The sequence below is a fragment of the Saimiri boliviensis genome, chromosome 5, assembly GCF_048565385.1.
Source record: "Saimiri boliviensis isolate mSaiBol1 chromosome 5, mSaiBol1.pri, whole genome shotgun sequence".
Classification (NCBI taxonomy): domain Eukaryota; kingdom Metazoa; phylum Chordata; class Mammalia; order Primates; family Cebidae; genus Saimiri; species Saimiri boliviensis.
In genome coordinates, this window is record NC_133453.1 from 10516490 (window position 1) to 10587055 (window position 70566).

Genomic DNA, 70566 nt, shown 5'->3' on the forward strand with positions numbered 1-70566 from the left:
CACACACACCGTCGTATACTAAGCTGAATGCTATCTTTGTAAAAATCCGGCCAGGTACAGTGGCTCACGTCTGTCATCTCAGCACTTCCGGAGGCTGAGGTGGGAAGGTCACTTGAACCCAGGGGTTTGAAACCAGCCTGGGAAACGTAGTGAGATGCTGTCTCCATAAAAATTTAAAAACCCTTTTAAAGATATATACTTAAGCTTTCCAGCTACATGTTTTCCAATCCCAGCTGGTAGGGCAGGGGAGATGTCACTCGGGACAGAGGCTGGGAGGCTTTCAGGCCACAGACTTCCATCTGCTAAGTGTCCCTACTCTCAAGGGCCCTGGCAAGAAGCCCTTTGTGAGAATAAAGAAGATCCGTTCTGTTTGCAATAAGATATCAGTGAGGTAGTTCTTGGTTTTATTAGACATGGGAATCATCAATTCAAGTCAGAAGCGGCACACCCATTGCCATATTAGAAAGATTAGCACCCAAGAGCCCAGACTGTCTCCCGGCTGGAAGCCTCTCGCCGATGGTTCCCAGGGACCACTGACCTAATCCAGGGCCTCCTCCTTCACACACCACCCCCACCCCAACCGTTACACCTTCTTAAAGTCCCTCAAGGAAGGGACCCACCATCAAGATTGTCCTTTCTGGCACTAACTCTTCTGTCTGCTAGAAGACAGCAATGAGACTGTCCCTGCAATGATGGTGCATATGGTGACCACATCTCGCGGAAGCTGAGATGGATCTCAGCTCTCTACTGTCACTTGGGAGGCAGAACCCCAAATCTTAATAAACAAAGACTTTCTCTCTTGAACCATTCACAGGAATACTGAAGGTAATGAAAAAAATAATGTGTAAGCCATCCTTTGGGGCAGAGGCTACAAACTCACATGCCTGCCTGGACCAGCACCGGGCAGGTGTCTTTTATGAGTGAAGGGCAGTGGGGGATGGGAAGGGTTGGGGAGGGGATGAAGGTGTTGGTGGTGAGCTGCAGCAGACTTGGGGGTGAGCCGCAGCCGACTCGAGATGATGGCATGCACCATCCTCCACCCTGAAAACTAGGTATTTTTATATGCAATGTCCCAAGTTTTTTTTTTTTTTTTTTTTTGAGACAAAACTTTGCTCTTTTACTGCCCAAGCTGGAGTGCAATGGCGCGATCTCGGTTCACTGCAACCTCTGCCTCCCAGGTTCAAGCAAATCTCCTCCTTCAGCCTCCTGAGTAGCTGGGATTACAGGCGTGCGCCACTGCACCTGGTTAATTTTTGTATATATATATATATATATATATATATATATACACATATATATATATATATTTTTTTTTTTTTTTTTTTTAGAGACAGAGTTTCGCCTTGTTAGCCATGCTGGTCTTGAACTCCTGACCTCAGGCGATCTGCCTGCCTCGGCCTCCCAAAGTGCTGGGATTATAGGCATGAGCCACCTCGCTCAGCCTATGTCCCAAGTTTTATATTGGCAACAAATACAAAAAGTTTTGGTCTTATAACTTCTGCCCTAGACAAATTCCAAACTTTAAACAAGCTCCCTCTCCCACCAAATAAGAAAACTTGAACCGGAGGATTACGAAGAAATTAATAAAGAAATAGAAAATTATAGCAGCTTCAAAAATACCAATCTCCCTGTTTTAAAACAAAATCGATAAAATCAGTGAATCACAATTCATTGAGCTCATTCTTGACTCTAAGGAAGCAGCTGGGTGGCTCCAAGGGCAGGCAGCCTGCAGGACTAAAATGAGGCCTGCCGCCAAAAGCCCCAAATAAGATGCTGTCCTGCTCGTCCTCACACCATCCTCATCAGGCAGGGAAGGAATAGGGTTAAATTCCTTATTATGGAGAATTGATTGAGGCACAGAGCAGGGAGGGCCCCTCCTTAGTATCATAGAGCCCTCAGTCAAAACAAGTTTCCCATTGCACCGTTTGGCATCATTGTGGAGAGAGCTGAAATGACGCATCAGTTAGGCAGCACCTTTCAGGGCACTGAGCAAATGGCAGGCACAGCTGCGTGTCCACTGCGTAAACTGTGCAGCATGAAAGAAGGGAGCTGTTCCTTCAGCTAGCGCCTCCCCTCCGGGGAAATCCAGGAGCTGCCTTTGCCATTCTGAAGACTCTGGAATTCTCCAAGGGCAGGCAAAAAAGACGAGGGAGGTGAGGGTGAGTTCCCTCTGTGAGTAAACACACGGCTTCCCTGGCTCTATGGGAACATCATCGATTGCGTCAGCCTCACATTCACGGAGGAAGGGATTCTAGAACCTCTGGGCTGTGTTTGCATTGAGCTTGGGCTAGGACCTGAGAGCTAGAGCGAGTCCTATACCCAAGAGTCCAAGCCCCAAGAGTCCTAGCTTTCCTTCTGCTTGGTACCTACAGGAATTCCCTAAGCATCCTTATGCCCAAAGGACTTGGCACAGAGGGTCAATGTCAACATGGGAAGAAAGACGCTCTTTCTTCTCACAGGCATGCGTGGCTATTTCTGTCCTGGGCCTGCAGCATGCAGACCGTCTTGGCCTTGGCCAGACAAGCCCCCCAGGCAACGGTGTAGTCTTTATTCTGGCTTGCTCTGGGAGCCAAGGTCCGGGGAAGCCTGACCCTCTCTGCTCTGGGGAGCTCTGACAGAAGGGATTGGCTCAGCCAGAATATCTCAAAGGTTCTACGATTGGCATTGAATGGACCAATTAATTCTTTGCTATTGGAGACTGTTCTGCACATTGTGAGATGCCCACTAGATGCCAGAGGTGCCCCCACAGTCACTGTGACCCCCTCAACACACACACACATTTCCAATGCTGCCTGGAGGGACCACCTGGCCCTGGCTGAAAGCCACTGGGCTGCTGGCCCCCTCATGCATTGTGAAACAGAAGCTCCTGAGATTGAGTGACATGTGGAAGGTCACACCTCAGCTCTGATGACTTCTACTCCAAAGTTCTTCCCAGCTGCACTCTCAATGATGGGTGCCCATGCATGTGCCCGGAACACTGCAAACGCCCCGTGGGATGCCACAGCACTGCAGAGCCTCAAAGCAGAGAGCCATCTGTCCCAGTGGCTCAGAAAAACCGAGCCAGAGAGACAAAATCACCTCCCTGTGATCAGACTCAGCAAATGCTGGGTAGGTAGTAGCTTTCCAGGGAGACACTGTTTTAGGTCCTGCTTGTCTTAGTGAGCCCCACTGTCTAGCCGGTAACTGTGAGTGTGGCTGGCAGGCCTCCGGCAGGCGGGGGCTTCCGAGTGTCCACGAAGACCTGGGGGCCAGTGAGAAGGAGCCAGGCCCCAGTCTGTAGGTTAAAGCCAGGGACAGCGCAAGGGGCCAGACTTCATCTCGAGTCTCCACTGGGCTCAGCAGGAGTGTGGACAACTCCATCACAGGCTTTTGACCCCCTTCCAAGGTCTTCACAGTCTCCATTGGGAAACATGGCTGTTAGTGCCAGCTGCTCCTCAGGTTCCTGGAAGTTATCTGGAATAAGAGGAGAAGAAATCACCGAATCAGAAGAGAAAGGTTGAGTGAGTTATCCACGAATGAAAAACAGAAAGTTGGCCCCAGTAAATATTTACTTGAAAAAAAACAAAAACAAAAACAAAAAAAAAAATACACATCAAAAACCTTAACAATGTACGTACCTTTGACCCACAAATTTCATTTCTAGGATTTTATCCTAAGAAAATAATCCCAGCTACTTGGGAGGCTGAGACAGGAGAATTGCTTGAACCCAGGAGGTGGAGGTTGCGGTGAGCCGAGAATGTACCATTGCACTCCAGCCTGGGCAACGAGCGAAACTCCGTCTCAAAAAAAAAAAAAAAAGAAAAGAAAAGAAAATAATAATAATAATAATTAGGAATAATTAGTGGAACTGCTGGACCTGTCTTGCTACCAGCCTAGGCATGAAACTAACACTGAAAAAGGCCCAACAGCGGGAGCAAGCCTGGGTGCTTGGTGGGACCTCTGAGCCCCTGAATCAACCAACTCTGAAGCCAACTCCACCTCTGGACTGTCTTTTAGGTGAGATCATGATTTCTCTTACTGCTTGTGCTAGTGTGAGTCATGGTATCTTTACTTGCAGTTGAAAGTGTCCTGATTCAATGTCGAACAATGGGACTGGTTGAGTAAACCATGGCTCACACGTGTAATGAAATTCAGGCATTAAAGATGATATGTAAAAATTACATACACATACACACACACGCACATACACACACAGAGTAAAAATTACATACACATACACACATGCACACACACACAGAGTAAAAATTACATACACATACACACACGCACACACACACAGAGTAGAAGTAAAATTGGGGAAATCTGAATTAAGATCTGTGGGTTACATCAATGTCAATATCCTGTTTGTGTTTTACAAAATGTTACCATTGGGGGAAACTGGGTAAAGGGTACACAGGAGCTCTCTGGATGTTCTCCTTTTTTGTGTTTTGAGACATAGAGTCTCACTGTGTCACTCAGGCTGGTCTCAAACTCCTGAGCTCAAGCTATCCTCCTGCCTCGGCCTCCCAAAGTGCTGGGATTTCTGTATGATTTCTTACCACTGCATGTTCATCTAGAATTACCTCAAAAAAGAAAAAAGAAAAAATGTTGTTAACATATAATTATTGCTGTGGAAGGCAGTCAGAGTATGTTATTGATGAAGAGAGCGGATTCCAACAGTACGTAGAGTCATGTGCAACATAACATTTTGGTCATTTACAAACCTTAATAAGACAGTGGTTGCATAAGACTGAGACACAGCTAAAAAATTCCTGTTACCTAGCAACCTTGTCTGGATGTTGCAGCGCAATGCATTACTCACGTTTGCGGCAATGCTGGGGGAAACAAACCTACCCGCTGTCAGTCATACGAAAGTCTAGTACATATAATTATATACAGCAGACAATATTTGATACTAATAAGAATGACTGGGTTATATTTTTTGAGATGGAGTCTCGCTCTGTTGCCCAGGCTACAGTACACTGGCACAATCTTGGCTCACTGCAACCTCTGCCTCCCGAGTTCAAGTGATTCTCCTGCCTCAGCCTCCTGAGTAGCTGAGATTACAGGTGTGTCCACCATGCTTGGCTAATTTTGTATTTTTAGTAGAGATGGGGTTTCACCATGTTCACCAGGCTAGTCTCGAACTCCTGACTTCAGGTGATCCGCCAGCCTCAGCCTACTGTATGTTTTAACATTTTTTAGAGTATACTCGCTCTACTTACATATGTATACACACATATATGTATCTGTATACACACACACACACACACACACACATATATATATAAAGTGTGTGTGTGTATATATATAAAGTTAATATAAAACAGCCACAGGTAGGTCCTTAAAGAGGTGTCCAGAAGAAGGCCTTGTTTATCATAGGAGGTGACGACTCCATGTGTGTTACTGTCCCTGAAGACCTTCCAGTGGGACAAGACCTGGAGGTGGAAGACAGTGATACTGATGACCTTGTGTAGCTGTAGGTTAAGGTGAATATTGACGTCTTAGTTTTTAGCAAAAAATAAAAAAAATAAAGATTATAGAATAAGGATATAAAGAAAGAAAATATTTTTGTACATCTCTACAATGTTTTGTGTTTTAAGCCAAGTGTTATTCCAAAAGAGTCAAAAAGTTTTTAAAAATTTAAAAAGGTTTTTTTTTTTTTTTTTTTGAGACGGAATCTCACTACGTTGTGCAGGCTGCAGTGCAATGGCAGGATTGCAGATCACTGCAGCCTTGAACTCTTGGGCCCAAGCGATCCTCCTGCCTCAGCCTCCAGAGTAGCTGGGACTACAGGCGTGCACCATCACGCCCGGCTAAAAAAATCAAAAGGTTCATAAAGTAAAAAAATTACAGTAGGCAAAGGCTGATTTATTAATGAAGAAAGAAATATTTTAAATAAAGGTAGTGTCGCCTAAGCGCAATGTGCTTATGAAGTCTAGAGTAGTGAGTACTCACACACTGCCTCAGCCAGAGCACCTTCCAGCCTTGAAAGCTTCATTCACGGTGAGTGCCCTATGCAGATGTATCATTTTTAACCGTTTATAATGTATTTTTTTTTTTACTGCACCTCTACTATGTTTAGATATATTGAGACAGACAGCTACTCACCACTGTGTTACAGTTGCCCATAATATTCAGTACAGTAACCTGCTGTACAGGTTTGTAAGTCTAGGAGCAATAGGCTATGCCATATCGCCTGGGGGTGTAAGTAGGTTACACTATCCAGGTTTGTGTAAGTACCCCCTATCACGTTCACACAACAAAATCACCTACAGCTGTATTTTTCAGACTGCATCCCTGTCATTAAGCAACTCATGATTATATAAATGCATGTAATTACGATATCCTGTATTTATTACTTACGCTATCAATGTGTGTATTTTGCATTTTAATACATTCACTTCTACATGAGATTTGTATGTACCATAGAGAGAGAAATTATGTAAGAGATTTATGTAAAATGGTTAATGATTCTGTTGCTTTATTTTTTCTCCTTTAGTTTTCAAGTATATCCAAACTAATGGCAGAGAGGTTGAAGTCAGCATTTTTGCAATTAAACATTTCAAATATCTGCTGCATTTTGAAGATGATATAGATGTGAGTTTATTAAATTTTAAATAGCACAAGGAGAGATGGGTACACAGAACGGTGTACCCCAAAATATGACTGTACTTATCTCGGAATGATGGAATTAACTGAATGATATTTCACATTTGTTTTCCTTTTTCTTTTGTATTTTTTTGAGCTTTCAAACATGAGAGGCAGAATTCTAAGGCAGCCCCCAAGATTCCGGCCCCTTATAAAGCCCTTCCTTGAGTCTGGATGGGTTCTGTGAATGTGACAGCTTAGTCACCTGGGGACTAGGGTGCCTCTCTGACAAAGGCAATGGCTAGTGACTCCCTCGATCTCCTTAGGTTATGTGGACTCCCTCCTAGCAGACTGGAGGGGGGCTCTCCTGCTGGTTGATTAAGGATCTCTTGTGAGAGCAACCAACAGTGGGAGCCTCTTGAAGCTGAGAGCAGCCCCAGGCGACAGGCAGCAAGAAGTCAGGGACCTAATCAATGCCTTTGAAGCTGCTAAGCTTCCGATCATTTCTTTTTTTTCTTTTTTCTTTTTTCTTTTTTTTTTTTTTTTTTGAGAGAGAGTCTTGCTCTGTCTCCCAGGTTGCAGTGCAACAGTGCAATCTTGGCTCACTGCAACCTTTTCCCTGGTTCAAGCGATTCTCCTGCTTCAGCCTCCCGAGTAGCTGGAATTACAGGCACCTGCCTCTGTGCCCAGCTAATTTTTGTATTTTTTAGTAGAGCTGGGGTTTCACCATATTGGCCAGGCTGGTCTGGAACTCTTGACCTCAGGTGATCCACCTGCCTCAGCCTCCCAAAGTGCTGGGATTGCAGACGTGAGCCACCACGCCCGGCCACCTGCAATCATTTCTTATGCAGCAATGAAGACTGATACATCAACTAATGGTTTTCTTTCTTAAATAGAAGACAATACAAGTTTATTTTGAACCACCGTCCACTGTTTCTGTAACAAAGCGATAATTCTCAGTGCACTTTGGGATGGGGACATGTCTATTCAGCAGCTACACCCTGCTCCTGAGTACCGTAGCCACCCCCATCCATGGGGTCACTATCTACAGTTTCAGTTACCTGTGGTACAGTACAATAAGATATTTTCAGAGAGGGAAAGAGAGAGAGAGAGAGAGAGAGAGAGAGAGAGAGAGAGAGAGAGAAGAGACCGCATTCACTTAACTTTTATTATATATTGTTAAATGTCTTAACTGTGCCTAGTTTAGAAATTAAACTTTATCATACGTATGCATGTAGAGGAAAAACACAGTGTATACATAGGGCTTGGTGCTACCCATGGTTTTGGGGATCCATGGGTGTCTTAAAGCATCTCACGTGGATAAGGGGGGATCAGTGTACTTCCTATCTCCCTAACATCAGTATAGACATCTGGGGGTGTCTTCCCCTACTCCCTAGCTTCCATTTAGTGGCCTGATGATTCCACCTAGAAGTGGCTCCCAGGTGAGTTCTCCCAGGTGAGTTCTCTCCCCTCCTTTCCCACTGCCCAGGTTGGGCCCAGGCGGCCTGTTATCCCTCCTGGGACAATGCAGCCCACCCCAGCTGGGTGTCTCCCTCTCCTAGGGTCCACTCTCTACGCACACCCCAGTCTCTCTGCTCCAAAATCGCTTGTGGCACACTACTCCTGAAGGGTGCACGTCTGGGACCCTGATTTGGTCCAAACTCTTCCCTTCAGCCTTGGCCCTCATTGGTTTCCTTCTGTACCTCACTCCCGGGCCTCTCGATGGTGGCCCCTTTTCTGAGCATGACATCGTCCTGTCACTCCTTAGCTCAGTGCTCCTTTTCCAAACCTCCCCATTTCTGTCTATGAAAATCCCTCCATCCCCAGCTCAAATGTGACTTGCTCCAGGATACTCCCTGGATCCTCAGGGAGACTCACTGTGTTTGGTCCCATGCACCCCACCATGCACCTGGCGAAACCTTCATTACAGCCCTCCCCACGCCCCCTTCATTAGGTGGAGACTCCTGGGGAAAGAGCCCAGCCTGACTGAGCCCATGTGCCCACTGCCTGGCATACGGGCCCCTCACATTGCTCACCCCCACAACTGGCACATGGCAAGTGCTCTATAGACATTGGTCCACTCTGTCCATAAGGTCCCAAGTCCTTGTGACCACTCCCATAATTCCACGCACCTGGTCCTCAGGGTGCAGGAGGTCGGGGTGCACTCACCCTGAGCTGGGCTTCTGCAGGCAGTGACACCCTGGTCCTTCCTCCGGCTCCAGGGACCCCAGGAAAAGCAGGCCAGCAGTCCTGGGAGGCCTGGCCTCTCCCAGGCTCCATCCACTAGAAAGAACACAAAACCCGAGTCAGAGGGTCACATGGTTCTCACTTCACAAGACTGAGAGATTTTGTTTAGCAAACCGAGAGCCGCAACTCTCAACTGCCCTCATTTCAACTGTCTGATTAAAAACACAAAGATTCTGATTTGCAAAAGTGGGTAAGTTTTTGTACTTTAAAAAAGAACTTAAAAAATGATTGCTTTACTTTATCTCTGTTATCTCATTTAATTCTCACAAAAACCCTGTGATGTAGGTACCAGGCTGGGGAAACTAAAGCAATGAAAATGACATGAAATTAATTAAGATTACATAGTACCAAAGAAAATACTCAAAGAGAGGCACATTCCCTCTGATTTTAGTTCAAACTATTTCTTGGCAGGAATAGATATATTTGTTTACAATCCATAAAGTCAACAGGAACTAGATTACTTATTTTATTTTTAAATTTTTAAAAAAGACTTCAGGCAGTCAAAACAAGGAAAATCCTTGTTTATAATCTTTATTCAGGACGTATTTACTCTTAACTTGTACCCAAATGTAATGAGATTGTATCCTTAGTTTTTCAACCCAAAGGCAGCCGGATTAGGTACTACAAACTGGGTAAAAGGGCACTGCCAAAAGGCGAGCAACCTAGAATAAGAATTATCATCAGACAGTGAGGAAAGACATTGGAAAACTTAAAAAGCAAAACAACAACAACAACAACAACAACAACAACAACAACAAACAAATGCAAGCACTAGTGAAATCTTAGTGACATGAATCTATTTGGTGTGAGGATAACAGTGCTGCCTACTGCAAAAAAAATCAGTGGGCTCTAAGTTATAATTATACTCATGACCTTTAGTCATTTGTGAGCAGTTTAATTTTGTGCAGTATGGTTTTTTTTTTAAAATAAAAGTAGAAAAGAGCTGAACATAGTAGAGAATAATTCCTGTGCAAAGTGTTAAAATCTCAGAAGTGTTAGTGTTTGTTTAAAAAGAAGCAAGGATTTATTCACTGTTTCTGTATGCCAGGCAGGGTAACAGGAAATAAGACGGATGGTGTTTAAACCCACGAACAAAATCATATTCACAAGGGAGCCAAATCATGTGATAAGAGCTCAGAGAGCAAAGGGATAAAGGGTTCTGGAATTTCGCCAGTCAACTTGCAAATGGGAGCAGGGAAGATCAAGGAAGTCTTCCTGGAGGAGGAAGTCCAGTTCTGAATGCACAAATGGGATTGGCCAGGTGAGAAGAAGGGAGGAGAAAAGGCTCTTTAGGCTAAGGCAACAGCAAGGTGTCTATAAAAAGCTTAGGATGGACCAGGTGTAGTTCATGCCTGTAATCCCAGCACTTTGGGAGGTCAAAGTGGGTGAATCACTTGAGGTTAGGAGTTTGAGACTAGCCTGGTCAACATGGTGAAACCCCACCTCTACTAAAAACACAAAAATTGACCAGGCTTGGTGGCAGGTACCTGTAGTCCCAGCTACTTGGAAGGCTGAGATGGGATAATAGCTTAAACAGGAGGTGGAGGTTGCAGTGAGCCCAGATCAAGCCATTGCCACTCATAGGCGACAAAGCTAGACTCTGTCTCAAAAAAAAAAAAAAAAAAAAAAAGACTCACTATAGAAAATGTGTGTGAATTCTCTTCTTTTCCCTAGGAGGCCAGGTCAGCAAAGGGGTTGAAACAGCAATCACAACAATCACAACAATCCCTAAAAAAAGGGATTGCGCCCTGAAGGAGGAGGGTTAGGGTAGGCGCACTTGCCCAGGCAGGTCAGGCTGGCAGGTGAATGTGACATTGGTAGCTTCACAGGTACCAGGTCTCCTTGCTGGGACCCCTCCCCTGGGCGCCCCACCAACGCCAATACCCCAGGAGACACAACACAGCCACTCTCTTCATTATCTACTTAAGAGGAAGGGGCTGGAGGGCTTGAAGAGTTGCCGAGCTGGGCAGGGAGAGGGCATAGAGAAAGCTGGGAGCTGGAGAGTGCCAGTATCTCCCGGGTTTGCCGGAAGCAGCTACTCTTAATGTGCCTATTTTCATCCTAGAACACTGGAGAGTTCCCGTAAAGCCTTGCGTTCCAGGAGGAAGGAGATCCTGACCCCTTTGCTGCTAGCAGCAGTCACGGGGATTAGGAAAAGACCCTTAAACCCCATCCACATTTTAGGAGAATGTGGAGGGCAAAGGTGGCTTCAGCAGATCTGGGCGAGGCAGAAAGACACAGCAGTTGGGTGCACAGCCTTGGTGGATGGCCAGGAATCACTGGAAAACATTGCGCTCTCAGTCCCTGTCACCTCCCCCACACTCCAAATCCCGAGCACCCATTCCTTGCCTTCTTCCTATAACCAAGCAGGGCTCCCAGGGCGAGCCTCAACCACGCTGGAGATGCCCCTCCGCCCCTCCGAAAGCTCCCGACGCATCTCTAGCTGCGCAGCGCCCTAGAATCTAGCTCCTGGCACCGCCAATAATCTCCTTAGTCCTCATCCAGCCCCTTGAAACTTTCTCATCCCAACGCTTTCCGATTTCCTTCCCCACCCCTCTCACCTCTCCCGGCCCCCACTCACCCCCCAACTCGTAGATCTCTGCCTTGCCCGATTCATCCTTTCGCTGTACCCGCTCCCGCTGCCTCCTGCTCGGTCCCTCAGCTTTCCCAAGCCCCCTAGGCACCTCCCGTGCACTCCGGACCCTCCCGGGACTGACTCGACCTCCTGCCCAGGGCCCGCTCTCCGCTAGCTGGGAGGCCTGGCTCTAGGCACCTCCCTGCTCTGAGCCTCAGTTTACCTCTGTGCTCAATGAGGAAGGCCGGCCTAAAGGGGTCCAACTTGGGGGACTTGCCCAAGCCTCCGCCCGCCTGCGCCCCGCGGAGCCCCGCGCAGCCTCACCTGGTCGCTCGGCTCCGGCGGCTTGCAGGGCCCGGCAGGCGGCCGCCTGGACTGCCAGACAGGAGGCCGGGCGGCTGGGGCAGTAGGCAGCCGCCTGCACCGGGCCCCCAGCCTGGCGGCCGAACACTGCGCGCAGCAGCGCCTCCAGCAGTCGTAGCCCCAGCGCCACCGCGTCCTCGGGCCCAGCCTCGGCCACCAGCACCCCCACCAGCGCCGCCCCGGCCCGCCGCCGGCCGCGCACGTCCCGCAGCATCTCCCGCAGGCGGCGCCGAGGCTCCCGGGCTGCCAGCGACGACGCGCGGCAAAGCACGAAGACCAGCGGCGAGCGGATAGCGCGCGCCCCCGCCGCCCTCTGCGCCCCGCGCGCTCCCACGGGTCCCGCGCCCTCCGCCGCCGCCGCGCCGCTCGGCTTGTCCGCTCCGCTCGGCTTGTCCGCGCCTGGCTCGGGCGGGAACACTGCCCGGGCGAAGTCCAGCAGCAGAGCGCGGCTCTGTTCGCGCTCCCACAGCTCGCCCACCAGCAGCACCTGCCCGCGGCCCCCAGCCGCCTCCACCAGCGCCTGGAAGGGAGGCTCCGCCGGGAGCGTGGGCCGGGTCGCCAGCGCTTCCAGCTCGCGCTCCATGCTGGCCGCCACCACCCCTCTGCGGCCGCTACCGCGGCCTGGACGCACCCGCTGCCCGCCTCTCCCGGCTGCGGCGCCCGGGCCCGCAGGACACGCCCCCGAGGGCCGAGCCCGGCCAGACCCCCGGGCGGGGGCTTTGTGTGCACTCTCCCCTGGGCGAACCCCGTACCTCGGGCTCGGGTGGGAGAAGGGGGCTTTCTCCCCAGCCCTCCAAGGGTGGCTCCTCCCGAAGTCCCTGTGCAGACGTGGGGAAACCGAGAGTCATTCATTCATCCATCCCACACATACTTACTGAGCACCTATTAGGTGTAGGCGCTGGGCAGCCGAGGGTGGGAAGACAGAAAATTATCTCCTCACTAGGTAAGATTGTTTGGAGACTTGGAGCAGAGTCCAGTGCCCTTTGGGGTTTTGCGGAGGTGGGGTGGGAGGTAGGGGGTAGGAGCGGAGGGCGCAGGTAAGTAGGTAGGCAGGTGAGATAAAAGAGAACCCGCATCCGGGCGCAGTGGCTTACGCCTGTAGATCCCAGCACTCTGGGAGGCCGAGGCAGGCGGATCACGAGGTCAGGAGATCGAGACCATCCTGGCCAACATGGTGAAAACCTATCTCTACTAAGAATACAAAAAATAGCTGGGCGTGGTGACGTGCGCGGGAGACTGAGGCAGGAGAATCACTTGAGCCCCAGAGACGGCAGCGCAGGGGTTACTTCTGCCACCCAACTTTCCTTTTGGACTTCAACATTTAGCAAAAACGGACCGAGGGCCCATTATTTCCACAAATACTTATTGTATTGCCCTAGGCGCTGTGGGGTGAAACCCAGACTGTTCCCGTAAAGCAGAAAGTCTAGGGGGCCAGATGCAGGACACGGATGGTGCTCTGATCTGCGTGGAGGGGGCGGGGGCGGGGAAGGGGCCAGGACAGAAGCAGGAACGCATTTCCCTTCCTTCCAAGGGTCTAGGTCAGCCTTGTCCAATAGAACATCCTGTGATGATGGAAATGTTTTCTTTTTTTTCCCCCCGATGATGCAGTAGAAGAAATGTTTTCTATTATTTGCACTATATGTCACTATTATTGAGTACTTGAAATCTGGCGACTGCAACCGAAGAACTGAGTTTTATATTACACGTAATTTTTAATGAAAAGTAAGATTAAAGCAGAAAGTGACAAGATGATAATGTACTTAAAGGGCTGACCTCTTCCTCTGAATAGTACCCTAATGATGCCGCAGAAGCAAGAGGGGAGTTGGTAAGGACTCCGAGAAACCAGTGTAAACCCCGGGGAGGCCCCTTCCTTCCGCCCCTCAGTGCCGTGGGAGGGGGATAGGCTGCGTGAACTCCGGACGCTTGTGCTTGTTTCTTTGCCCGCATTGGCCTCGGAACATTATTTCTCAACCCCATCTCCACCCCCGACCGCTGCCATGGCGCTGAACAGCAGAAAACAGCTCTGCTAGTCAGGGATGGCGATATCAGGCTGGGGCTGGCAGCACAGAGCAGGCAGACCTAGCAGCCTCTTCTTCCCACTTCATGGGTCTGGAATTCCAACCACAAGACCCAGCTCATGAAAAGGGCATTGGCCAGGGGAGAGTGTCCAGAAGTTCCCTGAGCGGGGTGTCTGCTGTCTCTGAGGGTGGCACATGGGGAGTGGCCACATTCATATTTGATGCCAGAGGCAAGTCCTCTCACAACCGCATTCCTTAAGCTCCCAGGTGGGATATAGGGAGAGTTTAGGTTTTAGTCTCTTCCAGGTGTACCCATTGCCAGCCAAGGTAGCTGATATCTAGGGAAACATGAATTCACTGGGAAAAAAATAATTAGACTTCTGGGGCTGGGTGCAATGGCTCATCCCTGTGATCCCAGCACTTTGGGAGGCCGAGGCAGATGGATCACCTGAGGTCGGGAGTTCAAGACCAGCCTGACCAATATGGAGAAACCTCGTCTCTACTAAAAATACAAAATTAGTCGGGCATGGTGGCACATGCCTATAGTCCTAGCTACTTCGGAGGCTGAGGCTGGAGAATCGCTTGAACCCGGGAGGCAGAGGTTGTGGTGAGCCGAGATCGTGCCATTGCCCTCCAGCCTGGGCAATAAGAGCAAAACTCCATCTCTGGAAATATATATACTTCTGGAAAGTATAAAATAAAGCAGATTTAATGGCTATACGAACTAAGATTCATTTCTTAATAAAAGACTCCACTAATAACAATAAAAATTTCTTTTTCTCTCTTGTAGAAGTTTGGAGATGCACAGCTTATGGCTGAAATAATATAATAGTTCTGCTTTACTAGGTCTTTGAGGACTCAGATTTCATACCAGGTCACTATTGCTCTCTGACATCTTCATAATCCAAGTTGGCAGCTAAAGCTCCGGCCATCACATCTGTATTCCCAGCAGCTGGATAGTAGAAGGATAGAGGAAGGAAGAACAATCAGGTTGACTTCAGATTTCTTCCCAGCAACATTGGGTTTAAGAAAAAATGGAAACATTGGTTTAAAGTATCAAAGAAAATTAACTTTAACCCTAGATTTGGATTTCTAGCTAAATTATCAGGTATATAAAGAATCAGAAGGTATATCACATATAGCCCCTCTTTGAAAACGCTATTGGAGGAAGAAGTGCCCCATCAAAAAGGAAACTAAATCTGGCTGGGTACAGTGTCGTTCATGCCTGTAATCCCAGCACTTTGGGAGGCCGAGGAGGGCAGATCACCTGAAGTCAGGAGTTCGAGACCAGCCTGGACAAAATAGCAAAACCTTGTCTCCACTAAAAATACAAAAATTAGCCTGGTGTGGTGGTGCATGCCTGTAATCCCAGCTACTTGGGAGACTGAGGCAGGAGAATTGCTTGAACCTGGGGGGCAGAGATTGCAGTGAGCTGAGATCACACCACTGCACTCCAGCCTGGGCAAGAGAGTGAGACTGTCTCAAAAAAAAAAAAAAAAAAAAAAAAAAGAGGGAACTAGAGTGCTCAATAATAGCAAGTAAGAGGGATTAAATTACTTGTCTAAATAACAGTGAAGGATCAGGCCAGCAAAGTGCAGCCTAAGTGAGTATAATGAACTGGGAGGGTGGGTGGCAGAGCCCGGGTGAGATCTACTAGATGACCAGAAAGGGAATTGACCCCATCTAGGTCATCTCTGAGGAGGAGAGAAAGACAAGTTCTAGAGAAGAACTATCAGATGTACTGGGATTTTTAGTACATTCTTAAAAGGCTCGTCTGAAACCAATATGCTCTGCCTCCTGAGCTATTTTTTCTCAGCTTCTAAATCTCCACAACAAATTACAAATTTCTATGGGTGGGATGGGGGATGGATCAGAGCGGGGTGGAATGTTAAACAAAGGTTGGAGTCCAGGGCCAGTAAAATTTATCTTTATCTGTGTTATTTACACAGCAAAGAATCTGGTATTAAATTAACAGGAAACTGCAAGGATCTTTTTTTTTTTTTTAAAAAGGCAAGATACCAAGAATATTTCTTCTTCCTCTCCCCCCACACCCTAGGAAACATCATAAAATTAATGGGCTTCTTTTTCTTTCTCTGGTGTTCAGTGAAAACATACAGTAAACTGGGATTTCTCAAATACTTTACCCCCTTCATGTTCACTCAAACAGAATTTGGTGGGAATCCAGTGATGAGAAGCTGGTGTGGTGGCTCATACCTGTAATCCTAGTACTTTGGAAAACTGAGGTGGGAGGATTGCTTGAGCCCACGAGTTTCAGACCAGCCTGGACTTCATAGCAAGACCCCATCCCTAAACAAACAAACAAACAAACAAACAAAAATAAAAAAATTAGCTAGGTGTTGTGGTGTGTACCTAGTCCCAGCTATTCCTTGGGGGGTTGGGGTGGGTGGATGGCTTGAGCCCAGGAGGTCGAGGCTGCAGTGAGCCGTGATTGCGCCACCGCACTCCAGCCCAGGGGAGAGATCAAGAACTTGTCTCTAAATAAATAAATAAAGTGACCAGAAAGTGCTGGTCACTTAGCGCTTACACTTAGAGCTTCAGTGTAAGTATCTCAAGGTCCCCTCCCGGGAGAATGGCCCCAGCCAAAAGTGGCCAGGAAGAAACCATGGTCTCTAAGAACTGAATGGGGACTTGGTTGGCCTTTCCCTCCCCCAGGACAGGGCTGTGCCCACCACACCCACCCAAGCTGGCACCTCCACTGTCAGGCCCCTTGAAGTTAAAGTGGAGCAAAGGGGAATTATCACTGGAGGGAACCTTATTCCTGCCCCAAGTCTCAGAGCAGGTGCCCTTTTATAAACTATCAGATACAATGTTAGCTGTGTCTGTGGGGTGGGCATGAGGGCCGGTGCCCATCACAGACGCTCTGCCCCTGTACCTATATGTATCATTCTCTTCACTTTCTGCAGCCCCTCAGTCCCTGGCTGATGAAAAAATAGGAAGTACGCCAGTGTTGGGGCAATGGGCAGTGGGTGACTTCATGATCATTATTCACGAGGTGCCTGCTATAGAGCAAGGCGACCATTAAAACAGTCTTACGATAACTTTAGTTGCCCAAGCCAGCTCCTCGCCAGCACCTCTCTTTCCCAGAGGGCTGCATCAAGGACCCAGTCGGGAAAATGGGCTCAGCGAGTACATGGAAACATGACGTGCCTCTGCACCAGATCTCGTCGGATCTCTGCCTGACCCTGACGTGACTCTGCAGGACAGAAAGCTTCTGTGATCACTGGCTTAGAGGATGTTCAGCTTCCCAATTTCAGGTTGCACTGGACAAAGATGGTGGCAGTGTTGCTAATGACGTTATGGTGGCATGGCATTGAGGGGACAGTGGAACTCTCACCTCACCACTCTAAAGAAGCCTCTTATCAGTGGTAGTGGCAGATGGATAGGCAGTGGTTGTCAACAGAGCTTTCCTCAATGAAAAAAATGTTCTGAATCTGTGCTATGCAGTACAGTAGCCATTAGGCACATGAGGCAATTGAACACTTGAGATGTGGCTTGTGTGACTGAGGAACTGTATTTAAGGTTTTATTTAATTTTAAGTAATATAAAGTTAAGTTTAAACGGCATGTGTGGCCATTAAAACATACCGCCCAGCACAGGTCTAGAAGGTGTGCTGGCATCATTCTCTTCCAAGGATAATTTATTTCCAGGGCCTGATTAACAATTTAGCTTAGATTGGGTTTCAGCTTTAGACAGTGACAGGCCAAGGGTATTGGCTATGTCAGACCCTGTTGGTTTTCTGCTCATTGGCCACTCATGCTTACTGAACCCCGATTTTGGTATAAAAGCAACAGACCCAGCCTCAGGGGTTGAAGCATGAGTAGATGAAACCAACTGTTTTTCTTTGCCAGGACTGGTCTTGAGGTGGGCTTGCTGCTCAATTCTAGCCAGTCCAAGACAAGGATAGATTTCCAGGAAAGATTTCCTTCCCTGACTAGGGAAGTTGACAGGCCCTTTTGGGGCCATCATTTTTGCTTCACAGAATGTTGTGTGAAGACTTGATATTGGGCGTACGGCAGCCATCTTGCCATCAGGAGGGAAAGGCCAAAAGAATCAGTATCTTTCTATGAATTGTTAACGATAGTTGGAAAAGTTCCGTAAACATCTTAATTCTTTGGTGGTGTCGGTTTTCCACTGCTTTGAGATTAATTCTGCCCTTCAAATTGTATATCCCATCTTCCTTAAATTGTTTGATATTCAGATAGAACATACATTATTAAATAAAATATTTAAAATAGCTAAAATAATAGATTGCCTTTAGAAGGAAATCCAAGATACTAGTAACATGATGGCTTCTGACGAAGGGAACTGACAGGTAAGATTTATGGGTGGGAGGAACATTTAACACTGCACACCCATTTGTTTCTTTTGGATTTTGTCCCACAGGAATGAACTGTCTACTCCAAAATAGGTTTATTAAAGTTAAGTCCAGGCACAGTGGCTCACACCTATAATCACAGCACTTTGGGAGGCTGAGGCAGGCACATCACTTGAGGTCAGAAATTTGAGACCAGCCTGGCCAACGTGGTGAAATCCCATCTCTAGCCTGTAATCCCAGCTACTTGGGAGGCTGAGGCAGGAGGATCACTTGAACCCAGGAGGCAGAGGTTGCAGTGAGCTGAGATCATGCCACTGCACTCCAGCCTGGGTGACAGAGCAAGACCCTGTCTCAAAAATAAAAAAAATAATAAAATAAATAAAGTTAAAGTAGTACATGAGGATCTCATTTTGCTACAGGGAAGTAACCACCCAAAACCCAAACATGGCTTGTTCAAAGTATGTGTTGTTTACATAGGTGTGTTTACTTAGTAAAAATGTATTGAGCTAGTCACTTATGATTACGTCCTTCTCAATATAATAACAAGTTTACATTAGAAAACTGGTTGCTTTTTTGGAGTGGAGCTCAGAGTTGGAAGGAAAAACAGGAGGCGGCTTTGTTTCCATTTAAAAAAAAAACTATGCATATTATTACATACTTTGATTAGAAAATATATTAAAGAAAGTAGAAAAGAAAAAAGCTAAACATCTTGCAGCTATTTGGGATTGCTATCTTTTAAGAGCCCAGCCTTGTCCAATCTATTTGTATAAAACACTGAGTAATTAATCTACCCATTCACTTCCTTCCTATTGGAAGCCGTAAGGAGGCCGTTGGTGAATGTAAGTAACTTCGGGAGCATCTGAGGCACCTCACCAAGTCCTAGGCCTGATACCGTCAGTGCAGTGGACCAGCACGATGTCCTGCAGGACGGTGAGGTGGCGAAGGTCCATCCAGCACAGAGCCCACGAGCAAGATGCAGACAGGGGGCTGCCGTCCACGCCCTCCAGGACCCACTGTTCTGCACTGGACAGAAGACCGGAGAGTTATGTAGGGCTGTGAGGGGACCCACCCACTGCCTCCACATGCGCACACACACACACACACACACACACACACGCATACATGCACATGCATACACTCACACATACACACACGAACACACACACACGCACATGCACACCTTTTGACTCATTCACAGCAACACCAACATGATTTCGGCTCACTGCAACCTCCACCCCATGAGTTCAAATGATTCTCGTGCCTCAATCTCCCAAGTAACTGGGATTACAGGTGCACTCTACCACGCCCAGCTAATTTTTGTAATTTTAGTAGAGACGGGGTTTTGCCACATTGGGTAGGCTGGTCTTGAACTCCTGACCTCAAGGGATCCACCTGCCTTGGCCTCCCAAAGTGCTGTGATTACAGGCATGAGGCACTGCACCTGGCCTGTTTGGGGTTTTTATGGAGGCTTTGGTTATGTAGACATGATTGGTTAAATCCTTGGTCATTAGTGATTACCTCAATCTGTAGCCCCTCTCCACTCTGGAGGTGGGGGTGAATAGTGAAGTAGCCAGTAGGGAGTGGGGCTTACGGGAATAGGGGAATGGGGGAATGGAGGAGCTGAAAGTTTCAGCCCTTTAAACACATGGTTATTTCCTCTGGCCATCAGCCCCCACCTCCAAGAGTCAGTTTTTTAGCATAAACTCAGGTTTGGTTGAAGATAGCTTAAGATGAGTAACAGAAAATGCTCGTCTCACTCCTGTCACTCAGAAATCCCAAGGGTTTTAGGAACTTTGTGCCGGGAACCTGGGATGAAGACTAAATACATATTTCTTATTGTATCATAATATCATGGGCAGTCACACATTCATTCATACACGAGAGTGCCCCATTCCTCATTAGCATTTATTTTTGGATTGAATATGGTGGCTTGGACCACCCCAGGCTTTCCACCCTGGTAGGATTGCTTTATTTATACTCACATGGGGTCCTGTGTTGAATTAAATAAGGGAGGTTATCAGTCCTTGTTCTCATTGTTTTGTTTACCGGAAAGATGGTTTTAGGGCCTTGTTTACTACGTGACACAGGCCCTTCGGATAGAAACACCTGGAAGAAATTCTTTTCTGGTCTTGGAATTTGTGTTCTTCCGAGCACCGGATTTGTTTTTATCTAATGGACATACAGCTGGTCTTGTTTTTTCTTTGCATGGGCTGCAGGGAAGCTGAGTCACATTTTGATCCATATCTAGCAAGTGTAAGGACTTTCAAGGCAAACATTTTGTGTATTAATCTTATCCCTGGATTCACTTTCTTTCTTTGGACCTAATTTTCTTTCCCTTCTTCTTAATGTCCTCCATGTCTTTTTTTTTTAAAGTATTTTGTGAGTTAACCTATTTTTCCTTTAATTTTTAGTCAGTGCAAAATAAAAAGAAAGGTACACACAAATATTTAAAATCTCATATTTTCTCCTGGACTTTTATACTGCCCTCTGTGCCATTCTCTGATCTGGGAAGCTCAGGGATTGTATTGGATTTAAAATTTTCATTTTAGTCTCGGTAGAAAGAATTGTCATCGGCCAAGCTTGGTGGCTCACTCCTATAATCCCAGCACTTTGGAAGGCTGAGGCGGGGGGTGGATCACCCGAGGTTAAGAGTTCAAGACCAGCCTGGCCAGCATGGCGAAACCCCCCGTCTACTAAAAATACAAAAAATTAGCCGGATGTGGTGGTATGCCTGTAATCCCAGCTGCTTGGGAGGCTGAGGCAGGAGAATCACTTGAACCCCAAAAGTGGAGGTTGCAGTGAGCCAAGATCATGCCACTGCACTCCAGCCTGGTGACAGAGCAAGACTCCATCTCAAAAAAAAAAAAAAAAAAAGAAAGAAAGAAAGAAAAAGAAAAACAAATACTAAAAAGGGTCATGTGTTGATGAGCTTCTCAGCATTCTATGACTCTGGGATGCAGAAAATCTCTCCTTCCCCTGCTGAAGGTTTGAGTCTTTAAGTCTGCTGAGATAAATGGGCAATAGAGAAATAGGAGAAAAGGCACACAAATATATTAACATGAACATATGCATAGGGGCCACACAAAACATGAGACTAAAAGAAGTCCAAAGGGCTGAAGTTTCTATACCATATGGAAAGGAAGAGAGCTTGGCACATCTCAGGGGAGGTGGTGATAGGTTATGGGAAGGAAAGGGGCGGAGCTGCATGGTGAGCTAAGGCTGTCTTATTATGCAGTTGAAGGCTCACAAGCAACAGCCTGCAGAAAGAGTAGATGTCTGGCGTGTTGGCAACCTTCAGTCTTTCTTCCTGCAATATGAGTTCAGAAGGCAGCTTGTGGTCAAATTTCTCTGTCATGCCAGGTGCGGTGGCTCATGCCTGTAGTCCTAGCACTTTGGGAGGCTGAGGCAGGTGGATCACCTGAGGTCAGGAGTTCGAGATCAGCCTGACCAACATGTCGAAATTTTACTAAAAATACAAACATCAGCTGTATGTGATGTTATACTCCTGTAATCCCAGCTACTTGGGAGGCTGAAACAGGGGAATGGCTTGAACCCGGAAGGTGGAGGTTGCAGTGAGCTGAGATCACATCACTGCATTCCAGGCTCGGTGACAGAGTGAGACTCTGACTCAAAAAAAAAAAAAAGTTTCCCTGTCAGACCTTTAAAAGTGTCAAGCTTTTTAGTTTCCTTCTCCTGAGAGATCTGGATAAGGCAGATAAAGGGGTCTCAGAGGAAGCCTCTTTGCATCCACCATTTACTTCACTAATGTAGATTTCCACTACAGATGCAAATCTCCCCACAAGAACACAGCTTTCCAGAGCTATTTCTGTGTCTGTAGCCCCTCTGAACAGCCATCCGAAAATAGGCCAAAGAAGAATATTTTGGGGTGGCATATTTTGGTTTCCCATACTTCTTTACTAAAATAACATACTTTTCATTCGGATATTCTGCCTTCTCTCACACAGCCTACTCACTTCAAGGGAAGGTAATCCCAACCCAATTCACAGGTGGCCCCTAGATGGCCCCCAGATAGTCTCAGCCAGTCAACACGTTCCAGTTCTCCGAGGCCCATCATTGCTGGGCATGTGGCCTGAGGTTGGTCCAATCAGAATGAATTGTAGGACTCTCGCTTGGCATGCTGGGAAATTTGTAGGCTTGTGGGCACTCTCCCGGGATGTGGACAAAGTCCCATTGTACCTGTGGGTGCTTTTGGCTCTGTTCCAGGCTCTACCATCTTATAACCAAAGGGGAGGGAAGCTGATACCACAGAAGGCAGAGGAGGGCAGTGGGAAAGAAAAGAGAATGTCAGATTAAGCTCTCCCCAAAGCCTGTACCGCCTTTAGACTTTACAGGTACATAAACCATTGAGTTCCCTTATCGTCTAAGCTGGATGGAGCTAGTTCTCCTGTTGTCTAAACTGGATCCCCGCTCCCTGTAAATGGGTCTAACTAATATCGAAGCCAGGATTCTTTGGGCAGTCGTAGGCACTGTGGTAAGCTCTGTAGAATCTCATTTGATCAATTACGAAAAAAAGTCATATGATGAAATGCCACGCATCCGTTTAAAAATGGGATATGACATGGAAAGCTTCCTTGAGAAGTGGGGGGGAAAAAAGAAGATAACAAGTATGTGGTATACAGTCCTGTATTATCAGGGTGGGAAAATGGACATTTTAACCGAGTGATGTCTTGGCGGTGAATGGGGAAGATATTGAGAGGAGAGGAGTCTGCTGTTTTCCTCAGTTATCTCAGCTTGAATCCTGTCTGATGCCTGAGAGGAGAGAGGAGAGGGTGCCCCGTGCTTTTCACCGCAGTGGGGATCTGCTCCTCTGGGGAGAGCTGAACCCAGAACCTCCTGGTTCTACGGGGTGAAGAGAACAGGCAGGTCCAGGGTCCCTGGAATGGGGAAGGAGTTAACTCATTTGGAGGCTTGTCCAGCTCACTCCATTTGAGCTTCTGGGGGGAACAGCTCTGTCTTGTGAGTCCCCAGTCACTCAGGGCCTCGGTCACTCCTAAGCTAGCGCTGAATGAAGGAATGGAGGAGGCAAAGCCAAGGTGGGGGTGGGGCACAGACCGGGAGCGCGGGTGCTTCACACCTGCACGGCCCCAGAAGGTGAGGCTCCTACCTTCTATTTTCAAGCCGGACTTCACAGCTGGAAGTTCTGCTTCTTTGAAATGCAAATGTTATTCTTAAAGAGCCTGCTGCTCAGGGAACCCTTGGTCTGCTTCACAGCTCCATGGGAACGTGCCACTGTAAGTGTTTGAAAAGAAGAATCCACTTCTGAGACATTTGCATGTTCAGAAAGCGTTCAGTGGAAGGCCGAGCCTTGGAGCTTGTGAATAAGGCCTTTCTGTGTGTGCGGCTCCTTACTAATAGAACAGGGGAAAGGAGAGAAAGGAGGCACTTTTCATTCCCCCGGCAGCTGCAGGCCAAGGGTGCCTAGAGCCCGGAGGGTTCGGTGTGTGTGTGTTGAGTCTCTTCTCCCCTGGAGGTTTCCAGGGAGCTGCTTTGCATGAGATAAACACTCGGCCTGATTCCCAATTCCACAGGCCTCTCCTCGGGCTTTGTTGCCTCCTCTTACCTCCAGGATACGGCCTTGTGGGTCTCTCCTGCAAGGGAGGACACTGGCCAGGGCAGAAGGATGGAGCCCGGCTGTTTGGTGTTCACACGGGGCTCAGCCCCGCACTCAGGTGAGCCCCCATTCTCTCCATCCTTCACACTTCGGTTGGGGCTCCCTGTAGGGCATGCTGGTGCTCCCTCTCTCCTCAGCTGGGAATCCCTGTAGGATGTGCTGGCGCTCCTTTTGGCCTATCCCTAGATCATCTTTGCTCTGAAGAGGCCAAGAGAGCCTTGAGAAGGAAGGGCACTTTAACATTTGACCCGTAAAAGGCTTTGACCCCATTATAGGAGCCCACTGAAGGTCCTTGGCTCACCCAGGTCACTGAGAGATCACAGTGAGAAAGATGGAAGTGTCTGTCTAACATCTCTCTCCTATTCTCACCCCCTACCAACACACAGTCTTCCCAGTCCTCCCCCCGTAGCCTGTGGTCAGCCTTTTGGGGGTGTCCTCTTGGAAGGATGGAGACCAGCAGAGTGTCAGAGGAGCCCCGGGACGCTACCAGGTCACTGTCCCAAACTTGCACCTGGGATCGCAGAACTGAAGGGTCCAGATGTGCAGCTTCCATCCGCCAGGATGCCCTTCAAAGCCGGGAACACACATAGTGTTACTGGAAAAAGGAGTCTTATCCCAGACCCCAAGAGTGAGTTATTGAATCTCACTTGGGAAAGAGGCGAGTCGCAATGCAAAGCAAAGTGAAAGCAGTTTATTAGAAACTATTACAGGGCGTCCTCAGAAAGCAGCAGGAGGAATTTCCCCAACTTAAACATAACACTTGCTTACATGAGATATTAAAACTAAGAATAGTAGACTTTATTAACAAAAACTTGTGATCAGCTTGTGACAGGCTGTTAGCATTGTTATTTTCCTACGTAACTATTTTTTTTTTTTTGAGATGGAGTTTCGCTCTTGTTACCCAGGCTGGAGTGCAATGGCGCGATCTCGGCTCACTGCAACCTCCGCCTCCTGGGTTCAGGCAATTCTCCTGCCTCAGCCTCCTGAGTAGCTGGGATTACAGGCGCATGCCACCATGCCCAGCTAATTTTTATTGTATTTTTAGTAGAGACGGGGTTTCACCATGTTGAGCAGGATGGTCTCGATCTCTTGACCTTGTGATCCACCTGCCTCGGCCTCCCAAAGTGCTGGGATTACAGGCGTGAGCCATCGCGCCTGGCCCTCCTATGTAACTATTGATTTCAGCAAGAATTTATGAAGGCATTATTACCTTTAAAGTGAAACCTATTCACAAACAAAGGACTCTGTTTTTTAAATATTGGGACATTTTCATAAGTTCTCTATTTAATTAGCATCATCAACTGATGAGGTTGATTCATCAGTGCATTAAAAGCACTTCCTACCATACTCACAGAATGGAGCCCCATTAGAAGAAAAACAGCTAAACTCTAATGTCATCCTGCAGCAGACTGCAATCCACATACCAGTGTCCAGGGTGTAATCAGATTCCCCAGAACATGGTATACACGGTCCATGCTTGACTGCTGGCAGTGGCAGGCAACAGAAGGGCAGAACAGAGGAGGAGAAAGGTTCAAAGGAGAATGCAGTCCGGAGGGGTCAGCTTCTTCCTGGAGCTGGTCAGCCTAGACCAGGCGTCCCCAAACTTTTTACACAGGGGGCCAGTTCACTGTCCCTCAGACTGTTGGAGGGCTGCCACATACTGTGCTCCTCTCACTGACCACCAGTGAAAGAGGTGCCCCTTCCTGAAATGCAGCGGGGGCCAGATAAATGGCCTCAGGGGGCCTCGTGTGGTCTGCGGGCCGTAGTTTGGGGACACCTGGCCTAGACGCTTCATCCTGTGGGAAACAAGTGGGCTTGTCCACTCATCTCTCTGATGTACTCCTTAAGTGAGGTTAGTTGCCCCCAAGACCTAAACAGAACTCTTCTTTCGTAACTCTCAACCTCCAGGCTCCTCCTGGATGAGTCTGAACCCAGATCTCTCGCTCAGCCCTGCTGCTGGGACCAACATGGCTCTCTGCCTTGGACACTTTTCTCCTTGCAGCTGGGATTGGCACTTCCTTTCCTCTGCACTCCCAGCAAGGAGGCGCCTCCAGCTCCTCTGTCCTCTCATTCTCTAGCTCACGGCTCAGCTCCTCCTGGCTTGGGTCAGGAATGCATCTTGGGACATTGGCAAGGGCACTTTTCCAGTTCAAATCCCTGCTCCAAACCCCTGTGACTGGCTGAGGTGTGATAAGTACATGCGGTGCCTGCACCTGCAGGGGGGGAGTTGCCTGGGGACAGAGGGGCTTCCTGAGTCTCCCAGCGAAGCCAGAGAGCCTGTACCAGCAGCCTGAAGAGCTGTCCTCCCTCTGATGCGTCACTGGTGGCTGATTGACTTCAACATGGCCCTGAGCCTGGGGCCTTGGCAGGACAGGCTGTACGGCAGGTGTCCCCTGAATCTCATGGCTGCCTTTATCTGGCAGTTTGGTTCCCTGGATCCTGGTTATTTATTTACTCTGTGACTGAGCGATAGCCTGGGTACCTGGCTTCATGGCCAGTGGGAGGGTGGCTGTCCTCCAAGGGTGGGGTGGGGAGGATAGAGAGAGACCAGGTTGTATCTGAAAAGTCAAGGATCTCTCACCTGATCCTGTGTCCCTGGCACAGTGGGCTGGAGGACCAGACAGGCAGCTGCAGGAGGATGGGGTTTCCTGGACTTGCTTCTGCCCTTGGATGGATCGCTGTACTGAAGCCAACCCGACTGTCTCAAGAATAACCAATTGGGTTGAGCACAGTGGCTCATGCCTGTAATCCCAGCACTTAGGGAGGCTGAGGTGGGTGGATCACTTGAAGTCAGGAGTTCGAGATCAGCCTGGCCAACATGGCGAAACCCTGTCTCTACTAAAAATACAAAAATTAGCCAACTGTGGTGGTACATGCTTGTAATCCCAGCTACTTGGGAGGCTAAGGCAAGAGAATTGCTTGAACTTGGGAGGTGGAAATTGCAGTGAGCCGAGATTCAGCCTGGGCAACACAGCAAGATTCTGTCTCAGAAAATAAATAAGTAAATAACAAATAACTAATTGATTGATTTTTTTTTTTTTTGAGACCAGGTCTCCTTTTGTCACCCAGGCTGGATTGCAGTGGCACGATCTCAGCTTACTGTAGCCTTGACCTCCCAGGCTCAAGTGATCCTCCTGCCTCAGACAGGTGCACGCCACTATGCCTGGCTAATTTTTGGATTTTTTTTTTTTGTGGAAAAACACACGAAATACAGGTTCTTGCCATGCCGCCCAGGCTGATCTCCAATTCCTGGCCTCAAGTCATCTGCCCACCTTGGCTTCCCAAAATGCTGGGATTCAGGTGAGCCACCACACCTGGCCAATTGATGGTCTCTAGACGATGTTCAGAGTCAGGGTCTGAGCGTAGCATGGTGAAGATGCTAGACTCTGCTGGAGCTTAGACAACGAAATCCCACAATGAAGGCCTCAGATGGGAAAGTTTTCCTCTGTGTTCTCCCACTCTACTATCTCTCAGTCCCATCTCCCCCAAGGCTAGCCATACAAACTCAATTCTTCCCCAAGGTGGGGCATAGAATCCAGAACCCTTTCTCCCCAAAGCTAGTTAGAAAATCTAAAAGTATTACTTGAATTTTCCCCCGGCCTTGTGTAAGAACTGGCTGTAACAGAATGATCTGACCTACCTTGTTTGCGGTAGGTCATAAGACCCACATTCCAGAGAAGGTCTTACCCCATACCCCAGAGGAGGGAATGTTGCTCAGACAGGCCTTGCTGGGTCCCCACACAGTCAATCAGCATTAGATCTGACCCTTTTGTCCAGACCTATTGTCCTTTTGTCCAGCATAAAGGCAGCCCATCTTTGTTTTTTTTTGTTTTTGAGGCGGAGTTTCGCTCTTGTTACCCAGGCTGGAGTGCAATGACGCGATCTCGGCTCACCGCAATCTCCGCCTCCTGGGTTCAGGCAATTCTCCTGCCTCAGCCTCCTGAGTAGCTGGGATTATAGGCACGCGCCACCATGCCCAGGTAATTTTTTGTATTTTTAGTAGAGACGGGGTTTCACCATGTTGACCAGGATGGTCTCGATCTCTCGACCTTGTGATCCACCCGCCTCGGCCTCCCAAAGTGCTGGGATTACAGGCTTGAGCCACCGCGCCTGGCCATCTTTGTTGAAACTAAGCATGAAGACAATTTCCTCTGTACCTCTGGGTCTTCATTCTGAAGGCTCCCATGTATACACTTTCATGTGTATGCCTTTTCTCCTATTAATCAATCTGCCTCAGGTGAATTTTCAGCAAATCTTTAGGGGACCAAGGATCTTGGCCCCTGCAACTGGCAGGCCTGGCCTTAGCCAGACTGTCCCCAAACTCACAGCCAGCAGCCTTGGTTACTGCACAGTGAAAGGAAATAAACCTGGTCACTCTTCCTTCTAGCTCTAAACTTCCCTCTCAAAAGCACTGGCTGGGAGCGGTGGCTCACGCGTGTAATCCTGGCACTTTGGGAGACCGAGGTGGGTGGATCACGAGGTCAAGAGATCGAGACCACCCTGACCAACGTGATGAAACCCGGTCTTTACTAAAAAAAAAAAAAATACAAACATTAGCTGGATCTGGTGACTCACACTTGTAGTCACAGCTACTCGGGATGCTGAGACAGGAGAATTGCTTGAACCCGAGCGGCGGAGGTTGCAGTAAGCTGAGATCATGCCACTGCACTCCAGCCTGGTGACAAAGTGAGACTCCATCTCAAAACAAAAAACAAAAACAAAAACAAAAACAAAACAAAACCCCACCTATCAGGGGCTGTTGCTTGAAATTGGCTGCACTTAAAATAGTCCTATCCAGTGATCACATTTATAAACCACTCTGAATACAGTGGCCTAAGCCAAATCTTTATGTATCCCAAAATGCTCCTGATGGCAACAGGTCTACTCATTCATGAGAGTCTGGAACATGCTGGGAAGGATTTGAGAGAAAAACCTGGTCCCTGTCTCCACGACCTAACCACAGAGACGTGGATGTGTCAACAGAACTGCCCCTGGCGGTATGAAAATGGGGACTCCAGTATGTGGCCATTTAGCATGTGCAGTTTTCACTCTTCAAGAGGGATCCCTATGGCCCATGATGGGCAATGTGAGCCCCAATGCAAGGCCAGTGTGGCCAAGCATCCATAGACCCACAGATGAGCCCAGGTGAAAGTGACTATCCATGAGGATGCTCTTTGCATTTTGGGTGGGATGGTTCTTTATCGTGTGGTCTGTCTTGTGCATCGCCTTCTTGGCTTTCACTATTAACAGATCACAGCATCCCCAGTCACTGTGACAATGAGCAGCACCCCATGCATTTCGCTGGGAGCAGGAGGCTAGTTTGACCCCTGGTCACCAATGTCTGGGCGATCCAAGTGCCAAGATCTGCCGGAAGTCTGCAGCTTGAGGCAGCTGAGAGTCCTCTCTGCTGGCCACTCGAGCATTTATTCTGGTGAGGAGGTGGTGGTGGAGGGGAAAGGAGAGAAGCAGAGGGTGAGCACGGTCCTGATTGCAGACTCATAGCCAATTGGAGTGGGTGCGTGCTGTTTTTAGCTGCCTGGTGTCCATTCCCATTTCTTTCTTTCTTTTTTTTTTTTTTTTTTTTGTGATAGTCTCCCTCTGTCACCAGGTTGGAGTGCAGTGATGCAATCTCAACGCACTGCAACCTACGACTCCTGGGTTCAAGCAATTATCCTGCCTCAGCCTCCCGAGTAGCTGGGACTACAAGTGCGTGCCACTACACTCAGCTAATTTTTATATTTTTAGTAGAGACAGGGTTTCACCATGTGGGCCACGATGGTCTCGATCTCTTGACCTCGTGATCTGCCTGCTCTGGCCTCCCAAAGTGCTGGGCTTACAGGTGTGAGCCACCACACCCGGCCCCATTCCTATTTCTTTTGGAAACAGGTTACCCACATTGCAGTTGGAGAACCATTTTCTTCCTTGCTCAGCACTCACTGTTTCCATGGAGTTAATCCTCATGTTCCAAAGGAGGCTGTGCAGCTCCAGCTTGGCCAATCAGATCCCGGAATTTTCCTGGGCACAGTGATGGATCCCAGGAGGGAGACAGAACCCAGTCAGAGCTGTGATGCCTTTAGCTGCAGAGAGGCCGACTCACCTTCTCTGCTAGCCTTGACCTCTGAAGGCTGGGAGGCTGTTGCTGCTGAAGCTAGAATGGACCTGACTCTGCTGCAGAGAGAGAAATGGCCCAGGCCCCTGGAGCAAGCCACATCTGAGTCAGAACTCACGCTTGACTTTTACAGGAGCTAATACATTCTCATTTTGCTGGAGCCTACTTTGGGTTAGGTTGTCCAATATTTACAAAAGGGGACCTCAATACACCAGAAAAAGGAAGTGTCTTCAGTCCAGAAGCTGCAGCCATAGAGTGCCCAGACCCTTCCACCATGCCTATATGTCCTTTCATTGTGACCCGCAGGATAGGACCACAACATAACCTCTCCCCACTCCCACCTGTTTTGGAAAGGAAATCCTGGGACTGGGGGGTGCTGAACGGGCTCCAGCCTGGCCCATTCTGCCCAATCCCACCTGTGCTGCTGCGGGTAAACCAGCTCCCTGCCTCCTCAAGGGCTGCCCCACTGGGTCCCAACTTAACTGATTCTTAGAGGTATAGCAGTTCACCTGGGCATGGGTTTGTGGATGCCCTCAATGGCCACTGCATTAGGAGTTGCCAGTACTGGCTCTCTTCCCTTCCCTAGTGGTTTTTTACTTTTTTTATTTTTGAGACAGGGTCTTGCTGTGTCATCCAGGCTGAGTGCAGCAGCACGATCATAGCTCACTCCAGCCTCCTGGGCTTAAGCCATCCTCCTGCCTTGGCCTCCCAAAGTTTTGGGATTACAGGCATGAGCCACCACGCCCAGCCTCTTCCCTCACTGACACTCCTCTCCCCTACTGGTGTTTGCTGGGATCACCTTGAACTAAGATTTTGAATCGGCTGCTCTGGAGCTAGATGGAAAATCCCTCAGACACTGGCTGTGTGTTGCCAAGTCACTAGGACTAACCACAAGGCTGCAGGGCAGGCCGCTCACCATCAGAGGTGACTCTGAAGCCAGTTCTAGAGACAGTATTCCTGGGCACAGGGCCTCTGTCCTCTGGGGTGCAGGCTTGGAGGCAGACCAGCACAGCTTTCTTATTCCCACTAACTGGGATTGCCCCAGGACGGAAGTGCAGATGACTGACTATGTTAGCTATTGAGCTAAGCTTTATAATTCCTTTCTTTGGAGTGGGAAAATCCAAAGCAAACATGGCATTCTATGAGTGTGTGCAGAGAAAACTGCTCCACCTGGGGTCTGTGGCCCAGAACGGGAATGACAGGCACCAACTCTGCTTGACCTATAGCCTGAAAAGTTACTGGGGTCCCCACACTTCCCTTCTTAGCCATTTACCAAGTCCAACTCTTATGTCTCTAAGTAAAACACACTAAAGAAGCAGAATTCTTTTTTTTTTTTCTTTTTTTAAGTTTTGGTGACAAGAGAGATCCTTGGATGGGAACTGGATCTGTAAGAAAAACAAGGACAGAGCTGTCAGCTTAGACAATGCCCCCGCGTGGCCTGGAATCCTGGTGCCTTCTAGTTTCACATCCGTGGAGAAGTAAATGATTTAGGATGCAAATTTCTCCCATTCCTTGCGTCCGCTCTTCCTTTTAGCTGCACGCCTTGGGCTGTAATGCCTTTTGCCAGGCACCCGGCCACGCTTGGCTCCTGCTCAGCTCATGGGTGCCAGCTCCTTCCCTGGGGGCCCCTGCAGCTTCAATGGAGTTTCACTCCCCAAAAGCTAGACTACAGTTTTTTGACCACGTTCAGCGCCCAACATGAGTGGTAAAGAAGTCCTTTGTTTTAGGGCCTCATCCTCAGCTGAGGAAGATGCCAAAGGAGAGGTTCACCAAAGTTTAGGAAAGAAAATTCTAGAAGCACCTTTCCTCATAGAGGAAAGATCCCACTGTCGTCAGATGGCTCTTCACTTTCTGGGCAGAGAAGGATATCAAACTGCCTGTTAAGAGATGAGCCTATAAGCTCAACATGACTCAGTGTACCCCCATGATGCACCCCCACGATGCACCCCCATTGCCCTCTGCCACAGTGACTCTCATACAGGGTCCTGGGCAGTTTTCATTGGCTAAAGTTCTTCCCTGGTCAGTTAAAAAGTAAGCTATTGTTTTTTTTCTTGAAATAGATCTTGTGAATTCTGTCATCCAGGCTAGAGTGCAGGGGTGCAATTATGGCTCATTGCAACCTCCAGCAGCTGAGCTCATGCAATCCTTCTAACTTAGCCTCCCAAATAGTTGGGATTACAGGTGTGTACCACCATGCCTGGCTAATTTTTTAATCTTTTTCTTCTTCTTCTTTTTCTTCATCATTTTTTTTTTTTTTTTTTTTTTTTTGGACAAGGTCTTGCTATGTTGCCCAGGCTGGTCTCAAACTCCTGGATCCAAGTGATCCTCCTGCCTGGGTCTCCCAAAGGTCTAGAATTACAGGTTTGAGCCACCATTCCCAGGCAAAAAATAAGCTAATTTAAGAAAAATAAGTGATTTTACAGGTATCAAAAGTCAGTAAAATTGGAGAACGCTGATTTAACAAATGGTAATGATGATCATGATGACGATAACGGTGATGATGGTAACTACTTCCAAGGGCAATGGTTGTGAGGATTAACTGAGGGGATGTGCAGAATTGCCAGGTGTGGGGCCTGGTGACAGGGGTGGGTGGTGGTGATGATGGTCATGATGATGATGATGGTGATGGTGATGATATGATGGTGATGATGATGGTGACAGTGATGATGGTGATGGTGATGATAATGATGGTGATAGTGCTGGTGGTGGTGATGATGATGGTAATGGTGATAGTGGTGGTGATGATGATGGTGATGAAGGTGATAGTGATGATGGTGATGGCAATGATGGTGATGGTGATGATGGTGATGATAGTGATATGGTGATAGTGCTGGTGGTGGTGATGGTGATGGTAATGGTGATAGTGGTGGTGATGATGATGGTAATGGTGATAGTGGTGGTGATGATGATGGTAATGGTGATAGTGGTGGTGATGATGATGGTGATGACAATGATGGTGATGGTGATGATGGTGATGATAGTGATATGGTGATAGTGCTGGTGGTGGTGATGGTGATGGTAATGGTGATAGTGGTGGTGATGATGATGGTGATAAAGGTGATGGTGATGATGGTGATGGCAACAATGGTGATGGTGATGTTGATGATGATGATGGTGATGATGGTGATGGTGATGACGGTGGTGGTGATGATGATGGTAATGGGGATGATGGTGGTGATGATAATGGTCAGGATGATGTGACGGTGATGATGGTGGTGGTGATGATGATGGTGATAGTGATGGTGGTGATGATGATGGTAATGGGGATGATGGTGGTGATGATAATAGTGATGGTGATGGTGGTGGTGATGAGGATGGTGATAGTGACGACGATGATGGTGATAATGGTGATAGTGCTGACAGTGTTGGTAGTGGTGGTTTGTTGCTATGTTGAGTGCTTACCCTGTGCCAGGAACTGTGCTAAGTGTTTTATATACGTTTTTCCTGCTCAATCCCCCTGGCAATCCAATGAGAGCTGTGTTATTATCTCCATTTAATGAAAAGAAAATTAGGGAACTTGCCCCAGGCCTCAGAATACTGGGTGTTGAAGAGGCCTCTGACCCCCATCTGCCTGCCTCCAGACCTCAAGCTCACAATCAGTAGGCTCTGCTGCAAGGAATTTTGAAGATAAAATGCTTTAACTCAGGTGCATTCTTTATGGTGCCAGTGGACAGCATCCACCCACCTCTGTCACCAGGCCCTGCATTTCTGCACATCCCCTCTATTAATCCTCAAAACCATTCGCCATGGAGGTAGTTATTATTCTGCCCACTAGACATGACAGTGTCAGAGAAATTAAGAAACGTCCCTAACACTCAGCTATCAGGCATCAGGGTCAAGAAAGGAGCCGGCAGCTCTAACTCCAAAGCTTGCATCCTTCCCACCACCTCCATGTTGACAACAGCAACGGGCCCCACCAGCAGCAAGCTCTGTCCTCTAACACCTATCTCACCTCTCCCAACAAGCTCAAGAGGAAGGTACTATAATTTTCCCTATTTACAGATGAGGAAACAGGTTCTCAGCTGCTCAGAAAATACCTCAGGAAATAGCATGGCAGCTAAGGAAATACCATGTCCCCTGCCACAGACATGGGACATGGCATCACAGAGGGTGCAAGGGGATGGTGAGCTCTTACTGGAGTTTACCTTCTGGGCTTGGCTTTCGAGATATTCTGAACATCTCCCAGGCCCATGCTTTATGGAGCCCCCCTCGCCTATCAACTCCTGGGCTGGTGGAGGTCTGGACGTGGGGTGAAATGCTTCTCGTTACCCCTATGCTATCATCCCCATCATCATTTGCTAAGTGTGGACATGGCAAAGGGATCATCCTGGAAGTTCCCGGCGCCCCACCCAGACCATCACACCTCACACTCAATGTCTTCTTCAAGCCTCACAACAACCCTACAAGGTAGGTTCATTTCGCTCCATTGAGAGAGAGGAACCTTGGGAAATAATATATTACACCCACTGCAAAGGCAAGGCAAACAGACAATCATCCCGTTTCTGGGCTGGTGCATCTACTGCCCAGCTCCCGCTAGCTGTGAATGTGCTGCTAACAGCTCAGAGCTGCCCCCTTCTCTAGAGGACAGCCCTCAGCCCAAAGGGAGCTGCTCTTTCCACAAAGACATGCAGTCCCTACCCAACCCTTAGGGCCAAGCACGGACAAGGAGGAGCACCAGAGGGCAAGCCTCTCGCCTCTGCAGAGCCCAACTCTGTGTGTGTTGTCATTCTTGTTCCGGGCTCCTCCTTCTCAGCTCCTTCCCCTGCCTCCTCTTGTCTCCTTCACTCCCTCACTCCCTGCAAGCACCTCCTCAATAAACCCTGTTCATCCAACCCCAGTCTTAGGTTCTGCTTCCAGGGGCGAGGAAGATGGACGTGTTAGCCCTGCCCCTGGCCCTCAGGGAGCTTGCAGGACAGCTAGGAGACAGGCCACAGGCATACAACGGATCATCCACAACAGGAGGCGCAGGTGAAGAGGACGGGGCTGAGAAGATGGAAGACATCACTGGGGTTGGGAAGTTGGAGAAAGGTTTCGTGGAAGAAGGGGACTCTCTGGGTGAAAAAGAGGCAGGACTGGGTAGGAGACAAGCTTTCAAGGCAGGGAGAAAGTTCCGAGGAAAGGCTCTAGATGGGTAGAAACCTCTGCCCCCACCCCTCCCATTTCCTCCTGTCCAGGGTCTGTGACCAGGGAAACCATCTCAAGGCAGAAGAGGTGGGGGCTCTGCTCAGAGAATCCTGATAATGAGTCTTAGCATCATCTGAGAGCATCAGGTCTGCCCTAGAGGGCCATGCTGGCTGACCCTGAGGCCAGGAAGGAGTCACTCCATTGTCAAGCTTCCCTTGAGAGGCCAGGGGCTTGGCACACCTGGAAAGGCCACCTCCATTTGAAGGGACCAAGTGTGCCACATACCTGCCGGACCGCGGGCCTAGGGGCTTGTTCACAAGGATTCAATGATGTAGTAGGCAGCTCCTAGAGCCCCCAGAGCCACAGCCACAGTTCCGAGGGCTTGGAGGACACGCGTTACGATGACTGGAGGGTTTCCTTGAAGATCTTCTGTAGAGCAAAGCAGAAAGTGGGGGTGGTGGGAAGCTGGGCTTCATGGTGTCTACCAGCAGGAGAAAGTGGAAATTATATGGCCCCCTCAGGTTTGCAGGAATGCCCATCTTGCCCCTCTCCAAATTCCTCTGAAGAGAACACTTAACTCTTCCCACCCTTCCAACAAGTCCCTACCGAAAGACCCCCGACGATCGGAGTGTGAGCTGGCCTGGGATGCCAGCTGCCCTGAACACCCAGAGGGGGACCAGGTTAGGAAGGTGGTCAAGTTCACTGTGAGCCAGGCCTTGTGCTAAATACCTCACACCCAGTGTCTTCTTCAAGCCTCACCACAACCCTATGAGGTAGGTTCTATCACTTCACTCCATTGAGAGGAAGGAACCTTGGGACATAATATATTAGATCCATGCAAAAGCAAGGGAAACAAATGATGACGCCAATCATGGTGAGGAGGGCATTCAAAAAATGCAACACGCATTTTGATAAAAATCCTACCAAAGTAGGGATTCTTGTTTAATGTGAATATGGCTAGAAAGCCAAGAGCCAACATTACACTCCATTGAGAAAAGCATGCGGGTGCTACAATTGGAACAGACATGTCTTGCGCTGGCCGGACAGGGTCCCCGCCCCTCCCCGCTCACTCTCCTGATTTGGAGCCTCGAGTTTGCCTTTTCCTGCACCCAGACTGCTTCCGCTTTTCATCTGAAGCCAGAGAGAGCTTCAAGATCCTTTTGGACCTGGCTCACATGCTGTTGACCAGGCGTCCCCAAACTTTTTACATAGGGGGCCAGTTCACTGTCCCTCAGACCGTTGGAGGGCCGCCACATACTGTGCTCCTCTCACTGACCACCCATGAAAGAGGTGCCCCTTCCTGAAGTGCGGCGGGGGGCCAGGTAAATGGCCTCAGGGGGCCGTAGTTTGGGGACGCCTGCTGTTGACACTGCAATGCCCAGCTGGATGCCAGCTCAGAAGCAAGCACACTCTCGTTCTGAAACTCATGGAGCCTCTCTTCGAGGACACACGGCACTTTCCATCTTGCACATTGGTTTCCAAATATATAGGTCTTAGCCCTCCATTCAGACTAGAACAGTTTTAGGGGTAAAGTTCCCTGTTCTTGTTTCCCTCCCCGTGCCCCATGTCCTCTGCATAGTAATTTTCCTCAATAACACTTGTTGGTTTTAAAACGATACAAACCCATGGCATAATTTGGCCACGGATGGATGGAAATACTAAGTGTGTGGGTGGGATGTGGCTAACGGTGGCAGGCAGGACTTTCCTTGATGGAGCTACTGGGTGGTAGAGTATTTTTGGCTCCGAGCATGTTCTCCCTATAAGCCCCGGTATCTACTTGCTTCTTTCTATATGTAGGAGAGATGGAGTTTTTCAGCCCCAGAAAGGAGAGGGGATTGGGTGGGGGGGAGGCTGGAAGAGGAACAGGATGAGGATGAGGGGTGGGGGTCTCTGCTCCTGGGGTAGGGGTATGAAGTCTCCAAGTGAAAGGGCCTCTTCCATTGAGATCTGTGAGGCCCTCAGGTGGGAGGGAGGAGACCCCTCTCCCAGCCCATGCATGTAACCTAGCAGCACCAAACACGGGAACACCTTCAGTGTGTCCCCTACATGGATGGTGTCTTCCTATGAGGGCAGTGGCAGCCACGACACTGCTGCTGGTGGCTTTGTGAGAAGAGGAAGGACAGACAGATATTATGGGTGATGTCATGGGGGCTGCCAGCAACAGACCAGCCTGGGGTCACATGTCCCCTGTGGGGACCCCCAGAAAGAGCCCGGCACACTCTGAAGGGGGCTGAGGTCTTGCTGTTGTGTGGAGGGGGCATATGAGTTACAAGCAGGTTTTTATCATTTGACTCTAGGGACATTCATAGGCAGATCAGGAACCTAAGGCCCCTGCCTATGGAACAGGCCACTGAGGGGCCACGGAGGCATGTGGCCAGTGTTTAATCACAAAGCTCCTGAGCAACTTGGAATCTATGAGGGCTGGGAGGGAGAGTGTTTCAAGGATGGAGAAAAGAAAAAGGAAGCCCCTAGGAGGCAAATCCCAGTAAGAAAGAAAACTGGCCCCTCTCTGTGCAGGTGGGATGGGTACCCCAGGGGGTGGGGCCAGTCAGAAGGGATCCTGCCTGCCAACGTGCAGGAAGTGGTCAAAGGAAAGACAGAAAGGCTTTCCTTTGGCCTCGGATTCCCAAGAGGAAGTGATAGACGATTGCTAATAAGGTCTGGGGGCAGAGTCTGGCTCTGGGAACTGTGCACCCCGAGACTCCAGCCCCCCACGCTTGGAACCTGTAGAAGGTGAGCAGGTTGGGGAGTCCTCTCCCTGGTGCCATCTGCCAGTCCCGAGGCAGAAGGACGTCGAAGATGCGGCTATGGCACAGTCCCAGACGACGCCAGCAAGCAGAGCTGCAGGGGCAAGTGGCATAGGAGCAGGAATGCGGGGCGGCATGCGTCAGAGGCCCTGCGGGGACAGAAGGCGGGAGGTGAGGGAGGCACCTGCCCCGGGAGGCTGGCGGGGAGCCTGGAACACAGTCTGAGAAGGCACCCCCAGCAGCAGCAGCTGCAGGATGACAAGGGCGAATCTTGGATTTTTTCAAGGCAGCAGGATTTGGGACTGAACTACCCAAGGAAGGCAGTTCTCCCACAGAATGTTCTCTAACCAAACAGAAGACTGACTGCATGGGAAAATGGTTGTTTTATACCGGTGCTACCTAGGAATAGCAACAATACGATGACGATGATGACGACGACGACGACAATGATGATGATGGAGGTGGTGCTGATGGGGCAATAGCAGGATGCTCTGTACTTAGGCCCATCTCATTTAATTTCACAATAATCCTGTAAAGGGGATACTTCTGGTCTTGTTTTACAAATAAGGGAACTGAGGTTCAGATAGTTTAAGGGATATTCCCTTATGGGGAATAGATTGCAGAAGTCAGCTGCAACTCAGGCTTTCTCACCTTTAATTCAGTGAAAATGGAATTTGCAGGTGACTGCTCACCCTAGGAGAGGCTGCATGGGGATTCCTGGAATTGGAGCTGCCAAGTGCCATTAATCTCGAACATACTGATCCACCCAGGCAGTGACTGCGGCTCTAGTTTCCAGTCCCGAGCTTATCTTCCATTTCTGTCCTCCTCTGGTATGGATACCAGCAGAATGTAGATGATGCCCTCTCTGGTTTGGCAAGAGGATTTCTGGCTGGATCATTCCCTCTGTTTCCTGTTTGCAGCTCTGTGGCTTCCTCACAGAGCTCCAGATTTTTCTGACCCTAAGCTGGATGAAACCAGTAGTCAACCTGGCAGACTCAGGATACTTTCTGCTTAGACCCACCCATGACATGTACTTTCCCTGAATTGGGGAGAGGGGATTCTAAAGGCAAGACTTGTCTTTTCTCTTTCGTTAGTTACAAAAAAAATTTTTTTAAATTGAGATATAATTCCCAGGCAATAAAATTCACCCTTTTAGAGTGTTCGGTGGCTTTTAGCACATTCGCAAAGTTTTGTGGCCATCACCACTAATTTCAGAACATCTTCGTTTCCCCAAAAAAGAAACCCCATCTCCATGAGCAATTACTCCCCATTCTCCCAGTTCCCCCAGTCCCTGGAAACACATTTGCCTATTCTGAACATTTCATGTAAATAGAATCATTCATGTGTGGGTTTTTGGGAAACTGGATTCTTTCACTTAGCCAAATGTTTGTAAGGTTCATCAATGTCGTAGCATGTATCAGGATATCACCTTTTCATTGCCAAATAGTATTTCACTGTATTCATTGTATTGTGGTATTTCATACCACATTTTGTTTATCCATTCATCAGTTGATGGACATTTGGGTTGTTCCCAGTTTTTGGTTATTATAAATGCTACTGCTTCGAGCACTTGTATACAAGTTTTAGTGTGAATATATGCTTCTAATTCTCTTGGATGTTTACTGAGAAGTGGAATTGCTGGGTAATATGGTAACTTCATGTTCCTTTGAGGAAACACCAGACTGTTTCCATAGCAGCTGCACCATTTTACATTCCCACCTACTGTGTATGAGGATTCCAGCTTCTCTACATCCTCGCCAACACTTGTTATTGTCCATCCTTCTGATTGTAGAATAGTATTCCTGGGGGAATACTTGCATTTTCTTGAGCCACAATATTTCTGCACACAAAAAGTCTCAGATTTTAGAAAATGGCACGCTTTATTTACAGTTCTCACCCCGCATCTCTAACATTCCTTTCAACTGCAGAGAATTCCTTTGGAAGAAGTCTAGGGTGTTCACTGTAACCTCTGGCGAGCCTCGTTTCTTGCTTTCTTGCTTTGCCTCTTCAATAGGCCAAACTCCTCTCCAGGTATGAGTCACATGCATTCATTGAAAGACTTGGGAATGGAAAATTTTGCTTTCTACGGATACCAGTTCTAAAGACTAGAACCTAGAAATGTTTCTCTCAGTGGCAGATAATCACAATCACAATCTATACGACATATAGTATGCCACTCAAAACCATTTTCATATGTCAAGAAGGGATTGCTTCCTGGCCATGGAAGGATTGTTGGCATGGTGATACCTTGGATTTAGCACTTCCGTTTCCATCTCTTATTTATTTTGTGCCCACACAATCCCAGGGGAATAAACTGTGGCCCAGGGAGTGTGGCCTGTTCAAGGCCATGAAGCCATGGGCGCTGGCTCACGGCAGACCCAGGAGATGCTCAGAGAAAGATGCTCTTCCTCTTGTGGAGACTCCTAGGCCTCTTGGAATGGAAAGGTCAGTGCTGTGGTTTAGAGCGAGGGTTCTTGAATCAGAATAGAGCATGTTTCCCTTCTCAGTGCTACCAGCGTCTGCTCCAGAGCAACTCGTTTGATTCCTATGAGCCTCAGTTTCCCTATCTATAAAATGGAGATGATAATAGAAGACCTTTTATAGGATTGTCACATGTGAAAATTAAGACAGCTGCCGGGCACGGTGGCTCAAGCCTGTAATCCCAGCACTTTGGGAGGCTGAGGCGGGTGGATCACGAGGTCAGGAGATCGAGACCATCCTGGTCAACACGGTGAAACCCCGTCTCTACTAAAAATACAAAAAATTAGCTGGGCATGGTGGCGTGTGCCTGTAATCCCAGCTACTCAGGAGGCTGAGGCAGGAGAATTGCCTGAACCCAGGAGGCAGAGGTTGCGGTGAACCGAGATCGCGCCATTGCACTCCAGCCTGGGTAACAAGAGCGAAACTCTGTCTCAAAAAAAAAAAAGAAAAAGAAAATTAAGACAGCTGAGCTGAATGCTGGGTACACAGTAAACGCTTAGTGATAATGTTAGTTCACTATCACCATTATTGTTAGTAGTATACACCAGCCCACCTCCTAAACTCTGCTTGAATTCCGTCTACATAATCCAATGCTGATTCAGACACTGTTTGGCTCCCAAGAAGATGAGGAACCACTTTTCCTGACAGCTGCTACATTTTTGGACAGAGCTAATCGCTGGGAAGTCTTTTATGTTGAGCTGAAGTCTGTCTGTCTCTAGTGTGTTCCATGGGTAAAGTTGCTAGTTTAGAAAATAAAAATATGGATGCCCATGCAATATTTGGGACACACATACTAAAAATTATTTGTTGTTTGCTAAAATTAAAATTTAACTGAGAGCCTTATATTTTGTCTGTCTATCCTATCCATGAGCCTGTATTCATCCATTTTCACACTGCTGATAAAGATACCTGAGACTGGGCAATTTACAAAAGAAAGAGGTGTATTGAACTTACAGTTCCATGTGGCTGGGGAGGCCTCACAATCATGGTGGAAGGTGAAAGTCACATCTCACATGGTGGCAGACAAGAGAAGAGAGCTTGTGCAGGGAAACTCCCTTTTTTAAAACCATCAGATCTCATGAGACTTATTCACTATGACCAGAAGAACTGCCCCCATGATTCAATCACCTCCCACTGGGTCCCTCCCACAACACCTGGGAATTCAAGATGAAATTTGGGTGGGGACACGGCCAAACCATCTCAGACCCTTAGTCAGACCTCTGAGGACAATAAGGAAGAAGTCTATTCACATTTTCCACCTGACAGACAGACATCCTCCAATTCCTTCAATCAACTGTCATACACTAACTGGCCTCCCAACCCCTCTCACCCTCCATCAACCTGGACTATCTTCCTTGGGCTAGTTTGTCAGGCATCTTTTACAGCCCCAAAAAATAGCTTGATGAGGACAGAATAAAGCAGTATCATCATTTCCCTTATTCTAAACCATATACTTCTATTAATGCATCCTTGGTTTTAATTTTTTAGCAGTTGCATGGCACTGCTGATTCCTAATGAGCCAGTATTACTATGGAACCAAGTTAAATGTTAATATGTATGTGTGGCTGTGTCAATGAGACTCAGGATGATGAGAAATGACAAAACCCAGGAATCCTTGTCTCTTGGGTAGAAACAAAAACAAAAACCTTCGCACTCTACATCCAGCTCCAGAATACACGGTAACCAGGCATCACTATCCTACAAGAACCAACATCTGGGATTTCTTGGAACTCCATCAGCAGGAAGCCTAGAACTGCTGAAGCTAGAAGACTGCCCACCTGCTTTCCTGGGTTGAGGGGATGCCTTCACATTAGCATCTGGAGGTAACAGGCACCGAGAGGAGCGGCGGACTTCAGGTGCCGGAAGGGCTTGGGATGCTGGCTGCCCGGAGGTGGTTTCCAGGCTAGACTGCTGTGGTGTGGACTCAGGGCTAGGCTGCTGTGGGGTGGACTCAGGGCTAGGCTGCTGTGGGGTGGACTCAGGGCTAGACTGCTGTGGTGTGGATTCAGGGCTAGGCTGCTGTGGGGTGGATTCAGGGCTAGACTGCCGTGGCGTAGATTCAGGGGTAGGCTGCTGAGAGGTAGAGTTGGAGCTAGGATGCTGGCCAGTAGACTCTCGGTGGCGTCTGGCCTCTGACCTTTTCTTCTTGACCTTTTTCATGGTGGATCCTCTTAACCTAAACGTGGACCTACATGGAGCTGCCTAATTTCCTGGCTCCCTCCTGGAGGGGCCGTTTGCCCTCTGCCCTAGGGACCTGGCTCTGGTCTCCAACTGCACCCAGGCCCCACAGAGAACAGTGATCCACACTTCCTGTGAGGTCATAAAAGCCAGGGTGGTTCCCATGGCAGGGCTGCAGGGACAGTCTTCTCCACAGACACCAGCCTGACATTCTCCCTTGTCCCAGGCTGCCAGGATAGGCAGGGGGCAGCAGCTGCCCTGGTCCTCACAGCCCTGGTGAGGCCTGGCTCTGTGGGCCCATGACAGCCAGATCCCCAGTATTCTGCAACCAGAGCGCCACCTTCAGGCACCTCTCTGCCGGTGTGCTCCTGGGTCCACGTGAGCTACCTGTTTTGCTCTTAAGATACCTTGGATGTGATGCTCAGCTCTGTCACTGGTTTCCACATACCCCCTAGTCGTACACCTCAAAAATCCATGGTTACCACACATTTTGTGAGTTTTAGGTCACCTTCCTGAATATTTGGAGCTTCTTTGAAAGCTTTAACTCCCATGGCCCAGAGCTTGCTGGCATTTCAGAGTAGCTTCCCCTTCCCCAAAAGCCTACCCTCCCCCATGGGAGGGCAGTTTGGGGGCTGACCTTTTTTTCTTTTTTTTTGAGATGGAGTTTTGCTCTTGTCGCCCAGGCTGGAGTGCAATGGCTCGATCTTGGCTCACTGCAACCTCTGCCTCCCAGGTTCAAGTGATTCTCCTCTCTCAGCCTCCTCAGTAGCTGGCATTACAGACGCATGTCACCATGCCCAGCTAATTTTTGTATTTTTAGTAGAGATGGGTTTCATCATATTGGTCAGGCTGGTCTTGAACTCCTGACCTCAGGTGATCTGCCCGCCTCGGCCTCCCGAAGTGCTGGGATTACAGACATGAGCCACTGTGCCTGGCTTATGGCAGCTACAGTTCTTTTTTTTTTTTTTTTTTGAGCTATTAGAACATTTATTTATTTATTTATTTATTTTCAGTATTAATTTTTTTTATTGCATTTCAGGTTTTGGAGTACACGTGAAGAACATGCCAGATTGTTGCATAGGTACACACATGGCAGTGTGATTTGCTGCCTTCCTCCCCTTCACCTATATCTGGCATTTCTCCCATGGCTATCTCTCCCCAACTCCCCATCCCCCACTGTCCCTCCCTATTTCCCCCCAACAGACCCCAGTGTGTGTTGCTCCCCTCCCTGTGTCCATGTGTTCTCATTGTTCAACACCCTCCTATGAGTGAGGTGTTTGATTTTCTGTTCTTGTGTCAGTTTGCTGAGGATGATGGTTTCCAGGTTGATCCATGTCCCTACAAAGGACAAAAATTCATTGTTTTTGATGGCTGTATAGTGTTCCATGGTGTATGTGTACCACATTTTCCCTGTCCAGTCTATCATCGCTGGGCATTTGGGTTGGTTCCAGGTCTTTGCTATTGTAAACAGTGCTGCAATGAACATTCGTGTGCATGTGTCCTTATAGTAGAATGATTTATAATCCTTTGGATATATACCCAGTAATGGGATTGCTGGGTCAAATGGAATTTCTATTTCTAGGTCCTTGAGGAATCGCCACACTGTCTTCCACAATGACTGAACTAATTTACACTTCCACAAACAGTGTAAAGGTGTTCCTATTTCTCCACATCCTCTCCAGCGTCTGTTGTCTACAGATTTTTTTAATGATCGTCATTCTAACTGGAGTGAGATGGTATCTCAATGTGGTTTTGATTTGCATTTCTCTAATGACCAGTGATGAGGAGCATTTCTTCATATGTTTGTTGGCCTCGTGTATGTCTTCTTTTGTAAAGTGTCTGTTCATATCTTTTGCCCACTTTTGAGTGGGCTTGTTTTTTCTTGTAAATCTGTTTTAGTTCTTTGTAAATTCTGCATATCAGCCCTTTGTCAGATGGATAGAGTGCAAAAATTTTTTTCCCATTCTGTTGGTTGTCAATTCACTCTAATGACTGTTTCTTTTGCTGTACAGAAGCTGTGGAGTTTGATTAGGTCCCATTTGTCTATTTTGGCTTTTGTTGCCAATGCTTTTGGTGTTTTGGTCATGAAGTCCTTGCCTACGCCTATGTCCTGAATGGTTTTGCCTAGATTTTTTTCTAGGGTTTTTATGGTGTTAGGTCTTATGTTTTAGTCTTTAATCCACCTGGAGTTAAATTTGGTGTAAGGTGTCAGGAAGGGGTCCAGTTTCTGCTTTCTGCACATGGCTAGCCAGTTTTCTCAACACCATTTATTAAACAGGGAATCCTTTCCCCATTGCTTGTTTTTGTCAGGTTTGTCAAAGATCAGATGATTGTAGATAAGTTGTGTTGCCTCCGAGGCCTCTGTTCTGTTCCATGGGTCTATATCTCTGTTTTGGTACCAGTACCATGCTGTTTTGATTATTGTAGACTTGTAGTATAGTTTGAAGTCCGGTAGTGTAATACCTCCCACTTTGTTCTTTTTGCTTAGAATTGACTTGGCTATGCGGGCTCTCTTTTTGTTCCATATGAAGTTTAAGGTGTTTTTTTCCAGTTCTGTGAAGAAGATCATTGGTAGCTTGATGAGGATAGCATTGATTCTGTAAATTACTTTGGGCAGTATGGCCATTTCACGATATTGATTCTTCCTAACTATGAACATAGAATGTTTCTCCATCTGTTCGTGTCCTCTCTGATTTCCTTGAGCAGTGGTTTGTAGTTCTCCTTGAAGAGGTCCTTTATGTTGTTAGTTGTATTCTTAGGTATTTTATTCTCTTTGCAGCAATTGTGAATGGCAGTTCATTCTTGATTTGGCTCTCTTTAAGTCTGTTATTGGTGTATAGGAATGCTTGTGATTTTTGCACATTGATTTTGTATCCTGAGACTTTGCTCAAGTTGCTTATCAGTTTCAGGAGATTTTGGGCTGAGGCGATGGGGTCTTCTGGATATACAATCATGTCGTCTGCAAATAGAGACAATTTTACTTCCTCCTTTCCTATTTGAATACCTTTTATTTCTTTTTCTTGCCTGATTGCTCTGGCTAGAACTTCCAGTACTATATTTAATAGGAGTGGTGAGAGAGGGCATCCTTGTCTAGTGCCAGATTTCAAAGGGAATGCTTCCAGTTTTTGCCCATTCAGTATAATATTGGCTGTTGGTTTGTTGTAAATAGCTTTTTATTATTTTGAGATACCTTCAGTCAATACCTAGTTTATTGAGGGTTTTCAGCACAAAGTGCTGTTGAATTTTATTGAAGGCCTTCTCTGCATCAATTGAGATAATCATGTGATTTTTGTCTTTGGTTCTGTTTATGTGGTGAATTAAGTTTATAGACTTTCGTATGTTGAACCAGCCTTGCATCCCCGTGATGAATCCTACTTGATCATGGTGGATAAGCTTTTTGATGTGCTGTTGCAATCGGCTTGCCAGTATTTTATTGAAGATTTTTGCATCTGTGTTCTTCGTGGATATTGGCCTGAAGTTTTCTTTTCTTGCTGAGCCTCTGCCGGGTTTTGTTATCAGGATGATGTTGGTCTCATAAAATGAATTGGGAAGGATGTCCTCTTTTTGGATTATTTGGAATAGTTTCAGAAGGAATGGTACCAGCTTCTCTTTGTGTATCTGGTAGAATTCAGCTGTGAACCCATCTGGACCTGGGCTTTTTTTGGGTGGTAGGCTCTTAATTGCTGCCTCAACTTCAGACCTTGTTATTGGTCTATTTAGGGTTTCGACTTCTTCCTGGTTTAGGCTTGGGAGGATGCAAGTGTCCAGGAATTTATCCATTTCTTCCAGGTTTACTAGTTTATGTGCATAGAGTTGTTTGTAATAATCTCTCATGATAGTTTGAATTTCTGTGGAATCTGTGGTGATATCCCCTTTATCGTTTTTTATTGCATCTATTTGATTATTCTCAGTTCGAATTTCTGTGGAATCTGTGGTGATATCCCCTTTATCGTTTTTTATTGCATCTATTTGATTATTCTCAGTTCGAATTTCTGTGGAATCTGTGGTGATATCCCCTTTATCGTTTTTTATTGCATCTATTTGATTATTCTCTCTTTTCTTTTTTATTAATCCAGCTAGTGGTCTATTTTGTTGATCTTTTTGAAAAACCAGCTCCTGGATTTATTGATTTTTTGAAGGGTTTTTTGAGTCTCTATCTCCTTCAGTTCTGCTCTGATCTTAGTTATTTCTTGTCTTCTGTTAGGTTTTGAGGTTTTTTGATCTTGCTCCTCTGGCTCTTTCAATTTTGATGATAGGGTGTCAATTTTAGATCTCTCCTTCCTTCCCATGTGGGCAATTTGTTGCTATATATTTTCCTCTAGGGACTGCTTTAAATGTGTCGGCAGCTACAGTTCTTAAGAAATTACTTAAATAATACGACTTGAATACTTGAATAATACAACCTGACTTTTATAAGAAACCCTATTATTTTGGCAAATAATTTTCCCTGAGAGCATAACAGCTGTTCAGAAAACTAAAAATTTTCTCAAGCTCATTACAGTGGCAACCACAGACTATCTCCCAAACCCCAACTGCTTGGGTTAAGCAGGTGACTGAATCTTTCCCTAAATTAATTAATTTAATGGGTTCATTAAATGTGATTTTTATTTTAGGACGGAAGAGGGTAAAGCATTTTTAAAAATGTTTTATGTTTTCAGACAGAGTCTGCTCTGTTGCTCAGGCTGGAGTGCAGTGGCATGATCTCGGCTCATTGCAATCTCTGCCTCCTGGGTTCAAGTGATTCTTCTGCCTCAGTTTCACAAGTAGCTGGGATTACAGGCATCCACCACCATGCCTGGCTAACTTTTGTGTTTTTAGTAGAGACGGGGTTTCACGATGTTGGCCAGGACGGTCTCCATCTCTTGACCTCGTGATCTCCCCGCCTCGGCCTCCCAAAGTGCTGGGATTACAGGTGTAAGCCACCGCAACTGGCTGGGAAAATTATTTTTAAAAGAAAATCTAAAGCTCACTCTGTGACTGCAACATAAAACATGGTCACCTTAGGCGACTACTTCCATTGCGAGTGCGTCAGGGTGGGTGAGTGTGGGACTGCCAAGTACATGAACTTGGCAGTCCCAAGTTCATGGTTGAGGCGTAGAGCAGACCAGGTAGATAAAAAGAGCTCTGGGCCACACGAAGCCAGACCCAACATGAACTGTGAAATGACAGGATAGCGTTTCGGGCTTATAGAGCCTAAGAAGACCTTAACGATGACCTTTTCTCAGAACACCGACGTTTAGCGAAGTGAAATTACTTTCCCAGAGTCACACAGCTGGCTGGGGGCATCAGCAGGACTAAATTCCAGTTTGGAGTTCTTTCTTTTCATGACCCAGAAAGCAATAGCAAGTCAGATAATTATACAGGCTTTACAAATATAGTGAATTAAAAGGACCCTGAGTGCAGGGAGGATCAGAAGTGAAGGCAAGCTCAGCTCTAGAGTGTTGGGTTGCGTTTGGTTGAGCTTGGCCTAAGGCGACTCTGGAGCAGGTGAATCTACAAGAAGGCGGTAACTTTCTGAAGCCAAGAGCAGTGCAACCCTTGAGGGGGCTCCATTTAGAATCAGAGAGACTGGAAACCCAGGGCAGGAACGCTGCTGCAATCTAGCAGACAGATAGGAACTCCTAAGCCGTTCATCTCTTCAAAGTTGGATTTTCAGGTACCAATGGGCTTTGGTTAAGGGCCTCAATCTGGTTTAAACAAGGGTTTTTCAACCTCAGTCCTGTTGACATTTTTGGGCTGGGTAATTCTTTGTTGTGGGGGGTCATTCTGTGTACTGTAGGAAGTTTACCAGATTCCTGGTCTTTACCCACTAACACTCCCTGCTACCCCAGGACAACCTGAAATGTCCCCAGATATTGCTAAATGTCCCCTAGAGAGATGCTGTGTGTGTGTGTGTGTGTGTGTGTGTAAAAATTGCCCCTGGTTGTGCAACATTGGTGTAAATGAACCAGATAGGAGCAGACACATACAGGTAGAACTTCCTGGTAGTAATGAAAGAAATATTCCATTTTACCACAAGGAGCCAAACAAGGCACAGAGGATGGGTCTCTGTCTTCCAGTAGAATGATGGAGGAAACGCAGGGCAGGCTTAGGGAGGAGTGGGAATTTCTCTACGGCAGCAGTGAAAATATGTGAGGATTTTTTAGTGAGTGGTCCCAAGAAGCACAGAGAGGGCACCTGTGGAAAAAGGGTGTCCCAGAAGAATGAGGAAGAATGATCCCTCAATGGTTCTTTGCTAGAATGTCTTTCCTGTGCCCTCTTTTTTTTTTTTTTTTTTTTTTTTTTTTTTTTTTTTTAAAGACAGAGTCTCACTCAGTTACCAGGAGTGCAGTGGCCCAATTTTGGCTCACTGCAACCTCTACCTCCCAGGTTCAACTGATTCTCCTGCCTCAGCCTCCTGAGTAGCTGGGATTACAGGCATGCGCCACCACATCTGGTTAATTTTTATAGTTTTAGTAGAGATGGGATTTTGCTATGTTGGCCAGGCTGGTCTCGAACTTCTGACCTCAAGTGATCTGCCTGCCTTGGCCTCCCTAAGTGCTGGGATTACAGGCATGAGCCACTGTGCCTGGCTCCACTGCCTTCTGCTTGAGCACATGTTCCTAGTCCAGAAGCCTAGTCAAGATGGCCATGCCACATCTCAAGTGGATCCATCTCTTCATAAAGCCTTTCTTAGCTGAGTGCAGTGGCTCACGCCTGTAATCTCAGCACTTTGAGAGGCTGAGGTGGGTAGATCACCTGAGGTCAGGAGTTTGAGACAGGCCTGGCCAACATGGCGAAACACTGTCTCTACTAAAAATGCAAAAAAATTAGACGTGGTGGCACACGCCTGTAGTCCCGGCTACTCAGGAGGCTGAGGCTGGAGAATCATTTGAACCAGGGAGGCGGAGGTTGCAGTGAGCTGAGATTGCACTACTGTACTCCAGCTTGAGCAAAAGAGTGAGATTCCATCTCAAAAAAAAAAAAAAAAAAAGGCTTTCCCAAACTGGAAGCCATCCTTCCCTCGCTAAGCTCCAGGGCATCTGTTTGTATGAGACTGGTCACATTCTGAAGGGCATTAGAATTATTTCTGTCTTTGTCTTCTCCCCAGATGGTGGAAACCACAGAAGACCACAGTCCAGAGTAGGGGCTCAATGCAAGCTGCTCCAACTGAATGAAGGTAAAGAGAGGAGGATGGAGACAGCAGGACACTGAGAGCCGCAGGTGGGCGTGTGGTGGGGGATCAGGCCCCTCCAAGGCTTCATCACCAAGGGGTTGCTTTCAAAACTGGATTGGGACTTCCTTGGCAGTGGCTGAGGATCACAGTTGAGCTAGTCCACGGGCAAGGGGGTTTCCTAATCAGGCATGCCAGTCATGCGAAAATGCAGTCGACTAGGTAGGGAAGGGAATTTGAAATTACACAGTCAGGATAAGGTCATGAGGCTGTGAACATTTCCTCCCAGAAGGTCTCTGATGGTTCTGGTGTCCTGGACACCCAGAATAAGTGTGTCACCATTTGTCCTGAAGCTGATGTCTCTGAGCTGGATGGCACTCTGGACATCAACTGGCCCTTCCCCTTCACATGCCACACAGGAGGGACATTGGTCTACAGAGAGGATGCCTGCTTTGGTCACCAGCTGGAGGATGGCAGACCTTGGGTACCTGAGCTTTGAATTTCGCCACACAGAGCACTTCCTCAGTCCCTCCTGCTGCCCCTGGCAGGTGGAGCTGGCAGGTAGGTACAGGACTGCCCAGGGACCTGAGACTCACAAACTCACCCCGGGGGCCAGAGGTCTGGATTTGGTAACAGGAAGGGTCTCAAGGGCTGGAAAGAAGAGTCCTGCAGTCAGCCAGCTAGTCTAGTCAAGTTTCACCTGAGAGGGTTGCTAGGAGGATCCAGGTGAAAAGCCCTTAGAACAGTGCCTGGCTCACAGGAGGCTGCTTTTTTTTTTTTTTTTTTTTTTTTTTTTTTTTTTTTTTTTTTTTTTTTTTTTTGAGACGGAGTTTCGCTCTTGTTACCCAGGCTGGAGTGCAATGGCGCGATCTCGGCTCACTGCAACCCTCACCTCCTGGGTTCAGGCAATTCTCCTGCCTCAGCCTCCTGAGTAGCTGGGATTACAGGCACGCGCCACCATGCCCAGCTAATTTTTTGTATTTTTAGTAGAGACGGGGTTTCACCATGTTAACCAGGATGGTCTCGATCTCTTGACCTCGTGATCCACCCGCCTCGGCCTCCCAAAGTGCTGAGATTACAGGCTTGAGCCACCGCGCCCGGCAGGAGGCTGCTTTTAGTGTTACTATTCCTCCCTGGAGAAGACTAAAGGAGCGAGCAAGGGAGAGGGGGATGTGGAGAGGAGGGAGTGGGGCCCCGTTCAGACAAAATCCCAGATACCTTGCAAAAGCTCGAGATCCCAAGTCTTGGGAACCGGTGCCCCAAGTTGTGGGTGGGGCGAGTGAGTAGGGGTCGTGGCCCTCCAAATTAATTCGAACACTTCTGAGGCTGAGATTGCCCCAGTGAGCACAGCGGGAGGAACTCTTGCTCCTCTCCACCCTAACAGTACCCAAACAGGCTCCAGGAGAGCTGCTGTGACTCTGGGGCTTTGTCTTCTACCCCGCGGGGCGGCAGAGTAGGGGGTCCACGGCCACCTGTTGGAGCGTTCTCCGCCACGGGGCGCCCCCCTCCCCGCGCAGACCCCTCACCATCCGTCTGCGTCTCCCGATCCACCAGGGAGACCCTGTGCGCTTGGCTGGCTGCGCGCTGGACGTCCAGGGTGCCCTCGGGGCGGTCGGGGCAGAACACGGCCGTGTGCACCTCGACGGCGGGGCTGTGCGGCGCGAGGACGCGGCTGAGCAGGGTCTCCATGCGGCGGCGCGCCTCGGCCTCCTCGTCCCGCCGCGGCTGCACCACGATCCCCACGAGCGCGGCGGGCGGGCGGCGGTCCCTGGAGCGCAGCTGTTGCAGGAGCAGCTGCAGCCGCGGCAGCTGCGTGAGGAGCGCGGCCGCGCGGCACAGGACCAGGAGCAGCTGCGCGCCCCGCTCGGGTGGTTGCTGCGGGGCCCCGCGTCCAGACGCCGTGTCCTCCACTGCGGAGTCGGGGGTCCCAGGCGGAGCCCCAGGCGCCTCGCGCGGGTCCTCGGCCTTGGGCCCGGAGCGCCGCGGCTTCTCGGTGAGGCGCTTGGACTTCGTGGCCGGGCCGTCGTCGCGGTTCACGGAGCTGTCGCCTGAGCGCTTGGGCCGCCGTGCGGTGCAGTTGTCGGAGCTGGTGTGGCCGCTCATGACGCGGGGGGAGGAGGGCCCGGGGAGCTGGTCGGCCGCGGCGTCCCCGGGAAAGCTCTGCAGGCTCAGGCCGTCCTCGTCCTCCTTCCAGAGCTCGCTGATCAGCAGCACCCGGCCGTGGCCCTCGACAGACTGGGCCGGAGCCGGTGACTGCGCCTCGGCCTTCCTCTCCTGCGGGTTCCTGCAGGGCTGGGCCCCGGGCCGCGGCTCCATGTCCGGTCCGGCTCCCTTGCCCCTCTGGGCCCGGGCCTCCACTGGGAGGGAAAAGCTGCCCTTACCCAGAGCATGTCACAATACCCCGGCACCCTACCTTTTCCCGTCATGGCCAAGCGCCTCCGCCCCGCTATTCCTTGGAAATCTACATACAGGAAGTTGCTGTTGGACGCTGGTACAATGCCGGCTGTGTTCAGTTTCTCCATTTTGTACTTACGTGGTTTCAAAAGGTGCATCCTTTTATACCATGGATGAATCTTCGTGCCCAAGGCTTTAAGTAAGATGAATTTTTATGCACCCGGGGCATTTAAAAAGTGGACCAGGCTGGACGCGGTGGCTCACGCCTGTAATCCCAGTACTTTGGGATGCTGAGGCGGGCGGATCACGAGGTCGCAAGTTCAACACCAGCCTGACCAACATGGTGGAACCCTGTCTCTACTAAAAATGCACAAATTAGCCAGGTGTGGTGGCACGTGCCTGTAATCCCAGCTAGTCAGGAGGCTGAGGCAAAATTGCTTGAACCCGATAGGCAGAGGTTGCAGTGAGCCAAGATCATGCCACTGCACTCCAGCCTGGGCGGCAGAGTGAGACTCTATAAAAAAAAAAAAAAGAAAAAGAAAAAGGCAGTGGACCAGATCTCACTGCACCCAGAACTCTTGAGACTCAGCAAAGAAGAGTGGCGGCCTGGGTGGCTGCGGCCCCAGCTCAGCCACTCTGCTCTCTGGGTAATTTGGGTGGTGTTGCAGGAGATGATTTTGGGTCCCCTGAGTGCCAGGCTCTGTGGATGCCAGTGGCCTCTCAAAATGCCAGAAAAGATCCTCAGGAAAACAAGACAAAAAGCATAAAACCTTTGGTGACCAGCACACGGCGTGAACAAAGTGGTATGGGGAGGCGGCACAGAGCCACCTGGGACAATCACAGAGACTGGAAACCCAATAACAGCGAAAGTTGTTCCCTTGGTTATTTTTCTTAAAATGAGCTTTACCAAGTTATTCTAATTTTTTTCTTTTAAGATATAAGCATAAAAGCCTCTGAAAAGCAGGGTGTCAAACAGAAAACTCTGAGCTAGAATCTTGCTAAAAACTGCAGAATCTTCGGGCACGGTGGCTCACACCTACAGTCGCAGCACTTTGGGAGGCGGCGGTGGGAGGATCACTTGAGGCCAGGAGTTGAAGACCAGCCTAAGCAACATAGTGAGACCACCCTGTCTCTACTAAAAATACAAAAATTAATCGGGTGTGGTGGCATGTGCCTGTAGTCCTAGCTATTCTGGAGGATAAGGCAGGCGAAATGCTTGAACTGGGGAGGCAGAGGTTGCAGTGAGATGAGATCATGCCATTGCACTCCAGCCTGGGCAACAGAATGAGACTCTATTTCAAAAATAAAACAAAACTCCCAAAATTAGCAAGTCCTGGTGGGACATCCCTGTAGCCCCAGCTCTTCAGGTGGCTGAGGCTTTAGGAGAATTGCTTTAGCCTGGGAGGTTGAGGCTGCAGTGAGCTATGACGGTGCCACTGCACTCCAGCCTATCTCAAAACACAAAACAAAACAGGAAACAAACAAACAAAAGTCTCCAGGAGTCCCAGACCATGGAGGTTCAGGATGACCAGGTACAGGCAGAATGCCCAACAGCAGAATGGGCAGTGGTAGGTGCCGCTTTCTTCCCCCTCCTGATTTCTCAGCCTTGGCCCTCAAGACTCAATTCAACCTCCATCTGGACAGTGTTGGTGAGAACACTTCCAGCCCCTTCCCCTTTACTCAGCCACAGAATTCACTGGGTGGCCTTTCTCTATGGCCACTGTATTGAAAAATGGATGCTAGGCTGGGGACAGCGGCTCACACCTATAATCCCAGCACTTTGGGAGGCCAAGATGGGTGGATTTCTTGAGATCAGGAGTTCGAGACCATCCTGGCCAACATGGCAAAACCCTGTCTCTACTAAAAATACAAAAATTAGCTGGGCTAATGGCAGTCATCTGCAGTCCTAGCTACTTGGGAGGCTGAGGCAGGAGGATCACTTGAACCTGGGAGGTGGAGCTTACAGTGGGTTGAGATTGTGCCACTGCACTCCAGCCTGGGCAGACATGGTCCAAAAAAAAAAAAAAAAAAAAGAAAGAAAAGAAAAGAAAAAGAAAAATAGATGCTAGACTTTCATCCAAGATAACTCAGACCTGCCAACTTCACCATACAGGAATTGGCCTTTCCACAAGTACACCTGAGTGTGGGAGTCTCAAGACTGAGATCACTGTGGGTGGTAGGAGGCCCAACCTGGGCCTGGGGCTTGCCCTTTGCCTTCTGGAAACCAACTTTTATCAAAATGTTCTAAACTGGGGCGTACCAGGAAGGAATAGAGGTTCCAGACTCCCAAAACGTAGATTTGGGCTACTCTGTCCCTCCTGACTGGGGTAAACAAGCAGCCCCAAAGTGCTATCTTGTTCATTGTCAGTTCAACCTGCAGTTAGACAGAGTCATTGGAGAACCCTTGTACTAACTGTCCGACACGCTGGACCACCCTTCATCAGCCCCTGGCACACTGAAGCCTCAGAATAAGAGAGAAGCAGAGAGAGGTGGTGGGGCTACCAGCCTCAGTGGGACCTCAGGGAGGGGATGATCAGGCTGGAGTTAAGCCATCCCTGGGATTCTTTGGGTCCAGCTTTTGTAGCAGCTTTTTTTGGTGTGTGATGGGGTGGGGTGGAGGGAGACTAAAGGTAAGAAGTGGCACTAAAGGTAGAAACTCTGTCAGCTGGTGTTCAGAGTGAATGCCAAGACTCCTGGGTGGACACTTGAAATGCCATGGTTATATCTAAGATGATGTAACAAAGAGATCCAGCGATACGCTGGCTTAGGAATGATATTTATTTCTTCAGATGTCATGGTCCTGGGGTGTCAGGGAGGCTCTGCCATCCTCAATATGTGGCTTCCTTTCCTTTCTCCAGGGCAGCTGATCCAGGATCCACTTCCCAGTCAGCAGGAGGATGAAGAAGCAGAAGGGATGGGAGACAACCTCCTTTGCAGGGCATGACTTGGAAGTTGGGGACATCATTTCCATCTGCATTCCATGGACCAGAACTGGCTCCGTGACCAACTCTGGCTGCCAGAGAGTCTAAGAAATATAGCCTCTGCTCGGGCGATCAGGCAGGCAGTTAATTTTGGGGAACACCTCTCACTCCCTGGGAACACCTGGGCAGAAACTGAAAGACATTTAACTGATTCTCTTTTGTGTCTACAGCCCTCATCAGCGGGGGCTCTCCTACGTGCTGGGTACATACATCATTTTCACACAACCCAGCAGTGGAGCACACCATTCCCAGGCTGCAGATGCAGGAACTGAGAGTTGAGTGACGGGTCCGGATTCAGTCAGTTAGTAGATGGCAGGGCTGGGACTGAGACCCAGGCCTGGTTGGTCCTGCCAGGACACAGTACTACAGCTTTGATTGGGGGCTTCTTTCAGTTTACATGGATTTTTTTTTATGGTCAATGTACATTCTTTTGAAATACACGGAAAAGGGAAAGAAGATGGAGTCCTGCCTTGCGCAGGAGGGATAAGTTAGAGGTGTGCAAGGGGATAAATCTCCCTCCCACCCTGGCCCTGGTTCTGGCCCTGGTTCTGGCCCTTGCCCTGGGCGGCGATTCCCGGCACTGGCTGAGCGTCGCCGGCCACCAGGGGGCGTTGCAGGGCTGCCGGTCCGGTCTGCCCGGGATCGCAGCCTCAAGGGGCAGGAAACGAGCAAGTGTCTCCTCTCGGATCCAAGTGGCATCGAGGAATCTCCGGGTGACAGGACGGGTGCTGAGCCGGGTGCAAAGGTGAAATTCTATTCCCAAAGCACATCTCGCGCCCCTTTCCTCTGCAAAGTCCCGGAACTGCGTTGACTCCGGATGAGTCCGAGGGGCTGGAACTGAGGGTTCAGTCCCCTGCGCCTCCGTGTGTCCTGGTCCCTTTTCTCCAAGTAGACAGGAGGCAACTCCTCCTCTGCTGAGTTCACATTCCTCCAGGGGCTCACAGGGACCCCTGTCCTGGGACACCAAGTCAGGGCCGACTCCAGGAGAGAGGAGGGAAGATGATTCCTGCGCTCGGGTAGGGAGGGGCTCGCCTCCAGGAAGAGGGAAATGAGGGGTGTACAACAGGAGAGTGAAAATGCTCAGAACCAGTCAATGGCCTGGGCAGCTGAGCTTCGTCCACGCCCTGGCACAGTGTGTGCTGCACAACAGAGGTGTTCAGTGAGTGTTTTTCATTCAATCAGCAAACACCCCGAGCGCCTCCGTGTGCAGGTTCTGGTCTAGGAGCTTGCGTTCTGGTAGGATAGAAAGAGTAAAGAAGGCAAGTCACTACTCTAACCTCACATGGTGCTGAGCTCTAAAGGAAATTAAAGCAAGATAAGGGCTCCCAATCCAGGGCTTACACTCCCCCCGACCCCCACCCCCGGTCCAGCCCAGCAGTGACGCAGTGGGAAGGGGAAGGGGTGGAGGGTGGAGAGGGCAGGGAAGCCACCCCCATCCTCTGCGCACAACCAACAATGCTCAATTTTATACAGGAGAGGCTTCTTGGGGAAAATGTCATTCCAGGAGCTCTCAAAGTGTTGGGATCCACTGACTGAAAGGAGAAAAAGGTCCGGGAAGGAGGAATTCAAGTCCCCAAGGGCTCTTTGGGTAGCACAGGGGAGGGAAGAGCCTCAGGATCCCGCAGCCTGGAAGATGGAGGCTGAAGAGGAGGAGATGGAGAGCCAGACTCAGAGAACCCAGAGGGCCCTGGAGGGGGCAGGGGCGGGGAAGAGGGGCATAATTTTATGCATCAATTTGGCTGGGCCATGGTACTCAGCTATTTGATCAGCCATTATTCTAGATGTTTCTGTGAAAGTAGTTTTTGATAAAAGTAACATCTGAGTCAGTGGATGAGTGCTGAGTAAAGCAGATTGCCTCACCAGGCGGGTGGGCCTCACTCGCTCTGTTGAAGACCTGAAGACAAAGACTGACCCCCTCACCCTTCATCTCCCTGCCTCTCCCCCACCCTGGAAAAGAAAAACATCCTGAGAGGGGAGATTTGTCAGCAGATGGCTTTGGGATGGGACTGCAGCATCAGCTCTTCCTGGGTGCCCAGCTCCTTGGCTCACCCTGCAGATGTGGGCTTGCTGGCCTCCACAGTCGGTGAGCTGGTTCCTTAAAATCAACCTCTATCACAGGGCACGGTGACTCACGCCTATAATCCCAGCACTTTGGGAGGCTGAGGTGGGCGGATCACCTGAGGTCAGGAGTTCGACACCAGCCTGACCAACATGCAGAAACCCTGTCTCTATTAAAAATACAAAAATCAACCAGGCATGGTGGTGCATGCCTGTAGTCCCAGCTACTCGGGAGGTTGAGGCAGGAGAATTGCTTGAACCTGGGAGGCAGAGGTTGCAATGAGCTGAGATAGCACCATTGCACTCCAGCCTGGATGACAAGAACAAAACTCTGTCTAAAAAAAAAAAAAAAAAAAAAAAAAAGAAACAAAATCTGCCGGGCTCGGTGGCTCACGCCTATAATCCCACCACTTTGGGAGGCCAAGGCGGGTGGATCATGAGGTCAAGAGATCGAGACCATCCTGGTCAACATGGTGAAACCCCGTCTCTACTAAAAATACAAAAAATTAGTTGGGCATGGTGGCGCGTGCCTGTAATCCCAGCTACTCAGGAAGCTGAGGCAGGAGAATTGCCTGAACCCAGGAGTCGGAGGTTGCAGTGAGCCGAGATCGCGCCATTGCACTCCAGCCTGGGTAACGAGCAAAACTCCATCTCAAAAAGAAAAAGAAAAGAAAAGAAAAGAAAATCAATCTCTCTCTCCCTCTCTCTCTCTCTCTCTCTCCCCATAACCTGAGAAACCTGACTAATACGGGGACCCACAGGGCCCTGGCTGAGATTGGCAGGCCTGAGGATCCCCTGAGACATTCAGCGCTGAATGAGCACCTGCTGGGTGTGGAGCTGTGTCCGGCACTGGCCACAGGACTCAGCTCCGGAATCCAGTGGGGGCCCACGCAGTGTGGGCCTTTGTCTCTCCCTGTCATGGTTTTGGACAGACATGTGGCCCAGAGGGGACAACGGACCTGGGTGGCGAGGTGGGAAAGCTCACCCCAGAAGTCATCTTGGTGAGAGCATTCTCTTAAGGGGTCATCTGAGACGTGTGACCCACAGGTGTGGACATCTCCCCTGCCTTTCCCCCAGTGACTTTATCCAGCGCCTGCCCTCCCCGGCCTTGCACGGGCTACCCTGTGCCCCATTCATGGGGAGATGGGGTTTCCTTCTGTCCCCAGGGGACTTGTTCTCAGGGCAGCTCATCCAAGAGAATAACATACAGTAGATTGCCACACACATGTCTGGGGCTTAGGAAAGCCACTTATGAAATCCAGAAGTGAAGAAAGAAAAGATTGAACTGTCTTTAACGAATCCATTTCCCTCCTCCCTCCCGTCATCTCCAAACTAAGCCTGTCCCAGGACCAGGGAGCCTCTACCTGCAAGGCTAGGTCACAAGTGGATTTTTGCTTTTAGCTTCAAGGTCCTGGTTTCTGGGGGTTTATAGGCGATCTTCGAGGGTGATTTTGACTAGAGGCATGTTAGCTTCTCGTACTCTTGAAATGCCTACTCTCCCTGTAAGAATCTGGGACTTTGCAGAACCGGTCCAAGGTGAGTGCAAGATTAACTGGCAAATGAGTTTTCTCAGAAGCCTGGGGTCCGAAGTGCAGTGGACAGCCAGCAAACGCGGATGAGGGCTTGAACCAGCAAAATCAAGGCCCAAGGTCATAGGACCCAAAGGAGAGTGAGGCAGCTGGAGCCTGGGATGAGCAGCAGGGGCCTCAGAGCAGGGAGCTTGGAAATAGGCCCTAAGGGGGGTCGCTTGCGTGGCTAGGACGGGGTTGGGGCCCACTAGCATTTCCCAGAATACCTTCTATTTTCTTCAGCAGTGAGAGCCCGAGGGAGGGATGGGTTTCTCAGCGCAGTTCCAGTATGAGTGGCCTCACCACAGGTCGCCATTGGCAAGTCAGAAAGAAACCAAGCTTAACCACTGCCTCCTTCTCCATGGCCTGTGAAAGTCTCATACTGTATCGCGCTGAATAGCAGGCCCCCCAAAAGATACGACCACGTTATAATTCCTGGGACCCAGAAGTGTGACATTATTTGGGAAAAAGGTCTTTGTAAATATGATTTACATCATTGGATGAGCACCAGCTGCATGTGGAGCTCTTTAGGTCACCCAGGGTGGTCTTAATTATCATACGCACGTGTGTGTGTGTGTGTGTGTGTGTGTGTGTGTGTGAGAGAGAGAGAGAGAGAGATAGGGTCTCACTGTGTCATCCAGGCTGGAGGGCAGTGGCACAATCACAGCTCACTGTAGCCTCAACGTCCCAGGCTCAAGCGATCCTCTGGCCTCAGCCTCCCGAGTAGCTGGGACTAGGGTCACACACCACCACTCCTGGTTAATTTTTTTTGTGTGTTTTTTTTGTAGAGATGAGGTCTCCCTATGTTGCCCAGGCTGGTGTTGAACTCCTTAGCTCAAGTGATCCGCCTGCCTCGGCCTCTTGAAATGCTGGGATTACAGGCAGGAGCCACTGTGCCCGGCTCAAGTTAAAGATGTTGAGATGAAATGATTCGTGGGATCATTATTTGGCTGGGTTGTAAATCCCAAGAGGAATGCACTTGTATGAGATTTGCAGAGGAGAGACACAGAGACAGAAGAGGAGAAGGCCACGCGAAGGTAGAGGTCGTGACTGGAAAGTGGCAGCCACAAGCTGGGCTGGCCTGGAGGAGGCAGGAGCAGACGCTCAGCAGAGCCTCCAGAGGAGGGTGGCCCTGCTGATGCCTTGACCCTGGACGTCTGGCCCCTCGGTGCTGGGAGAGAATAAGTTTCCACTGTTTGAGATAAACTGCTGCAGGAACCCCAGGAACAAATACGCCTCCCAACCCCATTTTCAATTCCCGAGGGTTTGCACCTCTGGGATACTTCTTCCACACATGCCCTGCTGTGCCCCGTTTTGCCCTGTCTCCATCTGGAAGTGGGAATCCCTCCTGTTGATGCATTCAACATAAAATATACTTATACTCAAAATTCCTTGTTTTCAGGAGACTGTGTTTGATGGGAGTTGGGGGAAGGGCTCCATTTCCCCGTGCAAATACAGCCATCCCTCAGCATCCTAAAGGGATTGGGTCCAGGACCCTGCAGATAATCAAATTCAAGGATGCCCAAGTCTCTGATATAAAATGGTGCGGCATTTGTAAATAACCTATGCACATCCTTCTGTGTTCTTCACATCATCTCTAGATTATTTATAATACCTAATACAATGTAAGTGCTGTGGAAAGTTATTGTGGTGTATCAGTTTTAATATTTATGTTATTTTTTATTGCTGTGATTGAAAAAAAATTTAGAGCCGAGGTCTCAGTCTGTTGCCTAGGTGGCGTGCGGTGGCGTGATTATGGCTCACTGCAGCCTCGAACTCCTGGATTCAAGCTATCCTGCCACCTCAGCCTCCTGAGCAGATGGGGCGGCAGATTCGTGCCACCCCACCTCGCTAATGTTTTGTTTTTTGTTTTATATGGAGAAGTGGTCTCATTACGTGTTGCCCACGCTGGTCTCCAACTTCTGGCATCAAGTGATCTTCCCAGCAAAGGGCTGAGAATGCAAGTGTGAGCCACTGTGTCTGGCCTGCTGTTACTTTTTCATTGATTTTTTTTTTCCCAAATATGTTTGATCCATGGTTGATTGGAAATTTACAGGCCCCTGCTACATATAACTTCCATGACCAGCAATCCCCCTCTTGGAGGTGGAACCAGGGGGTAACTAAGGACCAATAGTGCGGGGCTCTCCCTTCACCAAATGTGGGCAAACAAAATCATCTCTAACCTTTACAAAGGTTAGCTAATCAGACACCTCGAAGGCAGCAAATCCTAAAAGAAAAAAACCATGCATATGAGTGCGTGTGTGTGCATGCGTGCACCTGGGTCACCAAGCTGTTCCTTCCCCCACCCCCAGCGCTTTGCTTTTGGAGGCAAAGGAAAGGCACCCTCCCGGCTAGCAGGCCAGAGGAGACTTGTCACCTGGGGATAGGATGCAGCCCAGATCTGCTCCTGAGCAGAGATGAGCAAAATCAAAGGAAAAGGTACGGGACTGAAGACCTTCTGTGTGGTCTTCCTGGGAGTGGCAGAAGTTACTGGTGGAGCAGCAAAACAGGCCTCTGCTACACATAACTTCCGTGATCAGCAATCCACAGACGATTCACCCACCCACAGCACATCCCAGGCCTCTCCTGTGCGTGCCTAACTTGCGGTCCCGGGGCCTGCATGGGTGTGGGTCACCGCCTTCTCCACTGCAGGCCTCTTCCAGGATGTCCTGGTGAAGGCTACCGCTGTCTATTCAGTTATACTGGGACTGTCCCTTGATACTCCTTCTCATCATCCCCCAAACCCAGCCCGTCCCCAAAGCCTGCTGATTGTATTTCCTGCTTGTCACACAAATGTCACCAGCTTCGACGGGCACCTTGTTCCTCCCCCTTGTGGTACTTGTCACAGTTGCAATTTGCCCGTGAGCTCCGTGAAAGATAGACACCGCGGCTGCTTGTTCCCTGTAGAGTCCCTGGAGCCCAAAAAAGCCACTCGGTGCATCACCAGTGCTCAAGAAATACTTGCCAAATCCTTGAAGAAATAAGCAAATGAATGAAGGAATGCGGTTTTGAGTGAGGATGGCGTCGAAGAGGAATAAAGGCTTCCCCAGCAGTGCCTGAGGTCCATGTAAGAATGTCCCAGATGATAAGACAGGAGACGCACTGGCATGGGAGGTGGGCTGTCCCCACCCCTCCTGTAAGAGTGCAAAGCTGGGACAAGCCAGAGGCTTCACAGGCCTGGTGACTGGTGGGTAGGGTTTGGGGACAGCCCTACGTAGGGCTGGGGGCTTGCTTTCTTTCTATCTTTCTTTTTTCTTTCTTTCTTTCTTTCTTTCTCTTTCTTTCTTTCTTTCTTTCTTTCTTTCTTTCTTTCTTTCTTTCTTTCTTTCTTTCTTTTTCTTTCTTTCTCTCTCTCTTTCTTTCTCTTCTTTCCATCCTTCCTTCTTTCTTTCTCTCTCTCTCCTTCCTTCCTTCCTTTTTTCTTTCTTTCTTTTTTTCTCTCTCTTTTCTTTTTTTTTTTTTTTGAGACAGAGTCTTGCTGTGTCACCCAGGCCGGAGTGCAGTGGCACGATTGAGGCTCACTACAATCTCCACCTCCCAGGTTCAACTGATTCTTGTGTCGCAGCCTCCTGAGAAGCTGGGATTACAGGCATGAGGCACTGCACCGACCCTAGGAAGACTTCAAAAGGAAGATGAGTCTACTGTAATTTAGAGAGCCATTTAAAACTCCCCGTGTCAGTGGCAAATGCTTTGGGTCTGGCAGCTAGCTCTGTCCCAACCTTCTCTATCCGCTCTGCAATTCCCTCCCCTAGCCCTGACATTTTATTTTGAAATTTCCAAACAGTCTGAAAAGTTCAAAGAAGAGTACAATGAACTTACCCTAGATTCTCCAACTGTTAACATTTTGCTGCAATGGCTTTGTCTCTCTTGGTCTCTCTCTCTTTGTATATTTCCACATACTTTTATTTTGCTGAGCAATTTGAAAGCAAGTTGCTGACATCTTGACACTTCACTTCAAGATATCTCAGCATCTCCTAATAAGGATATTCTCCCACAAAACCACAACACCATGATCACAATCATAGCAGCACCCAGTATACTAGCTGTATTCAAATCTCTACAGCTGTCCTTGGAAGAGCTTTCAGAGCTGGATTTTTTCCCCAGGATCCAATTAAGATCATGTATAATATTTTGTTATGTCTCTTCAGTCTCTTTTCATCTAAAATAGTCTTTCGCCTTTTTATTGTTGTTGTCATTCTTTGTTTATGTGAAATTAGCTTTTTATAAAGAGTTCAGGCCAATTGTCTCGTAGAGTGTCCCATATGTGGGTTAATCTGGTTGCTTACCCAAGATTAGATGCAGGTTGAATATTTTTGGCCAGAGTTCTGTGACTGCACAAGTGCCATTGTAGACTTCTCTGTCAGCTATGACATCTGGAGTAAATAATATCAGGTGTCACATCTGGAATAAATGATGTCAGCTATCACATCTGGAATAAATGATGTCAGCTATCATATCTGGAGTAAATGATGTCAGGTATCACATCTGGAGTAAATGATGTCAGCTATCACATCTGGAGTACATGTCAGCTATCACATCTGGAATAAATATTGTCAGGTGTCACACCTGGAGTAAACAATGTCAGCTATCACATCTGGAGTAAATATTGTCAGCTATCACATCTGGAGTAAATAATGTCAGCTGTCACATCTGGAATAAATGTTGTCAGGTGTCACACCTGGAGTAAAGAATGTCAGCTCTCACATCTGCAGTAAATAATGTCAGCTACTGTTGGTGATGCTCAGTTTGCTCACTAATCCTCACTCTGCTTCCCCTTTTGCAAGTAATTTGTAGAATCATCACATGGTCACAGGATTAACTGAATATCCAAGTCACCAAATAGTTTTGGCAACCATTGGTGATGCTTACCCAAAGGAAGTATTATACTGGGGGCTGCAAAATGGTAGTTTTTCATTCTTTTATTACTGCTACATTTACCAGATGGCTTTTTTTTTTCTGTAAGAATTTCCAAATCCCAGTATATTAAAAACAGGAGTCACTGTGGGTTCATGGAGTTTTAAAAATGTTATAATTAAAGCTATAGTTGTTCCCTTTGACGTTCAAATCGTCCCACATTTGAGCAGTAGGAGCCCTCAGGTCAGCTCCTGAACCCTTTTCCATGATCCCATTTATCTTCCAAAACTTTTTTGCTTCCTGGTGATTCCATGCTCACATTGTACATTTTCAACACCAGACTAGAATTAACCGTTTCTCCGCTGAGCTCTGGTGCCTTTAGTGGTGAGTGGTGTAGAGAAAACAAGAACCTAGTGTTATATGTGCTCATTGCGACTGAGCTGCCATTCAGCCGACAGGAGTAGAAAATTTATTTAAAAAAAAATTATGAGTTCAAACTGATATTTCCAACTTAAATTTAACATTACAGAGTTTTTCTTTCACTTCTTTACTTATTACTAGTATCTTTTTCCCCTTCAGTAAAATATATATTTGCTTTCCTCTGTACATGCATAAAAGGGTTTCAGAATTACAAGATCAATACTACTACTAACAGTAAACCTACTAAATATAAGTTTTTCTGTAGTTCTTCTGTTCTTAGAGCCTTCTCTACAATCAGAGTGCTTGCTCTGTGTGGTTGTGGTATCAGTTTGCCGCATTTTCAGTTTGATTTGCTTATTTTGCATTCTATTTTAGGGTTTTCTTTATTTCATTCTTTTAACATTTAGTTTTATTTTTTAAATACATAAAACATTTTTATGGTTAGTCAAAATGGGTCAAGAATAGTGGCTCACACCTGTAATCGCAGAACTTTGGGAGGCCAAGGTGGGAGGATTGCTTGAGCCCAGGAGTTGGAGAGCAGCCTGGGCAACATAGGGAGACCTCATCTCTACAAAAATAAAAATAAAAAATTAGCTGGGTGTGGTAGTGTGTGCCACTGGGAGGTTGAAGCAGGAAGATTGCTTGAACCCAGGTAGTTGAGGCTGCAGTGAGCCACTGCACTCCAATCTGCGTCAGAGTGAGACTCTGTCTCTGAAAAAAAATAAATAAATAAAAAGTGACAATGATATAAGATATACAAGAGAAGCTTCACTTTCATCCAGCTCCCTTCTGCTCTGTTCCTTCCCACCTCCATGGTTAATGCCTTCCATTAGTTTCTATTTAATACTGTATTTCTTTTCACAAAAATAATGCATACACAGTCATTTTCTCTTCTTTCCATATGAAAGACAATATAATAGACATCTGCCTTTGCATCTTATCCCCAAACTCATTATTTGCTCACACAGATCCCTCGTGCTCACACTCATTCCTTCCCATTTCAAAACATTCTGCTCTCACCTAGAACCCATTCAGAGTTGTTTTTGTCTAATCTATATTAATGCTAGTTATTTCAGAAGTCCATGTGATACCCATGAAAACTTCCCCCTTGGCTCTCAGAAAGTTTGCACAAAAAGGTGGGATAGTTGGAGAAAAGGCATATGAATTTATTTTAACGTGTCAAGCATGGGGTAATTGGAGAGTGATTACCCAATAACCCAACAGGGCACATAAGCTTACATATCCTTCTGAGGGGAAAGGGAGATGGGGAAGTGTGGATGATTTTGGTGTGATTTTTAGGGAAATTCAATGAGCTTGAAGAACATGCAACAGCCTGGGACAAAGTCTTTTGTGCCCGCAGAGTATGTAATGGTTTGTGACAAAAGTCTGCCTGGCTGTGTTGACAGATTCCAGCCTTTCTCCCTGGATATGAGTTCAGTTAATGAAAATTTAGGAAGGGACAGGAGTAATTGTTTTCTTCTTTGGTGGATCTGGGCTTTAGGCAGACAAGGGAACTTCAGAGAACAACCTCTTTCTGTGCTTAGGAAGAGACAAAAGACTGAAACAGAGGTGGGGGTGGGGTGTGGGGGAGGTCAGAGAAATCTTGTGGCTTCTTCAGTTCAGCATGTCACAGAGCCATATTTGGGGGTATTGGTTTCTGAGCCCCAGTATCCATAATATCAGCTCTTTTTGGACTGGCATGACCTCTGGATTCTGAAAGTGTGAGAAGGCAGTAGGTCAAAGGTCCAAATGAGGGCGAAAGTCATAATGCAGGCTGACCCTCCCCTCTGGCCTCTAGTGTTCTTGTGTCTCTTGGGACATGGCTGAATTGGGAGATGGGTTTGGGGGGAGGGGCTTTGACACTGGAGGATTACGGAATGTTGCCAGGACAGAAGTGGCTTCTGTGCCAATCAAAGGGTATACTTTAAAAAAATTGAGGTAAATTTTGTATAGCGTGAAATCAACCACTTTAACCATTTTAAAGTGTCCATCCAGGGGCTTTGTACATTCACTGTCTTGTTCAACCATAACATTTTTATCACCCTCAAAGGAAACCTCATACCTGTGAAGGAGCCATGTCCCTTTTTCCCCCTCCCCCCTGCCTTGGCAACCACCAATCTACTTTCCGTCTCGAATGGATTTGCCTGTTCTGGATATTTCATGTATGTGGAATCATACAATATGTGTCCTTTTGTGTCTGGCGCCTTTCACTCAGGTTCATACAAGCTGCAGCCTGTATTGGTAGTGCCTTCTTTTTATGATGAAACATTCCATTTGATGAGTGTGCTACAGTCCAGTTTATCCATACACAGTTGACGGACAGCTGAGCTGCTTTTACATTTTGGTCACCCTTTTAACCTCTGTTTCAATTCTTCTGGGTACATACTAGAAATGGAACTTTTGAGTCTTATGGCAACTCTATGTTTAATTTTTTTTTTTTTTTTTTTTTTGATACAGAGTTTCACTCTTGTTGCCCAGGCTGGAATGCAATGGAGCGATCTCGGCTCACTGCAACCTCTGCCTCTGGGGTTCAAGCAATTCTCTTGCCTTAGCGTCCTGAGCAGCTGGGATTACAGGGGCCTGCCAACACATCCAGCTAATTTTTTGTATTTTTAGTAGAGACAGGGTTTCATCATGTTGGCCAGGCTGGTCTTGAACTCCTGACCTCAGGTGATCCACCCACCTTGGCCTCCCAAAGTGCTGGGATTACAGGGGTGAGCCAGTGCACCCAGCCCCATGTTTAAATTTTTGATGAACAAAAAACTGTTTTCCACATCCGCTGCACCATTTTGCAGTCCCACCAGCAAAGTAGGAGGGTTCCAGTTTTTCCACATCCTTGCCAATGGTTATTTTCAATTTAAAAAATTACAGCCATCCTTGTGAGTGTGAAGCGGTCAACTGTTAATACCCTTTTTGACACAAGCTTCAGGTGTAAAAGGATATGCTCTAATGTTGCCCTTTGGTTTCATGAGGCTACTTAAAGCTTCCAATTTCTTGTAAATAAGATTAGACTTTGTTACTGTCACATTAACTTGGTGACCCAAGGGATTCATGGCTGTAGCAGGGGAATCCTGTTGTATTCTAAGTGGTGTGATTTGAATGTGTCCCCCAAAGTTCATGTGTTGGAAACGTAATCACCAATGTAGCAATGTTGAGAAGTGGCACCTTTAAGTGGTGATTAGGTCATGGGAACACAGCTCTCATGAGTGGATTCAGGCCATTAATAGGGGACTGGGTTAGCTATCAGAGCAATGACTTAGACATACAATCAGGGAATTCTGCCCCCTTTTCTTTCTCCCACATGTGTTCTCACCATATGATGCCTTCTGCCATGGGATGACCCTCACTAGATGACAGCATCATGTTCTTGGACTTCCCAGCTCCAGAACCATGAGCCAAATAAACTTCTGTGCTTTGTAAATTACACTATCTGTGGTACTTCGACACAGCAGCAGAAAATTGAACTAAGACACTAAGCACGATGTTACCCTGAAAACGTTTGCAAAAAACCCCCAGCTTTTTACATCACATAGCCACAATCAAAATGCATTATGGGAATACAGAAAAACAGAGGTTGGGGAGGTGACATTAACTGAGGTGAGGGGTGTGAAATAATCATTGGGACCAGTGACCTTTGGGGCTCTTTTAAAGTGATTTGTGTGATCAAAATAACTGGCCCAAGCTTGAGGAATCCAGGCATCCTGACAAAACCACATGAATGAATAGCACTTTTCACGACCAGCGCCCCGGGGGAATTTTCCAGACAGGCATCTTACTGTGTTGCTCAGGTCGGCTGGCTACCGCTAGTGAGCCCAGACCCAGAGGCTGGGACACCTCAGTGAGTCAGAGCCCAGATCAGGGTGGGTGAGAATTACCACTTCCTGTCTATGAAAAACACTTAGATGAATGCTTGTTCCCACCACGGCTAAGAATCAAATCTTATTCTTTCTCCGTGCCTCAGCCTCAAGTTCCTGACAAACTCTTGAAAAACCCAAGGCACTACGCAAAGTAGTTTACATGGGGAGGTCTGAGGTGGTTTCCCTATGGCCGGTTGATGATTTTAATTACAGTATTTTTCAGGATTGGCAGCCAAGCAGATGTTATTCACATTAACCAACGAATCCAGGTCTTATCATGTCATCCTCACGGCAAGTAAAGCACCAGAGCAGTTTGGAAGTGGGGAAACGCCACAGGGTGGATCAGGAAGGACTGGATGGAGGAGGCGCCATTTGTGTAGGACCTACCTGAAAGGATAGATAGAAGGAGACAGTGGGAGGGAAGGGGAGGACGGAGGGAGGGAGGTAAAGGTGCCACCTCCACACGAGCATCGAGGAATGCCAAGCATCCCAGCATAGAATGGCCTTCTGGATACACCCATAAATCCAAAATTTATCCCAAAATTATTGTGACAATGTGATTAAAAGAAAATTTTGTGGCCAAAATGTTAACGTTTGACATTACAGAACAGGAGTAATTATATCTGTTCTTTTAAGAATAATTCCACCCAAAAGTGGAATTCCTGGATCATATGGTAATTCCATTTTTAGTTTTTAGAGAAAATGCCATTCTGTTTCCAATAGTGGTTGTACCACTTTACATTCCTGTCAGTACAAGGATTCCAATTCTCTGACATCCTTTCTTTCTTATGATAGCCATTCTAGAAGGTAAGAAGTGGCGTCTCATTGTGGTTTTGGTATGAATTTCTCTAATGATTAGTGTTGTGTTGAAGTGCATGCCGCCATCATAGCTCACTGCAGCCTCAAACTCTTGGCCTCAAGGGATCCTCCTGCCTAGTCTCCTGAGCAGCTGGAAGTACAGGCGTGTGCCACCACACCTGGGTATTTTTTATTTTATTTTATTTTTAAGTTGTTTATAGAGATGGGGTTTCACCATGTTGTTCAGGCTGGTCTCGAACTCCTCGCTGCAAGTGATCCACCCACCTTGGCCTCTCAAAGTGCTAGGATTAGGCTTACAGAAGTGAGCCACCATGCCTGGCTAGCCATTCTTCTCTAGAGAAATGTCTATTCAAGTTTCTTGTTTAATTTTGTATTGTGTTGTTTGTTTTTGTTGTTGCTTTTGAGTTTTAGGAGTTCTCTATATATTCTGGCTATTAATTCCTTATCAGATGTAATCATGGATTTTTAAAACATGATTTTGAAACTTTTTTTCCTCATAAAATTTTGAGATATATAGGATTCCCAGGCTGGGCATGGTGGCTCATGCCTGCAATCCCAACATTTTGGGAGGCCAAGATGGGAAGATCTCTTGAGCCCAGGAGTTTACAACCAGCCTGGGCAGCGCAGTGAGATCTCAGCTCTACAGAAAATTTTGAAATTAGCCAGGCATGGTCATGTGCGCCTGTAGTCCCAGCTACTCAGGAGGCTGAGGCAGGAGGATTGCTTGAGCCCAGGAAGTCAAGGCTGCAGTAAGCTGTGATCACACCATTGCACTCAGCTTGGGTGACAGAGCAAGACCTTGTCTCAAACAACAGCAACAACAACAACAACAACAACAACAACAACAAAACAACAAAAACGCAAGAATTCCCAAATTGGGCTCTTACTGGAATGACTTATGAACCAAATGTATAACTAAATTGTATGACTAAGAATTAAATAGCCATCCTAAAGTTTATTTAGCTTAATATTACAAGTGAAGTACACCAAATAATTTTTATGAGGATTAGATGTCATAAAGTCTAATGTCTATCATTCTGCTTAACAGTCTCATTTAAATTTTCTTTTCTTTTCTTTTTTTGAGATGGAGTTTCGCTCTTGTTACCCGAGTGCAATGGCACGATCTCGGCTCACCGCAACCTCCGCCTCCTGGGTTCAGGCAATTCTCCTGCCTCAGCCTCCTGAGTAGCTGGGATTACAGGCACGCGCCACCATGCCCAGATAATTTTTGTATTTTTTTTTTTTAGTAGAGAAGGGGTTTCACCATGTTGACCAGGATGGTCTCGATCTCTTGACCTCGTGATCCCCCCGCCTCGGCCTCCCAAAGTGCTGGGATTACAGGCTTGAGCCACCGTGCCCGGCCTCATTTAAATTTTCATATTGTGTTGCATCGTAGAAGATACATACATTGTTCTTCTTATTTTTTTTTTGAGACAGGGTCTTACTCTGTCACTCAGGAGGGAGTGCAGTGGCACGATCTTGGCTCACTGCACCCTCGACTTCCTGGGCTCAAGCAATCCTCCCACCTCAGCCTCCTGAGTAGCTAGGACTAGAGGTGTTATTGTTCGTAAAGTTATCTAGTTAACGTATTATCTTAACCATCAATCTACTTCCTTATTTATCTGTTGAGACACTCTTAATAATTGTTTTGGTACATGAAATAAATACCTTTCCCAATCATCACTAATTATTCCCGCATTTTACTCCAGCAATAGTAATGGTGCATTTATATTTCAATGGACTGATAGAACTTCAAAACCTAAAGCATATAATATTTTCTCACTCCTTGTTACATCTTGCATGCTCAACTATAATTGAAGGTGAAATGCAGCCTTATCACTGACTCAGAACAGCCTGCCTTGCTAGGGTAACTCCTGATGACATGCAGCCTCCATATCATGATCATTTATGTGGCCACCTAGTCCCTGATGGGCTTCAAGGCACTTGAAGCTGCTACCGGTGGAGGGTGTCCAGGTTCTTGGCATTTTGAACAAATGATTTGGCAAAACGCACAAAGCAAGGAAAGAATGAATCAACAAACGCAGAGATTTATTGAAAACGGAAGTACACTCCACAGGGTGG

The 70566-nt window shown here is 48.0% G+C and overlaps 2 protein-coding genes and 1 pseudogene across 3 annotated transcripts; 1 reads left to right on the forward strand and 2 right to left on the reverse strand.

Annotated features, from left to right (window-relative positions):
* Positions 1 to 381: 381 nt before the first annotated feature.
* C5H2orf72 (chromosome 5 C2orf72 homolog) lies at positions 382 to 12400 on the reverse strand. 2 transcript variants are annotated; one of them, XM_039470194.2, is made up of 3 exons: positions 11717 to 12400; positions 8740 to 8853; positions 382 to 3453 (listed from the first exon to the last, which is right to left on the reverse strand). In XM_039470194.2, exons 1-3 carry the CDS (start codon positions 12336 to 12338, stop codon positions 3314 to 3316), a joined length of 876 nt encoding a protein of 291 aa, XP_039326128.1. In that variant the 5' UTR covers positions 12339 to 12400; the 3' UTR covers positions 382 to 3313. The 2 variants fall into 2 exon arrangements, with proteins under 2 accessions (XP_039326128.1, XP_039326129.1); XM_039470195.2 differs by having other exon boundaries at positions 3374 to 3453; positions 8703 to 8853.
* A 22897-nt stretch (positions 12401 to 35297) lies between these two features.
* Positions 35298 to 42362, reverse strand: SPATA3 (spermatogenesis associated 3). Its single transcript, XM_010341152.1, has 4 exons — positions 42272 to 42362; positions 41981 to 42190; positions 37699 to 37870; positions 35298 to 35403 (listed from the first exon to the last, which is right to left on the reverse strand). Exons 1-4 carry the CDS (start codon positions 42360 to 42362, stop codon positions 35298 to 35300), a joined length of 579 nt encoding a protein of 192 aa, XP_010339454.1.
* A 7470-nt stretch (positions 42363 to 49832) lies between these two features.
* Positions 49833 to 52126, forward strand: LOC141584680 (uncharacterized; annotated as a pseudogene).
* Positions 52127 to 70566: the final 18440 nt, after the last annotated feature.

What these genes read in the sequence shown, in the direction of transcription:
- SPATA3 (XM_010341152.1), bottom strand. Translation starts at nt 42,362, where the DNA reads ATGAAAAAGGTCAAGAAGAAAAGGTCAGAGGCCAGACGCCACCGAGAG. An exon ending in CCCTCAACCCAGGAAAGCAG is followed by an intron (nt 37,871 to 41,980) that starts GTGGGCAGTCTT and finishes CTGTCCCCGCAG; the next exon opens with GGCCTCTGACGCATGCCGCC. An exon ending in AACCTGCTCACCTTCTACAG is followed by an intron (nt 35,404 to 37,698) that starts GTTCCAAGCGTG and finishes TTTGCTCTACAG; the next exon opens with AAGATCTTCAAGGAAACCCT.
- C5H2orf72 (XM_039470194.2), bottom strand. Translation starts at nt 12,338, where the DNA reads ATGGAGCGCGAGCTGGAAGCGCTGGCGACCCGGCCCACGCTCCCGGCG. An exon ending in CGCCGGAGCCGAGCGACCAG is followed by an intron (nt 8,854 to 11,716) that starts GTGAGGCTGCGC and finishes TGTTCTTTCTAG; the next exon opens with TGGATGGAGCCTGGGAGAGG. An exon ending in CTGCAGAAGCCCAGCTCAGG is followed by an intron (nt 3,454 to 8,739) that starts GTGAGTGCACCC and finishes CTCTTATTCCAG; the next exon opens with ATAACTTCCAGGAACCTGAG.